This window comes from Gobio gobio (genome assembly GCF_949357685.1).
Source record: "Gobio gobio genome assembly, chromosome: 4".
NCBI classification, from domain to species: Eukaryota; Metazoa; Chordata; class Actinopteri; order Cypriniformes; family Gobionidae; genus Gobio; species Gobio gobio.
Window position 1 is genome coordinate 31,032,439 of NC_137100.1, and position 51,088 is coordinate 31,083,526.

Consider the following 51,088-nt stretch of genomic DNA (forward strand, 5'->3'; position numbering starts at 1 on the left):
GAATTGTCTTTACAGGGACTTATGTCTGGAATGTCGAATCTAATCTTATGTTATAATGTTACTCCATCTGTGTTTTGATCCCATTCGGACGTAGTCTTTAACAAAAATGCAAATTTTTGTTTAAGATGTTGCTTTTTTATGAGAAATGTAGTTGTCAAGTTGTCAAGTTTACATGTAAAGTTTACTAGGCCTACTGTTACACTTATAGTAGGCCTACACTTAAACGTATCAGGCCTACTTTTATATACTAAAAAGTGGGCCAATTTAGTCCCAAGCAGTATTGAAAAAATAGGTCTACACTTACAAGTTTACTACATTGATATTAGTATACATAAAGTATTCTTAAAAATATACTTGAACTTTATTTAAGTATAGAAGGCTGTCTGTGCCGCTACGCGTGGGTGGTGTCCCCCCCCCATGTCTTTTAAATTTTCTATAATGAAATAGCCAGTAAAATAAAGGCTAATCATTAAAAATTATTTTTAATAATTTGAAGAAGAGTGCCTTGGATTTTCCTTTTTTCCACATTTATTTAAGTATAGGCCTACTTCATAAAATGAAGTAGGTCCTGTGCTTTTTTTTCATAAGGGAGTCCCTTTAAGAAACAAAGAAAACTAAAGGAATTTAGATTTTCTGTTCACAACAAATTAACAAATTACTCCTACTTAAAAAAAAAAAGTTAATGAGGTTCAAAAAAATGTAAAGGCTACTGTGGAGAGTTTTGTTGACTGTACCTTCAGCTTGCTGACGGTAAGTATTGCATAATTTCTTTGACTGGAAACAGCATAATAAGCGTGTTGTAATGTCCTGAAGTATGATTGTCACCATGTTGTCAAAAGGAAAAAGGTGCACAGGCTAGCGAAATGCAAATAATCGTCAATTACGCACAATAAAATCAGCCAGTGAGAGCGCATTGGTCATGTGTGATGCCGTAGACGCAGTGATTGAGGAGAACCGTCGTCTGGTCTTTAGAGGGTTAAATTTCACTTTGAGGGGGAGTTACTGAATCTGCAGTAACATCAGAGCGCATTCCTCAGAGCTGCCAACATCCCGGGAATAAGACCTTCACCGTCAACATCTCAGAGCCACATCCCGGGAATATATACCGCAGTACCGGACACACGTCGAATGTGTTGTCAAGCCGCTTTTTTCTCTGCTGGTTCGGAGCATGCGAGCTCCAGGATCCGCTCAATGTCTTAATGTAGGTGAGTAACGTTGAGCTTAGATCAATTAGTAGCCTACTGTGTCAGAAAACCTGGCGATTTTTGCCAGCTTTCGAGATGGATCTGGCAAACGAGGAGAAAAAAAAATAAGTCGACGTTTTATTTAAATGTATTATTACTATTATTATATTGTTGTTTTGATAATAGGCTATGTTCTGTTTCTATTCAATGCAGCAGGAGCTCTGTTACTGTCTAAAGTCCTCATTGTCTTTCGCAATGCCGAGGATATATGTAGCCTAGCTTGTGATTTCCCACGTAAAACACTGAAAACATTATCACAGTGACGCGTGCTAAGGCTTTTTGCACAGACCAGACAAATGTGACATTCTAACGTGTGTAAATAAGGTTAGGCTACATGTTGATTTTACCGTTGAGTCATCGATACATTCATGAATAATCAAACGTTTACAGGTCTTACAAAAATGAGAAACATATCTCAATCTATCCCAGATCTTTTTCTGTTTGCCATTAGAACCTGTTGATTTTAAATGATTCCCTTTAACATTTTGTTGAAAATAGGATGATATGACACTGATGTTGGCTGGTGGTCTGACCTAAATTCACACGTTTGCATTCACCAGCAGTGACCACATCCGTTATAAACGGCTTCATACTGACACTGCACTCAAAGGCGTTTATCAGGTGTAGCTTACCTAGATGTAATATAGCATAAAGTGATGCAGGCGACAGCATAATCAGTAGTGTTGTTGAAGCATTTAATATAAGATTGAAGATACCCATGAGTCAGGACTACTCAGAGCACCTCTTCATGTCTGATGTTCATTCTAAGACTGTACAAAGTATTTGATCATTCAAGGTGCATCATTTCTGAAACTTCATATTTCACACTTCCCAGCAAAATCACAGGAGGCTGGAGTTCGATAAGGGCCTCATGAATAATAGTGCTTATTATTTGCTACAAACGAGATGTTGGGTTGCTGTGCTGTTTTAAGCGGCACATGAGCTTTGGTGACTCAGTTTACTTTTGGTTGCAGCTATGATCTCAGTTAAAGGGAATGTGTGTCATTAAGTCCTGGTTGATCTTAATGGCAGGGACTTGGAAAAGCTAAGCCTCGAAGCGTGAGTGGCATTAGAGTAAGAGTGATGAGAGGACAGGAGAAAGTTCAGTATAACTTTAACTGTAAGGCCTACAGTTACTGTCGGTCACCGTGATTTTGCCAAGTAAGACATGTTCCTGGATCAACGTATTTTGTTGGTCCTAGAACAGCATTCTTGTCCGAAAATCTAGTCCTAACCCTATCCCTACCCCTAAACCTATGCATAACTTATCCCTAAAATAAGAGGGAAATAATATGTGAATAACGCTGATGTAGATGCACTGTAAACTCAAATCTGATTGGAATGTTGTTCCAGGATCAACAAAGATCCCGTTCACCAGTTACTTTCTATTCCTAGTATGCCATTTTCATCCCCTTTTGATTCCCCATCCCCCATAGTACTGTTGGAGGAGGAAATACCACAGTAAATATGTCCCTCTTCCTCTTACAAAGCTGGAAATGTCGAGGGAACATGTAACCCTTTTTTATTGAGCTCACATTGACGTAGTAAAAAATAAAAACCTATTTGAAACATTGAAGGAAAATGTCTTTGTTCCTTACATTGGACGTGGACAGATGCTTTCAATCTTATTGAAAACAGCAAATGTGCTTTTACTTAAGTATGTGTAAATGACTTTACCAAGGACAAGGAGCCAACACTGTTTAACTGTTTTAAAATGTGAATTACCATTTAAAAATGATGCCGGGTATGACTCACGTCAAGACATTCTTCTTTCTCCTGTTGGTACAATGTGTGCTGCTTTATTGGAACCAGATGTTGGCACTCAACGTTGTTTCTCTTCTGTCTCTCATTCTGAACTCTTCAAATGCTGTCCAGCACCTTTCACCCTCCCTCTCTCTTCATAAAAAGGCCAACATATTTCAGTGGAGAATGTGGTCCAAAAAAGAGAGAAACAAAGGCAACTCTCCATCACTTTGGACCGTATTAAGACTCTTCTCCACTAACTCTGCTGTCTTTTTTTGCCTCTGTGACTTTTTATTAGACAAAAGGGACTGCTATTGTATTTCATTGTAGACATATATAGGTCAGTAGAGAAGTCATGGCTGCTCTTTTATGTGTAGAATGGTATTTCACTGTGGTGGCCACATGCTGAGGTAAGTGACCTATGCCCCAAGTGTTTGTTTGTACTGCACTTTCCCCCTCCTAAAGAAGGAATGACATTGGGATTTTTCCTTTCTACCAGTAAAGAAAGAAAAAGGGTTTTAGGGCCACATGTGGAAGCCTTTGCTTATCAACACGATCTGCTAGGATAACACTTGACCTCCGCACACTTAAAGGGATAGTTCTCCTGAAATCGGAAATTCTGTTATTATTTACTTACCCTGATGTTGTTCCAAACCAGCATGACTTCCTTCTATGGAACCATTAAGACCTTTAGCTTTGACTGAAGCTCTCCATTTTGGCTTTTCTAGAAATCACTATTTACAGAATAGGTTCACAAATGACATCACTGAATCCTCTTTAAGGATACCACGTCCAAGGTTTGTGTGTAGAACACAGGTAGTCTGTTGTTTTATTTAATAGGTCTTGAGCAATCCTGTGGCTTACTGCACTGTTTGTCCTCATTTCATTCCATTAAACATCATTTCAGCAAAGAATCGAACAGTTTACAGTACATACTGGCCTCCTACCTTGAATAAAAGACAATTACCGTGTGAAAACTGGATTTACATTTGCTTAGCGTTCCATAAAGAGTTTGTTGTGTCACTAGATGAGCCCAGTCATGGTGTTATGGGTTAGGCAGTGTTTGTACACTAGACATTTTAATGCCTCTTTTGCAGCAGGTCTGGAACACCTGAACGACCACACAAGCTGAGAGCTAAAATTATGGTTTACTGTGCTTCTGAAATGCTTTCACTTATATAAAAAAACTCTATTTATCATGGGGCCGCAGAGACAATTAATTATATAATAGTTTCCTGTGAGGTAAAATTGCGTTACCTGTCTATCATTGGATAACACTTTAACAGTGGGTTTGGTCTCCTTTTGTGCTAGGCCTATTTTAAGCAGAAGTTAGAGTACATTGACATTGCACTATTCTAGTACTCAATGGGAATTTGGTATGGTAGCACTAATTGTATTGTTTTCATGTTTGGATTAATCATGGCTTCTGTATTCTGATTTATGAGCATAAATTAATAGATGTAAATGTAGCTAAACTTGTCTGCAGTACTTTGTTTATTGTTAGTTTTATATATTATTTACACTGTCTATGAAATATTGTTTAATTAGCTTTTGTACAAAATTAGAATGTAATGTATATTATACATTACTGTTCAAAAGATAGATCAGTACGATTTTTGTAATGGTTTTGGGATGCTCACCAATACTGCATCTATTTGATCAAAAATATAGTAATATGGTGAAATATTATTACATTTAAAATAACTGTTTTCTATTTTAATATATTACAAAATGTAATTTATTCCTGTTATGCAAAGCTGAATCTTCAGCATCATTACTCCAGTCGTTAGTGTCACATGATCCTTCAGAAATCATTCTAATATCCTGATTACCAAATCAAAAGCATGTCTCATCATTATCAATGTTGGAAACATTTTTGCATCTTAGTATCTTTGTTAAAGTGATCAATAATTTTTTTCAAGATTCTTTGATAAATAGAAAGTTCAAAAGAACACCATTTTAATAAATGTCTTTTGGTCAGTTTAATGCGCTTGTTGAATAAAAGTATTCATTTCTTTAAAAGCATAAAAGGATTATTTTATCCAGTATTAACTCGATTGATTTTGCTTCTAATTCTTGATGTAATCGTTTCTTCTTTTTGAAAAGGGAGTTGTAATTGTTTAACATTTCTTCTTCTGTGGCTTTGTGTGTAGTGTGTGCTTTACCCTCATTTTGTTTGATTATGTGTCTTGGATGATGGATTGTGTGTTTGCTGTGCAAAGCCAGCCTGCGAGTGCAGCACTATGAAAAGAGATGCCCATACCTGTCATCGGTTGCCATAGCAACCATCACAATCCAAAGCCATGAGGGTCATACAATAATTGGCTAGCCACATGTTACATTTAAATTGCAAAATGCTACAAGAATCAATATCATTATCACCTTAGCCTCCTTTTCTGTGGCCAGCTTCTGCTCTGATCCCCGTCCTCAGGCAGTTCATTATCCTCAGAAAGAGTCTTAAACGCAGAGGTGTTCTGAGGACATTAAATGCATCGATTGGTCCTGCATGTGGCACGAGTACAATCAGGTCTTTGTTCCTGGTACCCTGTGTGTTCCTTCTAGTTATCCAGTGTCCTGTTGACATCTGACAACACACCCCTGGAGATTTTGTCTGTCCAGTGTGTTTACCTCAGATTCTTGGCATTGAGCTGGGGAGGATGTGTCTTCTTGGCTTTCTTTTTTTTCTCCCATGTGGATATTTACACATACTCCATAGCTTATGTTAAGTGACAGGATTGGGGCCAGGAATAGGGAAGAGGAAAGATGGTGTTTATATACCCGTTCTTAGTCCTCTCTGGCTGCCGGACCAAGTACCGAAGACCCACTGAGATGCCAGGCAGGAGAAAATGGAGACTAAGAGGGCTTCTCAGGCCAGCAAGAAAGTGCAAATATTGATGCTTGCTTTGTGCTTTGACCGGGAAGCACTTAAGTCATGTGAGAAAGAGTGTGAAAAATATTTTAAAGGTACAAAACCCCATATATATGCACAAATATGGGCAACATGCCTCATATGGTGACCATATGGTTGGCCAAAATATAAAGTTCACTGAGTTGTATTGGCCAACAGAAGAGTTTGAATTGTCTGTTTAGATGAAGCTGACTAGTTCAATAGGCCTACTTGATGCCATGTAGTCTTAGTAAAAAAAAAAAAATTTTTGAGGAAGAAGAACACCACAGTTTATGGAGTGATTATGGATAATGTGTTTTTGTGATTGAATTTATCACATTTGTTTTTCAGATGTGTCACATTAGGAGGTTTAGCTTATGCAGACATGCCTCTTTCTAACATTAGCAAAACACTAGTGTGAGGTCTGTGTAGAGGGATGTTATTTTGAACCACTAACTCCTGCAATTGTTTAGATTTTTCACTCATGCTTCCTGTATACTGTATTTTCGTACCTTGGACGAGCTCCAAAAATGGGCTGCAACTTTGACTTTTTAAAGCTTTTCACATTGTGTGGTTTATTAAAGAAATACGACATAGTGCGTTCCAATGATTTTGATTTCTATTTTAAATAAATAAACAAAAAAGTATAAAAAAAATTTTTGCAGCACAACTGTTTTCAACATTGATTACAATAATAAATCATAATAAATCAGTGCGTTCACCCCCGACAAAACGTTGCAAAACGTTTTTTGCACGGAAACGGTGCTTCGTTGAACACCCTGTTCTGATGACGCAAGAGTTGCAACTATGGCAGCTGAGAAGGCCATTCTTTGTGTTCTTTTTGAAGAATTTTCGGAGCCTGATGAAATCGATATAAATACATGTTTAATACTGCAAAATATATGCAATCACTCACTGCCCTTGCCGTCCAGAATAAAAGAGAACATCCCCATCCCATTTAATTTTCTTTTTTATCTCCTGGTAATCAATTCTAATTTAAATCATTTTATTTCTAGTTCTTACTTTAATACCTTGTATTTTCTTTCTCATTTTTATGTAAAGCACTTAATTACCATTGTGTATGAAATTTGGTATATAAAAAACTTGCCTTGCAATGAAGCTAAAAAATATAAACAACTACATCATCATGTTGATATGCTATATTTTTACTATAAAATACCGAGCTGCAGCGGACACATTTTTAAACAACTTTACTTGGACCCATTGTGTTAGTTGTCTCTTTAATACCGCGTTGCGTGGTTTATATACATGTTGCTGCTGATTGGGGTGACATATTTGACACCCCCACCAAACGAGAGAAAACGCATCTCAAACCAGTTGGACACCGTTTCCAGGAAACATGACGTAGCAAAACGTTGCGCACCGGTTTGAGCTTTGAACGTGCCCCAGCATATTAGAATGATTTCTGAAGGTTCGTGTGACACTGAAGACTCGAGTAATGATGCTGAAAATTCAGCTTTGTCATCAGAGGAATAAAATATAGAAATGGGAAAGAATCCTTTTAAATAGGAAAGTCTTTTTTCCACAATATTACTGTTTTTACTCTATTTTTTGACATTCTAAATGCAGCCTTGGTGACTTCTTTCAAAAACATGTTTGCTGTTACCGCAATGAAGCAACTTCATATTAATATAGAATCTGTGGTGTGCATTTATAGTCATTAGAGTCATTGTTTACTTCAGTGAACCCTCACTTGTCATTGCATACACATAGTATTTACATATCAGAATCTCAAAAGTGTCCATTTCTGTAACTGTTTACCTTTTAACACCTAAATGAATTCACTAATGGTTTAGAAAACCTTCCTGGAATATGGAACATAGTGCTTGTAAAATGATAATGCTTAGACAATGACATTTTAAAGATATCTTTGTCCATCCATCCAAAAGTGTCAGTTTCTGTAACTGTTCACCTTTTAACACCTAAATGAATTCACTAATGGTTTAGTGAACCTTCCTGGAATATGGAACATAGTGCTTGTAAAATAATAATGCTAAGACCATGGCATTTTGAAGAAATCTTCGTCCGTCCGTCTGTCCATCCATCCATCCGTCTGTCCGTCCATCCACCCATCCATCCATCCAATCATCCATCCATCCATCCATCCATCCATCCATCCATCCATCCATCCATCCATCCATCCATCCATCCATCCATCCATCCATCCATCCATCCATCCATCCATCCATCCATCCATCCATCCATCCATCCATCCATCCATCCATCCATCCATCCATCCATCCATCCATCCATCCATCCATCCATCCATCCATCCATCCATCCATCCATCCATCCATCCATCCATCCATCCATCCATCCATCCATCCATCCATCCATCCATCCATCCATCCATCCATCCATCCATCCATCCATCCATCCATCCATCCATCCATCCATCCATCCATCCATCCATCCATCCATCCAAAGTGTCCGTTTCTGTAACTGTTCACCTTTGAACACCTAAATTAATTCACTATTTAATGATTTAGAAAAGCTTCCTGGAATATAGTGCTTTTAAAATGATAATGCTAAGACAATGGCATTTTGAAGATATCTTTGTCCGTCTGTCCATCCATCCATCCATCCATCCATCCTCTAGTCCGTCTGTCTGTCTTTAAATGTGGTTGCAAATGTCTATGGGAGCTACTGTAGCTGTGCATATATTCACACACTCTGGTATCTAAATTATTATTTAGATGTGTTTGCTGACAGTGTAGTAGATGTAAACATAATATGTTTTCTTTCGTCTGTTGTTGTAGACTTAATAGGATCAGAATGTCAGCTAGATAGAATACAAGACTTTATTCCTGTCTATAACATCTTAATACCTCACCAGCATGACACATTCTTCCTCTTGTTCCATCCTTCCTTTTTTGCCAGGATTGGAAGTCACACGTCTATAAAGGACACTGCATTTATGGATATTTTGTGCCAAGGTTGCTCTGTTTAACGTGAATTGCCAACAGCTGTCGTTCAGGGAAGGGCAGCTGGTACTCTTCGCTCTTATAATAGAATCTGCTCACTAGTTATAGATGACCAGCAGAAGTCTGGGGTCACATGTGGGTCGCCAGTGTGAGTGGTGAAGCTGATTATGGGTTCAGAACTATTTATGTCTGGTGAGACACAAAAGCATACCATTTTGAATTGGACTAGATAACAACTTTGACAACAGGAAAAAGAATGTAGCCTAGTTTAAAACGGGGATTTACTTAGGTCTTTAATTCATGAACGACTGCTTCTAAAAAGGTTGTATTTTATTATTATTTATATTCTAGTCTTTGTTAATATTTTGACTTTTCATTTTGGTTTTTGTAATGTTGCATGTGCTTTTGTCATTTTTCTTTGTTTATATTTTTCAAATATTATTTAGGTTTATTTTTTTTTTTAATTTTTTTTCAGTTTTAGTTTTACTTCAGTTCTAGTTTTAATTAATTCCCGTTAGTAATTCTGGTGCTTCAACTTCATCTCATTTCAGTTATTTACCAAAGCAACTTTTCAAAATTGTATTTTGTTTGTTTTCAATTTAATATGTATTTTATTTCAACTTTTTTTTTAAATTAACGAACATGTTTTACTTTTTTTTTTTTTTTTTACTTTTGTTTTAGTTTATGATAATAACCTTCTAAGTTGTTTTGCAATTATGTAACATTATTGCAACATTGTACTGAATGTTCTACAGGAAGGATATTTCATGGGAAAACATTTTTGGAATGTATGTATTTATAGGCAGTTCGAGTAAGTGAACGGAATAGGGTAAAAACATCCCAAATATTTTCATGTAAGAGTGACTTTGTTTTTTTTTATTTATTTTTTTATTGAAAACAAATGTGCAAAAATAGCCAGTCTGTGGTATGAAGAAGGTGGAGAATGAATAGATCCCAGATGGAAGGGAAGCTCTGACTTCCTGTCTTTGGGTGCAGGGCGGGATAATTGCCATGCAGAGACAGCGGGAGATAGAGGCTAAGGGTACTGTGGTCCTGTAATAGATATGCCAAGAAAAGACAGGTTAGAGAAAGCAAAAATGTCTCAGTGACCTATCACTTCAGATAAGTCTGAGCCGGTTATCTGTATTAACTCAAAACATGAATGTCACGTGGGTTGTTAAGGGCAGCGAGTGGAGTATTTATGGCTGAACAATGCAGTCACCACAGCAAAATGCTGCAGAGTTCAGGATGTTTATTCAGCTTCAGTTTAAGCACAGCCACATTGATTTATAGTATTGCATGTTGATTTTATTCCAATGGGATGAAACTGGTTAGCACGTTATTGTAAAAGGTAACCAGTGTTAGAGAGCAAGCGATCACCTTGCGCTAAACAATGTTCACCAACATCCGACATGGAATCAGCTATTGTGTTGTGATAATGAGTGTCTCAGCACTCCAGACTGCGACTAATATGTGCGTCCATATACGGTTTCATCAGATATCATCTAGTTAGAGCATGTACCAGTGTTTTTTAGTAAGTCAGCCAAAAAGGTTCACGACTCAAACTCGCTAATGAATTAGAGGCTTGAATCAGACTCAGGCCATGAATCATTCAGAGCCGCTAATGAGTTCATAACTGACTTCTCTCACTGAAGGCATTTTTCGGTTATGTACAATTAGAAATTAACTGGGAATCTTTACTGTACTTTAGGTCCATGAGACTCACAATAGTTTATTATTGACTAATTGTTCATATGACAACATGGAAGTTAAGATACATGTTCACAAAAGAGTTTTGTTGAAATAAATTAATAATGTTTTTAAGAAGAAACTGCAATATTTTACAAAAAGAATAGATTTTTTTGATAATTAGTTAACATATATGGTCCAATTGTAAGCTTTTTTTTCTGCAAGCAAGCATAAATATTGTTACAAAACAGTGGTAATTATATATGACACAACTTTTATCAGGATCACTAGAATCATTGTAATGTAGTAACTAAAAAGTAGCTTCTAAATGCCTCACAGAGGTATATAGCAATATATACCATAGAGGCACATATTCAATTCATATTTATTTTTATAGCGCTTTTCACAATACATATAGTTTCAAAGCAGCTTCACAGAAAATGCATGCGTCAATTTAAAGTGATTTGTTATCAGAGGAGACTGTGTCCAAGTTATGTATTTCAGAAATGTACATATACAAAGCACACAGTTAGCTAACAATATATTAATCAATGTAAAAAACAAATTAAGGCACAGTCAATGGGCTAAGTGAAATAAGAATACATGTTTAGGGTATATAGAAACTTGAGCATGGGTGCGTGTTGATGCAGAGCTGCGTCATCTGAAGTCCTCGCAGGAGTTGGAGTCGTCTCTTCACAGGTGATAGTCATCTGAAGTCTTCATCAGAGGCTGGATCCAGACTGGAGCTGATACTCTAGTTACCTCGGGAAGGGCGTCCCGAGATAAATCAGAACAGGAAAATAATTAGCGTAGCTGCTGTTCAAAGCATTAAGCAAAGACAATCATGTGCACTGATGTAACTGGAGTACAAGGTAATGAGATGCATTAAATGAATGCTTGGCTAAAGTGATGCGTCTTTAATCTAGACTTAAACTGGGAGAGTGAGTTTAGGTGCCAAATATGAAAACCAGAATTTAGGTGCCACATATGAAAACGTTCTTCCTCCTTTAGTGGACGTAGATATCCTAGGTACTACCAGAAGCCCAGAGTTTTGTGATATTAAAGAGCGTGATGGATTGAAGGGTAATAGAATATCAGTTAAATACACAGGAGCTAAACCGTGTTATGTGATCATATTTTTTTGACATAGTAAGAACTCTAGCAGCTGCATTTTGGACTAATTGTAACTTGTTTATCGAGTAATACTCATTTTCCGCAGAACAGATACACTATACCAGCTGCGCTTTCTCGTTCTCTCATCTCTTCGACAGCGAGTTGACACACAAACCGCCTCCCCTCACTCACTCATCTCATTTGCTCCGGATGAATATTGTTGATATTACAGGGCTTGAATTTAGGCATTGGATTGCGCATAATTTTACTCATTCTCGCAGATTTTGTGCTCACACCCAAAGTGCACGCATATAAAGCCGCCTCAGTACAAATTTTTTTTTTTGCTGCTGCTGCTGCTGCTGCTGCTGCTGCTTATTGCGCTAAGTCACAGACGCACAAAATGTCGGTCTTGTGAGTATTCATGTAAACACAGTCAGTTTTAAGTGAACATAAACAGTTAAACAAAAATTGTGGCCAGTCTTTGGAAAACTGCTCGGGTTATGTATATAATCCTTGTTCCCTGAGAAGGGGAACGAGCACTGCATCGGGACGACGCTTTGGGGATGCTCCCTTAGCATCAGCGAATCTGAAACCAGAATGCCAACTAGGCCAATCCGATTGGCGTGCGTGATGACGTCATCGTGACGGCATACCCGGAAGTATAAAAGGGTTGCTGGAGCGTAATGGCGGTAGTAATTGCTCTGAAGCATGCGCTCCAGGCGCGCCAAGGTGTGGCGTCGGGATGCAGTGCTCGTTCCCCTTCTCAGGGAACAAGGGTTATATACATAACCCGAGCAGTTCCCTTTCGAGGGAACTCGCACTGCATCGGGACGACGCTTTGGGGAACGAGTACCCACTAGGCCACACCGAAGGGTAGCGCCTGCCCTAGTGTGAAGCCGGAAACCGGGCACAGCTAGGACTGGAGCACCCTCGCACCAGGCGTCGTAGGGAGATCCAGGCTATAAAACCTGATAAAAGTGTGTGGGGTAGCCCACCCGGCCGCCTCGCAGATATCCTGCAAGGGGACCCCAGAAAGAAGGGCCACCGAAGAGGCCATGCCTCTGGTGGAATGAGCCCTCACAGCCACAGGTGAAGGCAAACTGCGCACCTGATAGGCCATGGTAATCGCCTGGACAATCCAATTACTGATTGTCTGAGTAGACGCAGGCAATCCCTTCTTAGGTGAGCCAAAACACACCAACAGTTGTTGTGATCTCCTCCACTGTGCAGACTTCGCCAGATAAACTCTTAGAGCCCTAACCGGGCAGAGTAGGTGAAGCCTCCCTTCTTCCGCCGTCACATGAGGCGGAGGATGAAATGCCTGCAGGACCAATGACCTGACCACCCTTGATGGCACCTTAGGCACGTAGCCCGGCCTAGGGTGTAAGATGGCCTTTACTCCTCCCGGGGCAAACTCCAGGCAGGTTGGCGTTACCGCCAAGGCCTGGAGATCTCCCACTCTCCTGAGAGAGGTAATGGCAAGGAGAAAAGCCACCTTAAGGGTCAGATCCTTCGGTCCAGCCGACTCCAATGGTTCGAAGGGGGCCTCAGCCAATCCTTCGAGAACCACTGCCAGGTCCCAGGTTGGAACTCTGGACCGAGCCGCAGGCCTCATCCTCCGAGCCCCACGGAGGAATTGTACAACCAGCTGGTGCCTACCCAGAGGCCCATCACCCAAAGGAGTGTGGAAAGCCGCAATGGCAGCCACGTACACCTTGAGTGTGGACGGGGTAAGCCCTGCAGAGAAACGATCTTGGAGGAACTCCAGCACTGAAGCCACTGGGCAGTTAACTGGGTCCACCTCACGTTCTCTGCACCAAGTGGAAAATACATTCCACTTGAGGCTGTACAGTCTCCTCGTAGACGGAGCCCTGGAGCTGAGTAAGGTCTCTATCACGTCTGCCGATAGGCCAGCCTCTATGAACCTGGTCCCCTCAGGGGCCAGACCCACAGGTTCCAAATCTCCGGGCGGGGGTAAAATATCGTACCCGCCGCCTGAGATAGGAGATCCCTCCTCAGAGGAATCTCCCACGGCTGACCTGCTAGCAGAGCTATGATATCCGAGAACCAAACTCGAGTCGGCCAACGGTTCTCAGCGAAGTGAAATACAGGTGCGGGAGAAAGCTCCTGAGAGCTTTGTATACCGCCATCATCTCCAGGCAATTTATATGCCAGGAGGAATGACGGCTCTCCCATGGGCCCCTCGCAAAGCGGCCGTCCATGACCGCGCCCCAGCCAGTGAGGGAGGCGTCTGTTGAAACGGATTCCCGGCAACAAGACGCTCCCAACACTGGCCCTTGGGACAGAAACCAAGGTTTCTTCCATATGGCTAGGGAACGAGAGCATTTGCGCGTTACCCTGATCATACGGAAAGGATTCCCTCTGGGGGAAAACCCCTTGGTTTTCAACCACCACTGGATGGGTCTCATGTATAGCAGGCCAAAAGGTATTATGTTGGACGCTGCTGCCATGTGACCCAGCACTCTCTGAAAGTGCTTCACAGTGATGTTGTGGCCTAGCCTTATTCCTGAGACCATCGCCTGTATGGTCTCGACTCGCGCGGGAGACAATCGTGCCCGCATCGTTGTCGAGTCCCACACGACCCCGAGGAACGTAGTCCTCTGGGACGGCGTCAACACGCTCTTTTTCGTGTTGAGTCTCAGCCCCAAGCATTTCATGTGGTTCAGAACGACATCTCGATGCCGAACCGCCACCTCGTACGACTGGGCCAGTATGAGCCAGTCGTCGATATAATTCAGCACACGGATGCCCTGAAGTCTCATTGGAGCCAGAGCTGCATCCATGCACTTCGTGAACGTGCGTGGGGAGAGGGCTAGGCCAAAGGGAAGCACTCGATACTGGTACGCTTCGCCCCCGAAAGCGAACCTCAGGTACTTCCTGTGACATGGAAGGATGGAGATATGGAAATATGCGTCCTTTAGATCTATCGTGACGAACCAGTCCTCGGACTGGATCTGACTCACGATCATGGGAATAGTGAGCATTTTGAACCTGAAGCTCCTCAGAGACAGATTCAAAACCCTCAGATCTATAATCGGACGCAACCCTCCATCCTTTTTGGGAACTATAAAGTACCGGCTGTAGAACCCGGACTCTCTTTCCAGCGGAGAAACACGCTCTATGGCTTCCTTCGCTAGAAGAGTTTTTACTTCTAGTTCCATTACCCGAACCTGCTCGGGTATCACTGCTGTCCAGTATAACCCCCTGAATTGTGGAGGAGGAAAACCGAACTGCAGTTTGTACCCCTTTTCTACAGTACGCAGGACCCATGTAGAAATATTCGGAAGGCATTTCCATGCGCCGAAATAATCTACTAAGGGAACCAGCCTCTCGAGGCTGGCGTCGGGTGTTACACGGTTCCCGTTCCCAACCTCCTGAAGCGGCTGACCGGCAGGAAGTAGTTGGGAACGGTTCTCCGTGTGCGGACGCGCGAGCTGACCAGCCGCAGGTCTTTCCAGAGGCGGCTGGTGCAGCATGCGTTCGCGGGAAATCGATGTGGCCCGAAGCGTCATAGACGGCGGGATTACCACATCGATTTTCCCAGAGCGCCGCGGAGGAAACAACCTCGGTTGTTTCTCCGCGGGGGGGACCGCTCTTAGAAGCCCAGCCGTGGCTAGGACTTCTTCCCAGCAGCCTTCCGCGCCTGAAGGACGTTCCGAAGATCGCCTTTAGGGGCTGAAGGTTGCTGCTGAGAGCGCCGCCTCTGTTGCCAGGCTCCCGGGGGAGGGGCTCTAGAAGCGACGCTCTCCTTTTGCACCTTCCGGTGCGAGGAGCTGGATGACGGCTGAGGCTGCCCGCTAGGGCCAGCCTTCCCAGGTTTAGAGCGGCGAGGGAGATACTGGTGGAAGGCTGCTGACTGTTTCTTCGCCTCCTGGTGTCTGGAAACGACGGTGTTAACCGCGTCTCCAAACAACCCAGAAGGCGAGATCGGGGAGTCCAGGAGAAAAGCTCTATCCTTCTCCTTTATCCCCGACAGATTCAGCCAGAGATGTCTCTCCACTGTCACCATGGAAGCCATGGAGCGGCCGATAGCGCGGGCCGTCTCCTTGGTGACTCGGAGAGACAAATCTGCAGCCTTCCTCAGTTCCAGAATGTCCTCCGGAGAGGGACCATCTCCCTCGTCCAACTCTTTAAGGAGGTCGGCCTGGTAGGCCTGCAGAATTGATAATGTGTGCAGGGAACCACCAGCCCGACCAGCCGCCATATATGCTTTGCCCACCAAAGATGAGGTGTCCCGACAGGGTTTGGTGGGCAAAACCGGAGCCTTAAGGGACGATGCAGAGTCGGGTGAAAGATAGCTCGCGAGAGCTTCCTCCACCCGAGGCATCGCCCCATAGCCCGCCTCGCGTGCCCCCAGAACATTGGAATAGTCCAATACTGGGGGATTGCAAACACGCGAAGAATAGGGCCGTTTCCATGATCTACACACCTCGGTGTGTAGATCCGGGAAAAAAGGCAGGCCCCGGCGAGGTGTTTGAACCCGGTGTGAGAGGAACCGGTCATCCAGCCTGCTGGGTAGCTGGATTTCCGGAGCCTCTTGTGGCCAACTTATATTTAATTTGACCACTGCCCGGGCCAACACCTCGACCAGCTCCTCTTGGGCGGGTGGATGAAGCGATGAAACAATTCCTGCTTCATCCCCCGCCTCGGTGCCTATTTCCTCCGGCTCCTCGGAACCGGAGAGAACAAGCATCGGACCTCCCACCCCGGGGGAAGAAGCCGCAGCGCGGGCTTCCACACGGGGAGGAAGATCCTCGGAACTGTCAGAGGAGGATCGGGAAAGTGCCGCAGCAGTCCCGAAACCCTCTGACAAATCCCGCTGTGAGCCCCATGATCTGCGACGCCGAGCCGCCTCAGCGACTGCGGGTCCAGAACCACGAGGCTCACGAGGCTGGCCGGCCTCATCAAACGCAGCCAGCCGAGAGCGAAGCACCCTGAGCGTCAGTTTTTCGCAGTGCTCACAAGCGGCTCCCTCGAGAGCCGCTTGGGCATGCTGGACGCCCAGGCAGTGCACACAAAGCAGGTGTGTATCCGAGCCCGACATGAACCTGGGACACGGATGCACACACTGTTTGAATTCATTCACTCTCACACTTTCCATTTTACTTTCTCACACACTTTCACTGACAAACAACAGTAAATAGACAGACAGTAACAGATAGCGCTATGCTGAAGAGCAATAACTACCGCCATTACGCTCCAGCAACCCTTTTATACTTCCGGGTATGCCGTCACGATGACGTCATCACGCACGCCAATCGGATTGGCCTAGTTGGCATTCTGGTTTCAGATTCGCTGATGCTAAGGGAGCATCCCCAAAGCGTCGTCCCGATGCAGTGCGAGTTCCCTCGAAAGGGAACCGCTAGCCAAAAAAGTGAGCAAAAATATATTATTGTCTGGAGCCCTGTTGCCTTCACAAAAATAAGCTAACTAAGGCTACAATGACTGCATTTTTCTTTGATTTGTAAATTTGTAAACCTCTACTAAATCTGTTTCCTGTTTTGCTTTCTCTGTCTCCTTCCTATCCAGTGTGGGCACTGTTGATCATGGTCCACTGCTGAGCCACACTGCAGAGAGGAGAGCAAGAGGGCTTCAACTGATCCTGTCTTCACATTTGTTTTGCACAAGGCTGGCCTTCAAACATGTCTGCAGAAGTGGAAACCAGCACGGCCCCGGTCGAGCAGGCACCTTTTAAGACCCCTTCCAAAAAAGAAAAGAAGAAGGGTATGTGACAGTGACACGCTGCACTATCTAACATTATCTTGCTTTGTTAGTATACAGGGCAAACCTTGAGTGATTCGAATTTTTTAAATACTTTTAGATCCCTTTTTTCAAGCACAGCTTTGCCAATTATTGTTTGAAAGGCTGCAATTGTTTTTTTTCTCTCTCAGTAAAACGTCTCTATTAAGAGAGAACATGCTATGGATTGTTATAAGAAAGTACAAAAACTGAGTAGACGTCTTTGCTGACCTACTTGTGTCTACTGGCACATCATTAGTGGTATAGTGAGTATCCCACTGAGATTTACTCTGAGTCTTTAGCTGTGTGTAATGTGAGTGTGAGTTGCTCCCAGCGTCCACATCTCCAGAGCACCTACAAAAAGCAAGCTTGATCCACAACAAACATGTAATGAACTTATTCTGAGGTAAAACTAAGCCCTCATAAGAGTTTTGAAACTTGAAAATACATCTATTGTACTTGCCACCTCCCCAGATGAAAAGGCAGTTTGTTTAGAGATTTGATCTCAGAATTTACATGAAGTTATGCGCTGGTTAAGAAAACCATTTTGAGATTCCATCCATGATTTATGGTTCAGTCTGGAATCCAAAGGGTTTCCATATTATTCTCAGACTGTACAGTTGGAATCAGACAAAAAATTATTTAATAGTTATGTCTTAACTTAAATTCATCAGTTTATCAGTAAATGTGTGCTTTCTTTGGAAGGTTTCAGTCATTAATCTTTCTTGTGGAATTTATTAGCATGGGTGGGCTTCTATTAGTTTCATAGGATATTGCTTTAAGCCTTCTGGCTTTTTAATATTTTAATATGTTTTAATTTTTTGACTTCATCTAGGGTCAACTTATTTATTTATTGTCTTATTTGTTTGAATAGCCTATATTACCTTTTCCTTTTCTCCTCAACTTTTCTTAAAGATACATTGTGTAAAAGTTGCAAAAGCTGGTAATATATATATATATATATATATATATATATATATATATATATATATATATATATATATATATATATAAATAAAACAAGCAACCTGTTTTCTGTATTTCTCATACCATTAGCACAGTTAAATGCAAAGCTGACCCAGTAGTAGCATTGTGATTGTGCTATTATGTATGTGACCCAGTGATTACAGCTGACAAATGGAGTTCTTTCTGGTAAAATAACGCACTGTTTTCTCTCAAGAGGACAGTTTGAGTTCATCAAGTTCCTTGACATGTCGTGTAGCGCAGCGCAGAGTTGGCGAACAGCCACCTGCAGAAACCTAAAATCCTCCGTCCAGAGCTCCAGGGGCCTCTTTGACCCAATATTTCTCTGGATTTATTTTTCTAAGCTGGAACCTGGTGCACAGTGGTATTGTTTGTCTTGCCTAGCTCATTCATACCAACAGAGCGCACTAGTGATGGATTCCATTACAGTCCTGTTGCTGTTTCCACAATACCTTCCAGCTGCGACGGCAAGACACTCTCCAACATGTCTATTTATGAGCCTTTTCCACAGGCATGAAAACAAGCAAAATGATTCCCACAGTCTCACGCGGCGGAGCCAGCAGTGATTTGGGCGATGAGGTGCATCTGGGGTTGAAGGAGGTCTTTCATAGTCATGTGTTGGACATTTGATCTTTGAGCCACATCGTTATTACAGTTCATGTATAGACCACTTTTTCTTTCATATCTTATTTTATAGATGGATGTGTTTTTGGCTTTTAAGTGATTTGGTTTACCTTCATAATTAGACTCATTCGTGAGCATGTGGCTTTTTTTTTCTTCTAATTGTTCTGTACGTATTTACTCCCAGACAGACAAAAATCACTTGTCATATTGATTAAGATCTTAATATTTATAGGTAAGCTTACAAATGACTTACAGTTAAACTTATAGTTATCAATGCACCGGTATTAAAATTATGTTTGGTAGTGGAAGCTGATAATTCATTTTATGTCATGGCCAATTTTAAAATTTTATCTTGTCTAAATAAATAAAAAATAAAGCAAACTACACGCTACAAGTGAGTTTAGGCATCACAACATTATAATGTACAGTATGAAAAATATATATATTTTTTTTTATTTGATAAAGATTACATACACAGTCAGCATAAAAAGCATAAAGCTCACCCTGTTTTATATCTCATTTTAAACGATTAATCTGTGCATGTTTAATTTTTTACTTTTTTTAACCTCATAATGTTTAATCAAAATGCCATTACTTACTCCAGTGAAATGACAGACTTCTGTCTGGTGATGTATGCAGGACTCCAATCATTTATCCCACTTAAATCCCACATCTGCATGCTTGCATTAACCTCCGTGCAACGCCTACATCTCAAAATTCAGTTAACAACCAATGCATAGAAGCAAGTCTCCACCCTAGAATTCTTTTTTGATAATCTGTTATACTCGGATGTGTCACAGTACAGAAGAAAATATCTAATGCTTCTTGTTTCATTGCAACTTTAACAGTGTTATTAAATCATTAGTGTGTTTGAAAAATAACTTTGTGTGAGAGTCAGATAATATGCAAAGGTAATCTAAATGTTAGATTAATAATTAAAAATTTGCATGCACAATTAAATGGTACACTTTTAAAATAATCTCAAATATCAGCCAGACCTGTAGATTTTGCTGTGAAATTAGGCTAACTCAATCTATGAATATTCTGTTTATTATATCCAATTTAAAACATAGACATAACAAAAAGGTCTACACAAGAAATTTTATGAAAACAGTAACTAAACCAAGAACTCATATTTATGGGAATATTATATATTATGTTCACTTTGGGAGGGGGTTGTAGAACAGAAACCTCAAGCCTGTAGAGTCCCTGCATGGGATGAATGTCAATGTTGTCCCTCAGCTTGGCCACAGAAGGCATGAGGTCTGGGCCTCCGCCAGACTGTTCTCTCTCAGTCTCTTTTTGTTTCTCTGCGTCTGGTTCACTCCCTCTTTCTCCGCCTATGACATCTCAGCAGCGCCACTGGCCAAAAGGGGACACTGCCACATAGTCAGCTGAGCTCTGGTTTTGAAGTGAGACACACGGCAGGCAGACTACATAAATGGCAAAAAGTCCAGATAATGAAAAGTCAAGAAGAATGAAAAATGATAGTGAGATACCACAGAAGACCCAATGAAGAGTTCACAGAGAAGAGATTAGTTGCTTTCAAGGGAAAATAAGGACTGACATTAACTCTCAAACTAGCAAATAATGTGGTACATAACCAAAACAACACAATTTCAAGGCTACAAAATGGGCAGACAGGTGTATTAAAACATGCATTGGGAGGAACCGATAAAACACCATAATCAGCATATTGTCACAGATATGTTTAGTTTCATTTTTCATTTTCGGTTTGGTTCTGTTCTGTTTCTGTTTGCCTGTGTTCCAGATCCTTGTTTGTTTCTATGGTTTCTGATTATGTTACACACCTGTCTATAGTTCTGTTGATTTAGCCTGTATATTAATATATTAATAAAATACATTAGTTTCCTCAGTGCCATTCTCCTTGGTTTCTGTTTATTTAAAGTTTGTTCATTCATTTGTTCTCTTTCTCTCTCTGGTGGATTATCTACTCATGCAAACTTTGCAGAATACAAGACCTAAAATAGTTTTTTTCTCAGCCAAATACAACTATGGACATAATTGCTGTTGCTGGAGCATGGAGATCGCTCACTTGAGGACCACACAAGGGACTTTTTAGATCTGGTGCGCCTCACCCACAATCCAGACCGCTTGCTCTCCGTATTTTTCCACAACAGCCTCAGCAAGTGGCCCAAGGCACGTAAAAGTGTCTGTGAAATGTCCTAGGGGTGATTTTGCAGCATTTGTGGAGTGGGTGCTGGTGAACAACGGATCGGCGTTCACCGTTTGCCCCACTGAGAACGACATGACAAACCCTAGTCTGGACCCAGAGCACAGCCAGCCTCCTCTCACACCCTGCATGGAGCATAAGCCAGGATCCACCACAGACACAGGGCCCGAGCCTGCCGCGATGCCAGCATGCCAATCATTGCCCCAGAGCCTGAGCCCAATGGAAAGTCTGACCAGGTGCGTGAGCCGGCAACATCACCCCTTCCCAGTAGGTATGCTTGTGGCGTACGAGGGGATGGATTGGAGCCCTGGCCATACTCCTGCTGCTGAGAGTGAACTTTTGCTCCCCCATGGCTCCTTGCCCCCTCTGCTCCACCTGAGACCATGCTCCTTACGGCTTCACCAGGCTCCCTCATCCCTCCGGCTTCACCTTGTTCAGTCGTCACTCTGCCTGAGCCATAGACTTCTGGGCCTTCAGCTACACCTTGTCCCTCTACCCCTTTGTCTCCATCAGCCTCCGCCTTCCCTCTGGCTTCACCTTGGTCCTCAGTCTCACTGGCTCCATCCTCCAGAACCCCGGCTTCACCTCGGCCACTCGTCACCACGGCTCCACCTTGGCCTCCAGGCCCTATGGCTTCGCCCAGTTTCTGTGTCTCCTCGGCTCCGCCTGGATCTCCAATTCTCCTGGCTCCGCTACTGGTGGTTGGATCTCTGACTTCACCCTGGCTCCTCCCATCTCCCATCGGTTGCATCATGGGTAGTGCTGGGCGGTATACCGGTTCATACCGAATACCAGTATTTATTTTTGTTATGATATGAATTTTGATGATACCGCAATACCGGTATATGTCGCTTAAACAACGTTCGGAATGCGGCACAGCGCGTCATTGATTGAGAGGGGACCCATTTAACTGTTGCACTGTACTAGTGAGAGCAGTCAGAGAGCACAGCTGAGATGGCATTACAGCCTATGGCTGAATCCGAAATCGCCCCCTATACCCTCATTCACTATTCCCTAAGTTATCACTTTATTTGAAGGAGTGAATGAAAACGAGTGAGTGAAGTCGGACAACCGTTGTGTGTACATCGGCTGTACACTTTGTTGTGAACTTCAGTTGTTTCTTGAAGTATGGAGACCAGGAGACGTCGGATCAAACAGAAGTTATTCTTTTAATGAGAACTCTCTGTGCTGCAGGTCATCCGAAAACAGTCTGATTTTAACAGTACAAAATAAGGCAATTTATCTATATGTTAGGGGGAGTGGTTATACAGCATAGGAGGAGACATTCAAACAAAAGGAATGCATATGTTGTGTAGGTAAAGGACACACCCTACATAACTGTGTCCCTCGTCCAGATTCAATCAGCATAACAGTGCCATTCAACTGCATAGATGGTAATCCAATCACTCAGGCAGTATTGCTCTAAACTTGTCATGCTAAATAGTCAGGAAATTGTATAGAGACAAAATACTTAATGTCTCAACCACTTACACAGCCTGAAATAATCTCCTTAGAATTTCCTCAAGTTTACTTCAAAATGTAAAACCCAAATATAGATAATGTTTTCAGTATTCTATTACATTTGAACCTAGTAGATATAACAATGTATAAATTTGTAATTCAACAACTTTTTATCGCGGTGAGATGTGGGATAGAATGAGTGCACTCAATAACGTCCACTATGGTTTTGGACACCACTAAAAAGTGCTGTCCCCTCCAAATAATGCCCTATTTGAGGTTATAGGGGGCAATTTCGGATTCAGCCCTTGATTACCGTGCAGAATTCAAACTAAACACGGTGAACAAGTACCAGAAGCGTGTATGTGCACATATTTCATCACGTCTTCTTCAAATTAAATGTGCACTGATTAGGCTACACTGATACAACCATACATCTGATCACGACCGTGATGACACGATGGATTATTCTGCTATACAAAAGACAATGAATGATGTAAATTAATAAATAAACTGACAATTCAAAGAAGAATGGGCAAAAAAGTAACTGCTTTATTCTTTCTGTGGGTTAAACTGATGTGTGTCATTTGTTCAGAGAGTGCTCTTAAATGTAGTGCAAATATCCGCGTAATCCCTCGTTTTGGCAGTTTGTTGTTATATTGGGTTAGATTTTTAAAATGCTTAAGGTGCCCTCAACTCTGTTTTTTTTCTCTCTCCGTGGTCATATTTTAATATTCATGTGCCTGTAATGAGTGTGTTGCAGGTCTGTGTTTTATCGGTTGTCTCTCCATAGCATCATTTTGTGGGGCTTTGCAAACCTGTATTAGTGTGGGATTTTTCTACAATATTCACTCATCAGTAAACACAGGGTAAAACAGGGTATTCTAGTCAATCTACTGCCGTATTTCCTCTCTCAATCAGTAGAAAATGTGGTTAACACCCAGTCATGCATAAGGGAAAAAAAATACTGTCATATACCGTGAAACCGATATAATTTAGAAAATTACTGTGATATACATTTTTGGTCATACCGCCCAGCACTAATCATGGGCCTTCGTCCTGACTGTATTCTGGATCAGCTATCTCTTCCATCCAGCACCTCTTCCCTGGCTTCTCCCTCCATCTTCTCTGCCGTGATGTTGCCATCTGCTATCTTCAACTCCTAGTCCTCCTCTAGAACCACCCTCCCTTCTCTGCTCAACTTTAGGGCGCGAGGACGTGCCTTCTAGGAGGTGTGGGGTGGGGGTGTTATGACACAGATATGTTTAGTTTAATATTGTTTTGGTTCCATTCTTTTTTGTTCCTGATCCTTGTTTGTTTCCATGGTTTCTGATTATGTTACGCACCTTTCTATAGTTAAATACATAGCCTCCTTTTGTGTTTAAGCACCTAGTTCTCTTCAATGCTTTGCTCTTGCATTAATGTAGTATTCCTATGTGTAGTGTTATATGATTCCTGTCTCTCTCTCTCTCTGGTGGATTATCTACATACGCAAACGTTACATGTATCAGTGGCTCTCTGACGCACATTGTGTTCATTTTTTAATCAGCCCCCTTCAGATCTCCTTGTGCCATTGAGTAATCGCCCATATTTTGATGAGCGCCTGGGTAACTTACTGATATTTCCAGTGATTGAGTAGCATTCAGATTGAGATTCAGAGCTGAAATGCTGCTAGAGATAACTCTGTATCTCAGACAGCTGGTACCATCAGTTCCTTCCAAATGGCATCAATCCCAGTGACACCCGTAATTATGTCTCTGAATCGTTTCTCATTCCTCTAAGAATAAAGGATTTCGTAAATTATTCTGCACTGCACTATTCATTCCCATTTTAGAATGCTTTTGTTTTGAATGACAGCTGCATTTGTGATGAGCTGCATTTGCCTGCTGTAAACTGTAATCAGTTAATTATATGGAGCAGTATTTTAAAAAGGTTAAATGACAGGGGCTCGTCCTGCACTACAGAAAGGACACTTAATTAGTGGTTGCATGTATGAGTGAAGAACCTGCTTTTTCAGCTCTTTTCAAAAGGATAAACCTAGCCAAGAAATCTATGGTATTTTTTTCAAGATTCATGGTCAAAACATTTTTGTAACATTATAAATGTCTTTACTGTCACTTTTGATCAATTGAATTCATCTTTTCAGAATAAAAGTATTACTTTATTCAACCGAGCCCAAAGTCTATATTTGTACATATATTTAAATATATGCACATATATTTTTCTTTTCCTAAAACAAAATTATGATTATTTACTTTATTACTTTACAGCCCTAATATTTTTATATCAAATCTGGTTGGTAATTACAGGCCTATAGCCATAAAAAGCATAACTATATAAGTCTTTATGTTTATATATTGTCTCCTCATAAACGTTTGAGGTAATTCCAGTGTAAATGTTAATGGGAATCTGTGTCACAGCAGTTAATCTATTTTACAAATCTGTTTAATTATAAAGCATTAAATAATTTCTCTTTTGAAATCTTTTAATTCTCACAATATTTCGTTCTGTGTTTTAGATTAAAATCTCTCTTTTTATCTGCTTTTTTTCAGCTGCAGCGAGCCCAGAGAAAACAGACGAGTTCCTCCTAGCCAGGTTCAAAGGTAATGGAGTTCGCTACAAAGCCAAATTGATTGGTGTAGATGATGTCCCTGAAGCAAGAGGAGATAAAATGAGCCAAGACTCCATGATGAAACTGAAGGTCAGTGAAAGGTCAAGCATGTTTGCTTTTTAGTACAGTATATCTTTAGTGACTTCTAGTAGTATAAACGAATGGCAGGACAAGATGGATTTATTTGTATAGACTTTTCACAATGCATCTAACAGGGAACATTCTCACAACGTTCTGGCAATGTCATCTCAAAGATATGAACAAACATTATTCGAGTAAAGTTAACAGAACGTTCGTTCAGTTATCTGGTCTTTAAAATGTTCTCAATTTTAGCACAAAATATATTTATTTTTTTCAAAAAAATTCTATTTTGATGTTTGTCTAACATTTTTTTAACTGTTAAACTGCAAATTGTTTCAGAATGATTTGTGAACATTCAAAAGTAACATCCCCATAATTTTAACATTTTAAAAGTTTTTAAATGTTCAGAGAACATTCAGAGATAATGTTTTTGTAACTTAAAGGGTACCTTAGCAAAACATTTTAGGACATATTTTTGTTAGCTGGGTTTATAGAAAATAGTGCCTTAATATCTCCAGAGAGCAAACTGTATCAAGGAAACATACCCTTAAATTGTTAGACATCTCTGCAAGAAAGAGAATAATTGAGTCAACACAATGTTTTCTAGTATTTTTGACATGAATATTACTGACGTAAAGTCATTCTTTTGGCAGTTTGTTTTGCTTCAATATTTATGATATTTTCCTTCTCAATTTATTTAGTCCAAATGGTTTGATATAGACATTTATTTAGCAGGACACTGACTACGTAAGAAGTCAAAATGTAAACATTTATTTGTCTTTTCTCTCTGCGATCACAGGGCAAGGCAGTGGCAGCTCGCTCTCAGGGCAAACACAAGCAGAGAGTCTGGGTGAACATCTCTCTTGCAGGAATCACTGTTACTGATGAGAAAACAGGGGTTTGTCTCTCTCACTCGCTCTTTTATTTATTCTGACTAGAATAAATTCTTCAACAGATATATAATTTGATACCCAATATACTGTCTTCATTGTTTCTTTGTTTTGATTTCTCCAGGCAACAATACTGGAGCATGCAGTAAATAAGATCTCCTTCATCGCACGGGATGTCACTGACAGCAGAGCGTTTGGCTACGTGTGCGGTGCGGAGGGCCAGCACCAGTTCTTTGCCATTAAAACTGCACAGCAGGTCCAGAGAGATTTTATGGAGCAAAGCTCTTTCCTTCTTCACACACTCATGCCTTAGGCACACACAGACAAACTCGTTCTCTCTTTCTCTGTTACTCATTTCCCAGTAGTGCGTTTTTCTACAGGCATACCCACAAAAACACATTCCTCCCTGCTCACAAACATTCACTCATAAACCTGCAGGAAAAATGCCTTTTAACACATGGCTTGTGTTTCCACTCAGGCAGAGCCTCTTGTCATTGACCTGAAGGATCTTTTCCAGTTAATCTTCAATATGAGGAAAAAAGAAGTTGAGGGTTCAAAGAAGGTGCGAGATCTCTCAAAAATATTTTTAGATGAATCTAGACTGTGTATGAGGCAGTGAGAAACTTTCAAATGTAACTCTTTACAAATTCAAGAAATTACTGTACCATTCGAAGTTTGGGTTGGGTTTTAAGTAAAAAAAATGTATTCAACAATGATGCAGTAAATTTATCACCAGTGACAGTAAAACATTTATAACGTTACAGAACATTACTAATTCAAATAAATGCTGTTCTTTTGAACTGTCTATTCATCAAAGAATCCTGAAAAACAAATATATCAGTTTTCACCAAAATATTAAACAGCAACAGTTTTCAACATTGATAATAATAATAAATCTTTTTGAGCAGCAAATCAGCATATTAGAATAATTTCTGAGGGATCATGTGACATTGAAGACTGGAGTAATGATGCAGATAATTCAGTTTTGGCATCACTGGAATAAATGGCATTTTAAAAAATCGTACCAACCCCAAACTTTTGAAAGGCAGTCAAACACATATTGTTTTTTTTGTCACATTTTGTCTATTTTTATTTCTAATCATATCTTGTTTTCTTTTCAGGATGAAAATAATAAAGTGGTGGAGGTACGTAATGAGACATTAAATTAAACATCTGTTAAATGTTCATATCATACAATATATATTTTACCGGTGGAACTTGTATCGCAATTTCTGTCAATCTTACCTCCACAGAATGGCAGTGAAGGCTCACACAATGACAGAAAAGTGAGTATGATTTACATTCACCAAATGGTCCTGATATTGTTTCACACCAGTGAAAGACTTTTGTTAGTGGCCTCCAACCTGAAGGCTCCCAGATGCCAGTTGAGTTGTGTCTCTCTGGCCCAGTTCCTAAAGCCCCCTGCTGGGTTGTCTTCATGTTGTTGTTCACCATTTGCACACTGCACCTAAACTAGTCTCCTCAGGGGGTGAAAGCTAATGAAGTTAGCAGACAGGAAATAACTGAGATGCATCACATAGCAGCTCTGGACATTCTCCCACCAATCCTTTCACTCACAGTCTTTTGGAAGAAAAAACACAATTCTCCTCATTCTCTTCACTGCTCATTTCCTCCCATTCATCTGCCCTCAGTATGAATGGCTCTTCTCTTAGGTGTTTTGGTTACTCTGACTCTGTTTGGTGTCCATAATCTGGTCTGAATCTTGTTTTTCTTTTTCAACTCTGTTGTAGGGCGTTGAACAGCTGGACTTGTTTGGAGACATGTCGACCCCACCTGACTTAAACTCTCCCTCGGTAAGACTGTTGGGCAAGAATGAGTCACACATATTGATGTATAAATATACACATTCAGACTGAATGTGAGACTTTTTCACTCCAATTTTCCTTATTAATGGTTTGTATCAACTGTGACACTACATTATTAACACAAGAAAGCTAGACTTACATTATTAATGTTATTTAAATGGAATTCTATTATACACCGCTCATTTAACCAGACCAAAGCAACATTATACAAATGAGACATTACGCCGTTTGAAAGAAACCAGTGGCATTTAGACAAGTCTCATATCCTGCTATAGTCCTTGTTTAGTTTCTGGTGCTTGATTGACCTCAAATGAAGAAAATGCCGTCATGGGGAGTAGAAGGCCTGGGCTCTGGCCAACAAAAATAACAAGCACTAAAAACTCAACAAGGCTCAGTTGTTTGAAGATACTGCCCTGTAGAGGAGCTTCACAGCCATATGAGGCAGCCTTTTCTCAGTATTATGAATTCTAAGGCCTTTGAAAGTGTTAAATAGGTTACATGTAAAATAGATGAGTTTCAACAAAAATAATTAATCTTCCATTACCCGGTCATCTTCTGCTTTGCTGTTGACTTTTTATAAGTGGTATTGATGCACAGTTTGTTCTGTTCTTCTAATTAAACATTGCAATGACTGTGAGAGAACAAGTTCAGGTAATGTGTGCATATACCGTGAAGTTTATCCATTCATTTTAGCCATCCATTTTTCAGCCAGTGTTTTGTTGTCGAAAGCATGGTATATTGGAGGAAAACACTTAAGTAGGGTTGCCAACTTTAGTAGAGTATAAGGGACACCAATGCACCGATGAAATGCACAAGAAACCAGGGGCGTTTCTTCCAAGGAGGCAAGGGAGGTAGTGCCTCCTCAAAAAATCTGGATGAGAAAGTAATCGATATTACAAAAATAAAACGATGCAAATATAGCAAAGTTATTAAACGTAATTTCGGGAGGAGTACGCCCATCTAATCTTCCAATTAATACCAAGGTATAAAACCAGCAGCTTACCTCTTCCCGTTGCTAGTTCTTGCAGCGTCCCTCCTCCTCCCCTGCTCATCCTTTTTGTACAATTTTGCCTGTTATAGGGGGGCAATCGGAGCTCGGCGATGTGTCTCTTGTACCTCCTCTGTCCCCATTGACCCGCTAAAGCTTGCGTGAGTTTAGTGGGGGTAATAGAGAATGAATGGGGGAAAGTCATGTGAGAGGAGGCAATGTCTCCATTGCGCAATGATTGGATATGATTGGTTTGTGCGATAAATCCCGCCTCTTGTTTTCGTGCGCGTTCACGGATCGACCTTGAATGAAGATAATGATGGTGTTAATAGGAATGCTAATGAAAAAGTAAACAACTTACTCAGCTACTTAGATATCACAGTTTTCTCACTTCAAAATCAAACTTGAAAGGGCCTGAAAACATGATGACTGTGAGGGGTTTTAGTGTGGAATCAGCTTGGGGAAATTAAAGCTACATTTTCGTGTCTGTGAACAGTGTGTAGGCTACAAGATTGATCACTGCTAAATAAGTTGACTATTAAAAAGAAATACTATATATTGTTTAAATTGTTACTGGAATATATGTAAAAATGCGTAAAATTACTAACTTGATGAAATGTATAGGCTACTTGATTTGGTCTCTCTTTTTTATGTAATGATTATTTAACCAGGAAAAATAAGTATAATAGGGACATAAACTTACATTTGAGATATATAAAAAATGTGAGGACTTTGCCTCCTCATTGTACAACACCACCGCACACCACTGCAAAAATCTGACAGAAATTGATTGATTATTTAGCTGCCCTCCCTTCTTCCTTGATTCTTCACCCACTGTCAAATGTAGTGTCTGTGTAGCCAATATCAATATCAGGGCTCTCAATTCACAACTCTCTATGTTTCACATTTGTCTTTTGCTATTTGTTTTCTATTATACTCTGTATACTCTGTTTCTATTATATTTTTTGCAGACATATAAAATGTATTACAACAGTTACAAAACAGACAAAGAGAAGAAGAAGCAACATGTCAGCTAATCGAGGGAGACACACACACACACTCGACGCACAGACAGACTCGTGTCAGTTCTCTTTTGCTCTTGAACAAACAATAACAACAACACAGAGAATTTTGAGTATTCTCATATTAGGAGTCTTAAATTAGTTAAATAACGTCTTAAATTAACTTAAAGAGTTGTGAGGAAATGAGATGCGCGGGACAGCGCATGAGATCCGCGGCTGTTCTTAAAGTGACAGGAGCACTGATGATGCCTGTCATTAATGCTCATCAAAGAACAACGGGAACAGAGAAAATTGTCGCTTTAATGATGATTAATCTATATTTCATTTATTATTTATGCAGTTAAGAAAGGTGTTTGATAACTATTACATATCTGTATATGTCTAACAGGGAAAAATAACATTTATTATAATGGGGTTATGTAAAGATTCTTTATATTAAAGTTTTCTCAGCTGTTTATTCAAGTGCATTTTTTGTTAACAGACTGAGAGTCCATTGCTTCTTTTTTTGTTGTTGTTGTTTTACATTTACGTTTTGTTCATTTATTGTGGATATTTCAAATGCTTTCCGTTTTCAGTGTTAAATAGTCTTTAGAAATAAAAGTTTATTGATCTTTGAAAAGGTGTACCTGCATTATTATGCCACTATCATTATTTTAGATGAAAATGGTCTCAGAACAACAATATTATCGTTTATCGCAATAATTTCTTGGCCAATTTATCGTCCAGCAAAATTTGTTATCGTGACAGGACTAATAATAATCAGAAATGTTTATTGAGCATCTAATCAGCATATTAGAAAGATTTCTGAAGGATCTGGAGTAATGGCTGCTGAAAATCAGTTCTTTTTCATTTTATGTAATAATATTTACTGTTTTACGGTATTTTGATTAAATAAATGCAGCCTTGTTGAGACATTTTTCCTCCTCAAATCTTTTGAACGATTGTGTAATATTGATTAAAATACAAAAAAATATTGTTCTGAAAGGAAATCTGTATATGTCTAACAGGGAAAAATAACATTTATTATAATGGGGTTATGTAAAGATTCTTTATATTAAAGTTTTCTCAGCTGTTTATTCAAGTGCATTTTTTGTTAACAGACTGAGAGTCCATTGCTTCTTTTTTTGTTGTTGTTGTTTTACATTTACGTTTTGTTCATTTATTGTGGATATTTCAAATGCTTTCCGTTTTCAGTGTTAAATAGTCTTTAGAAATAAAAGTTTATTGATCTTTGAAAAGGTGTACCTGCATTATTATGCCACTATCATTATTTTAGATGAAAATGGTCTCAGAACAACAATATTATCGTTTATCGCAATAATTTCTTGGCCAATTTATCGTCCAGCAAAATGTGTTATCGTGACAGGACTAATAATAATCAGAAATGTTTATTGAGCATCTAATCAGCATATTAGAAAGATTTCTGAAGGATCTGGAGTAATGGCTGCTGAAAATCAGTTCTTTTTCATTTTATGTAATAATATTTACTGTTTTACGGTATTTTGATTAAATAAATGCAGCCTTGTTGAGACATTTTTCCTCCTCAAATCTTTTGAACGATTGTGTAATATTGATTAAAATACAAAAAAATATTGTTCTGAAAGAACACTAAGGACAGAAAAAACAGACACTTCCCTTACAGACAGAACAATCGTGAATTATATGAGACGGTTGGCAACCCTACACTTATGTCATGAATGCCCATGTTTGCTTTTCTGATTGATTAAACTTCACAGCATCTATCTATGGAACAAGTTTATTGTTCTTCATGCATGACTTCATCTATACTCCCCTCAAAAATGCATTAATGTATTTTTGACATCAGCTTATCATTTATTCTTCTCTTTCTGTTTCTCTCCCAATCCTCTAAATCTTCCTTTAGGAGAGTGAGGACATCCTGTTGATGGATCTGTCCACTGAGATAGACAGCAATCAGAACTGCGTTAAAGGAAATCCCTTCACCTCGTCTTCTGTCCCCAGAGCCCCGTCCAGCCTCTCGCCTGAGAACCCCTTCTCTTCTCAGCTCAACTTCTTCCCCACCCCTATCCATGACCCGTTCAGTGATGACCCATTTTCAAAAAGCGACGACCAATCAATCAGGGACGACCCTGCCACAGAAAACCACAGCCCTAATAACTTGTTCAATGGTGGCCCTAAGAATGGTGACTCTGACTACTTGGGCCAGCAGTTCGACCAACTCTCCAACAGGACAGTCATCCAGGCTCTCAGTAATGGCCACTGGCCTTTAGATGGCAGAGCTGCAGAAGCCACTAGCTGGACTCAGAATACTGTCCCAGTTCAAGAGCAGAACGGACATGGGAAAGTGACTCCTAATCCGTTTGTGGGAGATTCGGAGAAGATGCAGCCGGTGCAGAATGGAGTGAAGCATGAGAATGGAGGCATTGGTGAGCCACCTGTCAATCAAACCAAGGATTCGGTTATTATAAGCCCCCCACCACTCAATATGAAAGCCGGGAGGGGCAGGAGGAGTGTAAAGGTGAGGTTACAATAATAACTGTATTCTTTTAATGCTTTTTAAATTGATAATTAAATGGCCACTTTCACATTCTTCTTTTCTTCGTACTGCCTTCTTATTTATATATAATACCACTTCATGATCTAGTAATGTTGTTTACCTCAATTTTTAATGCTTCAGTTGTACTTGTAAGGTAAGGATTTATTTGCTAACGTCTTTCCCATCACATTAGGCATGTGTGTGTGTGTGTGTGTGTGTGTGTGTGTGTGTGTGTGTGTGTGTGTGTGTGTGTGTGTGTGTGTGTGTGTGTGTGTGTGTGTGTGTGTGTGTGTGTGTGTGTGTGTGTGTGTGTGTGTGTGTGTGTGTGTGTGTGTGTGTGTGTGTGTGTGTGTGTATACTTTTTTTAAAAAGTCTCTTATGTTCATCAAGGCTGCATATATTTGATCAAAAAAACAGTAATATTGTGAAATATTATTACAAATTAAAATAACTGTTTCTATTTTCATATATTATTTTAAAATGTAATGTATTCCTGTGATGGCAAGATTTTAAGCATCATTACTCCAGATCCTTCAAAAAAATCCTTATAATATGATGATTTGCTGCTCAAGAAACATTTCTTATTAAGCAGCAACTTTTTTCAACATTGATGATAAAACTTTTTTTGTGGAAACCATGATACTTTTCCCTGATTCTTTGATGAATAGAAAGTTCAAAAGAACAGCATTTATAAAAAATAAAATAAAAATCTTTGGTAACATTACAAATGTCTTTATTGTCACTTTTGATCAATTTAATGTTTCCTTCTTGAATAAAAGTATTATTTTATTTTTTTTAAAAACATAAAAATAAAAAATCTTACTGACCCCAAACTCAAACACTAGTGTGTGTATATACTGTATACGTTTTCTAAGGTTCATTTTTTAGTGGTATAAATAATATTTCTTTACATTGCAATTTATTATGCTTGTTTAATCCCTTTTTTAACCAGGTTGGAATCTGTTTTATGATTTTTTTTTTAAATCTCTTTTATAGTCCCCTTCAAATGAAAAACTTGGGATGGATTTATTTGTTTCACCAAACCAATCAGAATCACCACCTCCTCAACCTGAGAACTGTCCTGTCAACTCAGTCAGTCTGTTCAGCAGGAGCCCTTCCTCCACTGACACACTCACAGTTCTTGGTAAGACACTCAAGACAATAAATAATAAATAACTTGACATTTGTGAGTTTGCAATAAAATGCTTTTTCAAAATGTCAGTGATTCTTATTCAAATGAAAGTTTGAGTGTTCTTCTGTTTATATATTCCTGTAGCTCAAACTTTAGAGCACGGTGCTAGCAATGCCGAAGGTCATGGGTTTGATTCCCAGGGAATGCATGAACTGATAAAATGTGCATCATGAATGCAGTGCAGGTCCCTTCGGATGAAAGTTGACGTCTCTGTCCAAAATGAGCTATTGGCTAGTGCAAAATGCACAGAAAATGTAAGGTTAATCAGTGTCAAGCAAACAATGGAACGGTGTCCTGGGGGTAGTGCAGTTCCAATCTCAAAACTTTTATGTGATGTTACCTTTTATACAGTATATTATTGAATTATGTTTCATTTACACTACCATTGAAAAGTTTCGGGTTGTAAGAATGTTTTTGATGTTTTGAAGTTTCTTATGCTCACCAAGGTTGAATTTATTTGATCAAAAATACCATAAAATAATATTTTATAAAATATTATTACAATTTAAAAGCACTGTTTTCCTTTGGAGTAAATTTTAGTGTAATGTATTCCTGTGATGACAAAGCTGAATTTTTAGCAGCCATTATTCCAGTCTTCAGTATCACATGATCCTTTCTTATTATTATCAATGTTGAAAACAGCTATTATGCTAAATATTTTTTTGTGGAAACCGTAATGCATTTTTTCTGGATTCTTTTATTCTTTTGAAGTTTAAAAGAACAGCATTTATTTGAAATAAAATCTTTTGTAACATTACAAATGTATTAACTGTCACGTCATCAATTTAATGCATCCTTAAAAGTATTAATGTCTTTCAAACATTTGAAGGATAATGTACAGTAGAATAATATTCACAAAAGGGTCAGCTGATAAGAATACTATTCTGTTTACCATAGTAATTACAAATTTAAATTTAAAAATGTCTCTTTGTGTCCAAAGGATTGCATTTAAATTTTGGCTTAAGAAGAACATTGAATAAGTGCAGCTTTTTAATATTTAACCTTCTTTTTATCAACTCTATATCTTCTATAAAGAAGGGTTGTCTCTACAAGCTCCACCTGCAGTTTCCACTCCTGGAGCGGCTCCGTGGAATCAGCCCCTCTCTTCCATCTTCCCCAGCACCAACAGTGCCTCTCAGCCCTTCACTCAAGCACCTATCTTCTCCACTCCTCCTGGGCCTGCCTGGGGAACTACCGCTGGAAGTTTTGGAACCTCGACCGCAACCCAACAGCTTCCATCATGGACCACCACCCCAGTCTCCAATGGATCCTGGACCCCTCATACACCCCTGGGGAACCCCTTTCAGACCAGCATATTTCCACCCAGTCTTGTGCCCGATGGACAGCCGAGCTCCAGTCCCCCTCCACTGGTTCCACCCCGGGCAGTAGCCACCAAAGAAGCTCCAAAGGTGGACAGTAATGCTTTTGTTGACCTGGATCCTCTAGGAGAAAAGGAGAAGAGAGATATCAAGGACATGTTTAAGGATTTCCAGATAGCTAAGCCACCAAACGTGCCAGCAAGGAAAGGTGAGCAGATATTGCTGTATTTGTGTTTAAAATCTCACCCGTTTTAACAATTATATCAGAATTTCATTAACACCCTCTCTGCAACTGCTGTGAGTTTGAGTTGCTTAATTTTTGGAACGCTACGGATGCCAGGATCACTTTATTACACATCATTTTCAACATTTTTGTGGATATACATTTTTAGCATTTCTCCAGATCTGTAATAGGAGCGTCAAACACAGAGGTCTTCATGCAGTTTTCCAACAAAATACAAGTTTGAGGATTTAATGTTTGAAAATGAAAGATTAAGCACATAAATATTAGTATTGTAACTTGTAGCATAAATGTTTTTTTAATTCTATTTATCAAATACTTTATTTTTCAGTGCAATTTAATTATTAAAACAGTAATATATTTCTGACTTTATTTTTTATAATTCCAGTCAAAATTAATATGAAACCAATAATTGTATTATTATTATCATCATTATATTATATATTAATTATATTATATTATATTATATTGTATTATATTATATTATATTATATTATATTATATTATATTATATTATATTATATTATATTATATTATATTATATTATATTATATTATTATTATATTATTATTATATTATATTATATTATATTATATTATATTATATTATATTAATTATATTATATTCAAATTGATTGAGTTTGTAAAAAGCAGTGTGAACATGATGTGGACTGTGACTCTATTACAACTAAAAAGATGCAAATAGAGATATACTGTAAATAATGAATTAATTTATTATTTGTCATGTGACCATTAGCCAACATCAGAGAACCACAAACATGCAAATGTGTTATTGAAATATTAAAATCTTACATCAAGTAAATATTTTATGTCAAATAGGTTCGCTGAAAAAAGTTTGTGAATCCCTGGATTATTTTATTGAAACATCTTGACATGACAAATCTTTTTTTTTTTTTTTTCATGCAGAGCCATTGAAGATTGGAGGTCAGAACCCATTTGACAACTCCTTTGGAAAAGATCCGTTTGGCACGTCTGTACCTGCACCTGTACCTGTACGTATATGTGCATCCTTATGAAAAATGGTATCATACTACAAATTATGTGTTTTATTCCTGATAATCTCAAGAATATTTACATTTCTTTTCTATTTTTTATTTTTACAGAGTGCTCCTCCTATAAAGGCAGTGGGCTTAGATCCTTTTAGAGACCCATTTGGAAACCCGTTTGCATGATAGTCGGCCAACTTGATGACTCCATATGGATCAAAGAAAAATCATTGAACAAGAAATTATGCAAAAAACAATTCCATCCCAGTTGCTTCTTACAGCTTTATAATGTTTTAGTTGAGCTCATGACCACAACTGTTTGTTTTTACAGAGCACCATTTTATGTAGCTTTCCCCACTAAAGTGCATCCTGTTCAAGAGCTGGTCTCTTAGCTCTGATGTCACAGCCAATGTATGACAGCCAAATGAAGTGTGTGCAAGCCTCCTCTTTTCATAAACCAGAATTGGATCTGCATGGTGGTCGTGGGCAGGCTGAAAATAAACCGGCATGCTGGTATCCTGTTAAAACATGAATTTCAGTGCAGTTTGTCTCTAAACAACATGGTGAGAGTGGTTTTGTTTTGTGTACTAAAAGCACTCAAAAGCAATTTTGTCATTTTTGCACCAGTAGACAAGGCATTGATGTCTTGTTTGATCACACTGCAGTATTATTTTGACGTTATATGTTTACTCTTACACAAACGCTTTATAGGGCATGATTGGTCACTCATTTTGACAGATGTTTTTATGAACTGGCATATAAACTGAATAAGATTCCAGATTTTTTTTTTTTTTTATCCAATCCTGGATAATATATCACGTCCAAACACAAACCAACGTGATGGACAGCAGAGAGACGATGTATATAATATCTGTAGGGATGCTTTGATATGATAACTGCAATCAACATCTGATGATCTGCTCTGTACTAATCACATGATACTGTACTGACCTGTTCATTATATATGACTCTAATCAACCTGTATTTGAACTGAATCCCTTGCGAGACGTTATTTTTTTTCTATGATCTGTATCCAGTGCTGTTATTTGTAAGGTTGTGAGCTTGCTGCATTCACTAATATATACAGTATATACTGTTATCAGGTTAAAAGTTCTCTGATTTTGCTTTGATTTGACATTGCATTGAATGAGTAATCTTTAATTGTGACCACTGGCATGTTGTCAATGGTACTGCAACTATAAACACCTTCATAAATAATATCTATCCATAGTGTTGGAGGATGTTGCCTGTATGAATTTTAGGCGATACTTATTAAGCACATTGTTTTGCGTGAAACATGATCATCCAGAATGTTTCAGGTAATACTTGATATAAGTATATTGATGTGTCTGTCTGATCGATGACATTTTACTACACTGCTTTTTATTTTTAATGTTTTCCTTTTTGATAGATGAGGATATAATCGTTTTCCGCCAGACAAATTAAGTGGGCAAAAATTGCGAGGCTTAACAGTGTAACGGATGTGCATTCATCTCAGTGGATTAATGATTTTAAAGAAAAAAAGGAATGCGTGTACTATACTGGATGTTGAAGCCTTGTCAGAATGAACTATGTGAATTGTATCTGTGTGTGTACATATATAAATATCTGCTCTGTTATGCACTATGCCATTTCTACCTTGGATGTTATAGTACTAAGGTGTTTAAAAAATGTAGTCTCGCTGCAATAAACTGGAATTTTAGTTAGTGGGAATAGATTCAGAATTGTCCTATTTATCTTTTGCAAAGTTTGTATTCAAGTCTGGAAGACCAGTTAGGTCTACTTCACATTAAAGTGATGATTGACTGATTTGAGTCTCACGTGTCTCATACATTTCATATATTAAAAATTGGGGAATCTAATGGTTTATAAATTCTCTGAATGGGATCAGCAGACAGTTTTATAAATGTAAACAGGAAGTATGTCCATTAAGGTCAGGAAACACTTAAGAAACTCAGGCAGTAATTAACATTCAATAGTATATACCAGCACTACCATGAATAACAAGCACAATATATGTAAATACACTACAGGTCAAAAGTTTGGAAACTTTAATGATTTTAAAAAGTAGTCTCTTAACTCACCAACACTGCATTTAATTGATTAAAAATTGTAAAAACAGCAATACTGTGAAATATTATTACAATTTATCACAGGAAAAAAATACATTTTAAAATGGCAACAGAAACTATATATTTTTTAATAAAATAAATGCAGCCTAGAGATAAGACTACTTTCAAAAACATTTAAAAAGCTTAATATGCTTGCAAACCTTTGACCGGTATGTAGTAGCTCATTTGGATTTCATTAGTTTTCATAATGTGCACATAATATCAACTGAGGTAGTAAGTGTGCTATTCCAAACAGCCATTTAAGACGATGCTGATATGATTATCTCTTGAAAAAATAAGGTTAAGTAGCCTACATCATAACAGTAAGGAAGAAACGCTGTAACATGCTTTAGATGTAACGGGTTTTTTTTTCATAGCATTGCATATGCTCACTGACGTGCCTACAGTCGAGTGTTGCTCCATGTGTGGTACTATCAGTCACAGCGGACTTTCTGAAGCTGCTGGGTTGTGTAGTTTTTAGCGAGAGAAACGAGGCGAAGAGCGTTACGGTAAAACTACAAAGACCCACAATGCCTTTCGCCGAATGAGTAGATGGCTCGAGCGGCGTGGTGGTCAGACCGGCCGGTGCGCAAGGAAAGTTACTGCAGGGGGAACCATGCGACCGGCAGAAACGGCATTTTACTACTTTAACCGCGGCAATCACATTGACAGGGTTACACTGTGATTTGAACTGAAGTAAGGCGTGTTGCTTTTCTGTTGTCATTACACATTTACCGTTTTATCGCTAGTAATTCAGCTTTTAAATGTCTGTCAGCAGGCAATGGGAAATGAGTGTGGACACCACACTGAGGCATGCGGGAATCTGAGGCGTGTACAATCTAAGATTTAAATTTATAACAATTCAGAGATGCCCCTTTTATATTTTTAATCTCACAATTCACTCTGTGAGCAAAATGCATAAGACCACGGGTTAGAAATACACGAATTAGGCAGTACTGTTCATTAAATAATTCACAATTTAGCAGTCACGCGAGAGATGGCCAACATCATATTATAGGATCAGTCAGTCTTGACACAATGATACAGTTTTGATCTATAATATCATGTCCTGCTGCGACTGAGTGCAACTTTAACTCAGTCACGTGACACCTCAGCATTATATGGACGTGTATGTATGACATAATGCAACCGTATACATGACTTGATCTTACCACAGTTACCTGACGAGGATGCGAAGAGCAAGAATTAGTATTAAGCCTAATGTCAGGCCAGGGGGTCGAAGTGCAGCAGAGGACAAGAGCTCCCAGAAGTCCACAGCTGCTGACGACACCCAACCAACCCCGTCACCCCCACAGTCTCAGCTGGACGTGAGAGAGTCTGCTGTGGCGACAGGAGATGGAAATGTTCCCGGCTCTCCCTCAGAGAAAGCATCACTTAACACGTAAGCACACCCCTGACAGCATCCCCAGAATTAAAAAAAAAAAAAAAAAACAATGTTTCTCCCTCTAACTATTTTTAGGAAGCCATTTCTTATATAAAATATAAGTATATTTTGGGGTGAATTTGAATGTTCTACCTGCAAACGGTGTAAACATCAAATTGAGCATTTATGATTATACATTACCATTCAAAAGTAACAATGTTGTTACTTGAGAGTATTTTTGCCTGCTTAAACTCCAGCAGTGCTGCTACTGTTATGTGTAGTGATTAAAACTACTGTTATGTGTAGTGAATATTATTTAATTTCTTTAAACAAGTGTTGCAATTTTGTTACAGTCGGGGTTTTGCGGGTTATGCTGCTCTTCAGACATTTTAGCTCAATAATACCTGTAAAGAAGCATGGATATTGTGCTGTCTGTCAGTGTTGTTATTGTTGACTCAGTCCATTCAAAATTGTTTCTGTTGATATGATTTGAAATAAAAATATTAAATGAACATTAACATTTTTTGTTTTGGCTACTAAATAAAGGAAGTTTAAGTTGAATTAAAATTACTAAAACTGAAATAAAATAAATTAAAGCAAATAAAAAAACATGAATAAATACCATAAGAATATATAAAGTAGTGAAATAACACAGAAGTTTGCCTTATTCTGTTAATACTGATTCTGTTAATTCTGTTTATCTTTGTTCTGGTTCTTTCTTCTTGGTTTCATCATAGTCCTTGACTCATCAATCTAATTTTCTTATCATAATCTATATTCTTTTTGCTGTGGTTTTCAACTATTGCATTGGTGCTGCATATGACTTTGAACTTGTAGATTTCAGATCATTTTGTGAAATGGAAGAGGTATTTTTTTGCCTCTTCTGTACTGTCTTATTTATGACTTGATTGCCGAAAGTACAATAATAGATTGTTAAATTGCAGCTATTCAAAGAGATAGAGATTCAAAACTCAAATACTTGTTTTGTTGTTCATTGACAGTAATGATGGAGCGCCATCTAGCGCCAGCCAACCTGCAACTACAGCATTTCAGAGGAGGAGCAGATTCTCTGCCACACCAAACCTAACCAGACCCAAAGTCTGTTCTGCTCCTCCTTCATCTACTGGAAAGACTTCTTCCCTTCTATCAGGGCCATCCAAGACATCATCCCCTGTCCAGCCAGCCAAGTCCTTTCCTCAGTCCCCCGTCCCAGTTGCTATCTGCAGAGATGATTCTCAAAACTCTACATTCTCCAATGCCACTAAAGAAGCCAAATGCCCTCCATCCTCACCATGTCTTCCTTTCACCACTGGCTGCCCAGAATCTCCATCATCTCCCCAAACTCCCAAAAAAATCCCAAATGAAGATTTTGGGCCCCAGGAAGGAGCCACTCCAGCCTCATGCACACTTTCACCTTATGTGAAGCTGTCACGTGTTGATGGACCAGACTCTCCCCTCAGGAACAAAATGTCCTCAGACCAGCAGCGGGTCTTGAGAGCCCTCAAACTGAAAGAACTGATCAAGCTGGAGAGGAGAAAAGAAAGAATGGTAAAGTCAATATTAAATCAAGGAAACACATTTGGACCAGCAAAATGCCACATTTAAGCTTTTCACAACAGTTAGAAAATAGAAATCCATCCAAATCTTTAAAAAAAAACTCAACAAATTTCCATGATGCAAGTACAAATCAAAATATTAAATTCTTATATGCAAACTTTTGTTTTTGACAACTCAAAGGGGAAGAAGAGTAGACGGCAAAAGGAAGAGCATTGTATTGAGCTGGATCGTGACAAAATGTGCTTAGCTGACTTCATTTATTACCTGCCAGAGTCAAATCCTATGACGTAAGTTTACCCTAAGATAATGCATCATTTTGCTTTCTTTCTGCTTGTATGCTATATATGATCAGGATAACTACGATATTACAATGCTGAAAGGTGTGTGTGTGTATGATGGAAATTTATATTATTGTATGTTTACATCTCAAATACCTTGTATGTCATTGGTTGTCTCTTCATTACATGGACAGCTCCTCCCTTTCCACAGAGGAGACTCAAGTACAGACCACAGTTCCGTCTCCCGTGTAAGTGAAATGAAACCTGTATTCTGTTTTTTTTAACAGCAATATTTACTAAATATTGTTTTAATTTGCATGTTGTCTTGATTAATGTCTTTTAAAGATAATCTCATTGTTTTATGTCTCAGTGTGCTGAAAAATATAGCAGAAGCAGATGAGGACAATGATGATGCTGATGACGAAATGTTGGTTCCCAAAGTCAGGGTAGCAGAGGATGGCTCACTGATTTTAGATGAAGAAAGGTATGGTGGTCTGAAAGAATTATGGCAAAAACATGGCCAGTGACACATGAAGACCCTCATATATTTCATCATGTACAGTATAATGCATAATTGTCAGTAATTACTGATTGATTGTGTTCAGTTTGACAGTGCGTGTTCAGAGGACGTCTGATACAGTTGTTGAGAATGCAAATCCGCTGTTTGAGCGAGGCTCTTCTACAACATATGCAAGTTTCAGGAAAAACAGATATGTGAAGAGCTGGTCTGTCAGAGGTATGAACACTAAATGTTACGTTTGTTGGTGTAGGAACATGAGATTTGATGTTTGCTCATATTAGGGTGACCGAACGTCCTGTTTTCCCTGGACATGTCCTGTTTTCAAGTCCTGTCCTGTCCCTAATATAACAATTTTCTATCCATACAGAGGGGGCATACTTTAAATGTATTGAAATTTAATAAGGAATCTTTGAGTAAACTTCGAGTATCATTTGCCGGGCAGAGTGTCCTGGTTTTCGGTAATCAAAATATGGTCACCCTAGCTCATATCAAGCATGAAATTAGGTTGAATGTTAAATGATCAATACTTCATTGGTGCATTCTCTTATGTGAAGAACCCTGTTTAGAGCATCTTAAAATGTGTGTGTGTGTGTGTGTGTGTGTGTGTGTGTGTGTGTGTGTGTGTGTATCAGAGACAGATATGTTCTATTTGGCCATTAGTATGGTGGGAACGGACTTCTCCATGATTGCTCAGTTGTTGACTCACCGTAGCAGAGCAGAAATTAAGGTATCAGCCTTAATTGTAACAAACATCCTCATCTCACAGACATAACCCTGAGTTTAAATGTAATGCCTTAGGTAAATTGGGTCTTAGAGAATTTATCTGTTTGTGTTTTTTTGTCTTTCTGTTTTTGATAGAATAAGTTTAGGAAGGAGGAGAGAGCGAATGCATGGCGAGTGGATAAAGCATTCAGTGAGTCTTTTGTACTTTTTACTCAAATGTATCTAGAAATCAGTCTGTCTATCTGTCTAATTATGTTGTTAAAAATCTACTGTGCAATCTTTCGTCTGACATTTTAATTTATTTAGCAAACAAGCGGCCATTTGATAGGGAGTTTTTCAGTTTCCTGCTGAAGAGGATCTTGGACAAAGACAAACAAAAAGGCAAATCCATAAAACTGGTTGTGAAATCCAGTAAAGAAAAGAAAGGCAAAGGTAATGTGCTCAGGAGTGGTGGCCTCAGATCTTTGGATCCCACTGTACCACGCTGTATTTGTGTGTGTGTGTCACACTGTTTATTATTTATTTGTTTGTTTTTATATACCCCTTCTCTTCACCCAGGTGGTAAAAAAGCCAAACAGCTTGAGGTTGAAGACTCCATTAATGATGATGATGATGATGATGAATTGTGCAGTGTGGACAGTGTCTGTTTTGATTTAGAAAAGGAGAATGAGGACAGCTGTAATGTGAATGAAGCTGATGTGCCGTCAAGCACAAGCAAGAAGCGTAAACGCACCAAAGATACTAAGCCAAAAGTTTTGTCATGTGAGAAAACATTCAAGCCAAGGAAGAAAAACAAGACACCGAAAAAAGGTTTCACTCCGTTTATTACAAAACGTTATATGGGATTGCACATAATTGCAATTCAGATTTGTCCATGCTGTCTGTCATTTGTAGTGCAGTATGGTCCAAATCCCAAACAGTGTCTGAACAATTCTCTGTATAAATGTGCAACTGAATGACAGTTCAATCTGTTTATCATTTCAGGCAAATGCTCTGTTGAAGTGGAAGGAAGCTCTGTGAACGCAGACAATGAAGATCAGTCACAGATGCCTGTATCAAAAAAGAAACGCAAACAATCAAAAAAGGCTGACCAGAAGGAGCAGAAAGAAAAAACCGATGCCAAAGAAAAACGCCAGAAAAAGAACAAAAAGAAACTTAAAGGTTTTTGTTTGATAGTTTTACTTTACTCAGCTCAAGTTAAAGACACGCTGAAAGTTTTGTGGCTTTTAGTCAGTTTGTGTTAACTGTGTCATTTATATACTTGTGCAAAAATATACTAAAAATATTCCAGTCTTCAGTCACATGATCCCTCAGAAATCCTTCTAACTTGCTAAGAAACATTTTCAGTATTATCAAAGTATAAATACAGTTGTGCTGCTTCATATTTTTGTGGAAACCATGATACTATGATTATGATTTTGATATGATTTTTTATTTCTTTCAGAATAACAGCATTTATTCTAAATGGAAATTTTGTACCTTTTATAAATGTCTTTAATGTATTGTACATAATTAAAATATTCTTTGTAAACTTGACAGTACGGAATGAAGAACCTACTGATGGAGAAAGTTATGCAGTGAATGAGGAGCACGATGAGGTGTCTCCCGTCCCAACTAAAAAACGCAAACGCTCCAAAGAGTGTTCGAAGGAAGAAGAGAAAGCCACAAAAAGAAAACCGAAGACTAAAAAGAGCAAAACGTCAAAAGAAGGTTAAGGATTTTTTTCTCTCCTTGTTAAAGTATACTCTAAAAATGGACATTTGCTTTGTAAAATTCATCTGATTTATTTGTGCTACACAGAGTGTATGGGATCTGAGCTGGGAGCTGATGGTAGTGAAGTCTCGACAGCAGCCCCCGATGCTAAAGAGGATGAAGGGTATGCAAAATTATCTTCCTAAGATCAGAGCATGGGATTTTCTTTCAACAGTCCTCTAATTACAAATCTTCATCAATTGCCTCATAATGTGTCAGGGAGAAGCTCAATCTAGAGAGCACAGCTCAGGAGGAGATTTCACAAAGCTCTTCCAAACGTTTGAAGAGGCCTGTGCCCAATTTGGCAAAAAGAAAAGCCAAAAAATGTTCTGAGCCAAAAGCAACAGTAGAGACTGAAGACATGGTAGAAGAACCTCAAGAGGAAAGCTGCAAAGAAGCTGAGAATGAGGTATGTTTTCACATGTTCAAGTTTGTTTGCTAGTCTCTTTTCACAAAAGGTACATATTGGTTTGTTTACCACTGTATATACACATTATTTTTTACGTAAGGCAGGGCTTGACATTAAGCCTGTTCAAACACTTGTCCTTCGGACAAGTAAATCTGCCATTCACTTGTCCAAGTTTTTTCAGCTTTTCCTGATTTTTTTCGTAAATATAATCTATTCTGAAGCAATATTCTCACCAGTGTTCAATCAGCTTTGACATATTTAAATATGCATATTTGTGATATTTTTACCTTTTTATAAAGGGCATTTTTCCATAATCTTATTAAATATAGGACATGCTTCAGCTTTCCTTTTATATTCTTAAATTTGAACTATAAATTAAATTAGGATAAGACCCTTATAGGTCTCCTGCACCGCATACGCACCACAACACGCACCGCATACGCACTGCAGACGGAGTATGTGTGAAACGGGCGTTACGGTTCTGCTGCGATATGTGTTTGGAACTATTTTCGCTGCTGAAATAGAACAAAAACAGTCCATATTGCATCTAAAATGTAAGTGACTTAATGTTAATTAATTGTTTATGGAACTGGCGTATGAAATCAGTGTCATTTTCAGTCGTGATGGTATTCAGGAAAACAACACTCTTGTTAGTGTAATGTTGCTTAACTGTATCATATGTTATAAATATAAAAACTACACAATTTTTAACCGTGTATGTTAACTGAGTTTCTTTGTATGAGCGGCGCTCATTTGTTTTCGATTTTCTCCTCGAGAGGCTGCGCGAGCCTCAACAGGACAACCTTGTCAGTTCGTTTTATATTATTATCCACTATCGATCTCCACTTACATTAACTGAATGCAGAATCATTATTGCACTTTGGTGATTTCCTAGTTATTTTTTGTTTTGACATTTTACTCAGGATACTTGTCCGTCGGGCAAGTAAAAAAAAAAAAATCCACTTGCCTCTTCAAAAAATCCACTTGTCCCGGAGCCCTGCGTAAGGGATGCGCCCATTTGTAAGTGTAATATGTCTGGCTTCCGGTGTAATCTGCTTCTAGTTATTTTTAGCTGTACAAAACGGCTTATGCTGCTTGATATTGGAAAGTGGTATTTCTTACCATATTATTTTAATGTATTGTCTAAATGAATATGCTAGTATGTAGCGCAAACTGTTTTTACGTTTATTGCACTGTTATTCTTCTCGTTATTTACCTAGAGCAACTAATCAATCAGAAGTCTTGGACATTCACAGAAAATAGCTTACTTCATAGTTGAAAAATAAGGTGGATATGACCGCCTAGGATAAAACAATGTTTTAAAACGATTCACATTAAATTATGTCGCTCCAAACCTGACATTCATTCTTCTGTAAAACCCAAAAGATATTTTGAAGAATATTGGTAACGAAATGGTTTCTTTTTGTTCATACAATTGAAGTCAATGGTCACCAAAACGGAGATGTTTCTCAAAATAGCTTCTTATATCCTTTTTTTTTTATTTTATTTTTTTTATTACTGTTTTTTTTTTTTGTGGGTTGCATGAGTTGGTGCACTCTCAGTGCTGAGTTGTGTCAAAAGTGGTATCTGGCATAAAACCTGTGCCAAATTCAATGTGCGGATAATTCTGCTGTAGCGACCCTTAACAGGAGCATCCCAAAGGAGAACTTTCTATATTAAACAAACTCTACTCTGCCAAAAGAGAACTAATGTAAAAGCAAGCACCAGTAAATGTTAGTAAACACAAGGGCACAAGTTCTTTTCTAAAGTCATCACTGGAATTGATCATTAATGGGGTTAATCCTGAAACATTATTTATTATTTGATTTTTATAGTTCAACATCATCCATCTTGCTGAGGAACAGCTCCAGAAACAGCCAGTAGTTGTCCTGGAGAGAACTCCTCCAAGGTAAATGGTTCATTATTTCAGCACATTACTTGCGTTACACAATGATCTCAATGAGTTACTGCTTATTCAAAAAAATGTTTATAACATCACAGGCTTAAAGATTCACACAGCTCATCTGAAAGCCAAGAACAGCCACAGTCCTCTCAGAGCCCACTACGTTCTCCTGGACGGCAGGCGAGAGCAGAAAAGGTCAAGCGCAATCTGACTGCTTCAGATGATGGTAGTGGAGTCTCGACAGCAGGCCTCTGTGCTGAAGGGAATCAAGGGTATGCAAAGTTATTTCCCCAAGATTAGAGTATAGGATTTTCTTTTAGCAGTTCTCTAATTACAACGCTTCGTCATTTACCTCATAATTTGTCAGGGAGAAGCTCGGTCTAGAGAGCACCACTCAGGGGGAGATTTCACAAAGCTCTTCCAAATGTTCTCCTGGACGGCAGACGAGAACAAAAAAGGCAAATCTTACTGCTTCAGAAGGGGAAAGGATGGACCAGTGTCAGACTGGGTCAGATACATCACCAGAGGACATGAGTAGCACTGCCATGCCTTATCAAGTGGTCATCCAAGACTCTAAAGAGATAGAGGCTGATCAACGCATGGAGGAGGTAAAACAAATAGCCCTTATTGTGTTTCCTCTAATTGCATCGATTACCAGTAATGCGTTCATACAGTAATTAACAGAAAAATGAGTATGTACATTAGTTAAGTGCCAATAATCACATGTTGACGTTTTGGTGCTCTGTAATGCTTTGAAACCCTTAGAGCAGTGCTTTCCACACTGTGGGCCGTAGCGGTATTGCAGGGGGGCCATGGCTAGGTTAAATTGAAATATTGAAATAATGCAAATATTCTAATTGTTCTAAAATGTGACCCCCCCCCCCCCCCTCCTTATTACAAAAATATAAAACGTCCATTAAGCCGAGCTAACACCTGTTAGGTCGATTATGAATGGACTTTGGTTGTTACGACTGATCATGCTCAAACGCACCGAATCAGGGACAGTTGCGTTCAGTCTGTGTTTACAGACATTTAAGACCAAGCTGTTGCTAGTCATCCTCACAAAGATTTTATTAAACATGTTTAATATTTGCGACTGGCGCGATTACGCTGAGGAGACGTGTTCCCTGTAAAACATCATTCTTATTTTATCAAACACAATCTTTTTTATGTTTTTTTTTGTAGTAATTCACAAGTTAACTATTTTAGGCTATTCATTTTGTGCTGCAGACGGAAAAAGGTGAAACTGCATTTTGTAGAAATTCAGAATAAGCAGTGATTTCTCTCATTTTAAAAGGTTTGCGTGAACATTGTGAGAAACACGGACTCAGCTGTTGCTAGGACGACTAGCAACAGCTTGGTCTTAAATTCTAAGACTAGAATCTTTAGATACAGTGCATGATTTTTCACACCGACTGTAAACACAGACTGAACGCAACTGTCCCTGATTCGGCGCGTTTGAGCATGATCAGTCGTAACAACCAAAGTCCATTCATAATCGACCTAATAGTCGTTAGGTGTGTCCCCGGCTTTAGGTAGCCTACTGTCTGGAAGACTGCTGATCAGACTGTGGGACTGTTAAAACTGCTGATTTGCTAAAACTGACAAAGGTTGCATCGTTCCTCAATTTAAATGTAGATGTTTTTAGGTTTTATTTTTTAAACATTGTACTGCATTTCATTGCAATAGATTTGTGAACTATGTAGCTTCTGTTACATACTTTGATGCAATATAATTGTAAATAGCATGCAGAAAGTATGTAGTGTTATAGATTTAAATATATTTGAAAAGAATGTTCACATCATCTTACTTTCACATTAAAATGTATGTTAGTTCTCATAATTCACATGAAATTCTAACAAACAGGTAAATCAATGTTGATAATTTTGTGCAAAGAAACAATCTGCTTTATTAAATATAATTATCTATATACTACTAATAATCTATGTATATTTTTTACGTTGGGTTGGGTATGGGGGGCCGTGGAGCTCTTGCTATGTTTTTGGGTTTTCTTACCACTCTGAAGTTTGGGAAGCTCTGCGGCTTAGAGCATAATGTTTATAGTTGTGATCTTTATATATATGGATCTTTGATTATATGTTGCATTGTACTTTGATAAAAATCAAAGATGTTCTTGTTAATCAGTATTTTGATGTGGAATATTCTACTTAAACTCAATGTTCAGGGTTTAAACATAACATGACCAATAGAAAGACTGAACTGTTTGTTTGTTTGTTTTAGGGTCGTAATTTGCATAATTTAGAGGTTTTGACTTCATCTGAAGTAAATGGTAAGTTTACTTTCATATTGATGTTTTTGTAATAAGACCAATTAAAGAAATTGAGAACTTTTTAGTGTATCTCTAGTGTATTTGTACTCATTTGTCATGCTTAATCCAATTTAACATGACTCTTTTCTATTTTCATATATTTTAAAATGTAATTTATTCCTGTGACATTAAAGCTGAATTTTCAGCATCATTACTCCAGTCTTCAGTGTCACATGAACGTTCAGAAATCTTTCTGATATGCTGATTATTATCAATATTAAAAAACATTTGTTCTGTTTGTGGAAACCGTGATACTTTGTGGATTCTTTGATGAATAGAAAGCTCAAAGGAACAGCATTTATTTAAAATAGAAGTCTTTGTTACATTATAATTCCTGCTAAATTTTCCTGCCAAACTTTTGAACTGTAGTGTATTTGAATGCAAATTACCAAGAGTCTGTTTCTGAGCTCTTTATCTAATACCAAACATGACATCTTTTGTTGGGGTGCAACACATAACAGTTGAAATGGGTGCAATGCTTCTTTTAATGTTGTCTCAAGGTCAGACATTACTGAAAAGACCAGCTGTGTTGGTGTCTCATGAAGAAGTGAAACGATACCTAAAGATCCAAGCACACACTGCTGCCGAGGAATCAACAGCCTCCAGAGGCGATCATGTCAATACTAGAGGAGTTTGTTCTGTGAGTGATCTGTTATTGTTTGTGGAGTAAACAAGTAGTAATCAACAAAGAGTAACTGTTGATGTGATTTGCAGGTGGGAGAGCATACGGATGGTCTAGAGGAACAGGACACGTCTAGTGTTACTCTAGAAGAGAGCATCTCTCAAGATCCAGAAGTGAAAGAAATCAACACTACCTCCATTTCTACCCAACAAAACACATTCGAAAAAAGGAGAAGGTGTATTAAGCCCACACCCAGTCTAAGCCGGGCAGCACAGACTTTCCACAGACCTCTCAATGTACAAACAACAGAGTTTAGAGAAAGTGAGCTACATACTCAGATGTATATAAACCATGAGCGAAGAAAACCGTCCAGTTGTCTGTCCCAGCAACACTGTATTTGATTTTCTGTACTGAATGTGTGTATTGTGTTCTTTCAAATCCAGATACACCATCTTTAAAACATGACTCCACACAGCTGCAGTGTAGCAGTCCTGCGGAAGTCCAGGTGAAGATCGCCCTGAATGAGTGCCTTTCTGAGGAAGAGGGCACATGTAGCGTTACTCCAGAAGAAAATAGCCATTGGGATGTTAAAGTGAGTGAGTGACACACGTATGTCTCAGGAGTGAGTGACTTCAGTGTGTGATCTGATGATGTGATATAGAAGCCGAACACACACAATATCTGACTTGCAGTGAATTTTCTGTTCTTTAATGTCTGTTTTGTAGGTTCAGGATGATGACAGGACTACAGTAGATGATCTTCCTTCCTTAGCATCAGTTGGTAAGATCCATTTAAAAAATTAGGTATTAAGTATTTAATTTGGTCTTCTGCAACAACAAAAAAGTACAAATGAATGACCTTTACAGATGTGGCTGAAAGAAGAACAAAGCTTGAAAAGTCTCAAACTCAGATTTCTGAAAATGAAGATCAAATAACTGATCAAAAGGAGCATGATTCAGAGCCTAGTGATACCGATATCACAGATACCATGATTGAGGAACCTCAGACAGAGGTGAAGAGGATTGTTCCAGTCAGGTGTGCACTGGCAATTAAATAAATAGATGATTCCAATTGACAGATGGTTTGTCTAGAATGTCTTTAAATACATATTTGCTTTGTGGTGTCATCTGTGCAGCTGTTCCTCTGAGGGTTCCTCGGTTTGTACTCA

General features: G+C 38.9%; 1 protein-coding gene across 4 annotated transcripts; it reads left to right on the forward strand.

Annotated features, from left to right (window-relative positions):
- Positions 1-804: 804 nt before the first annotated feature.
- Positions 805-38,141, forward strand: LOC307125302 (disabled homolog 2). 4 transcript variants are annotated; one of them, XM_079815080.1, is made up of 14 exons: positions 805-1,205; positions 17,172-17,366; positions 25,194-25,342; positions 26,133-26,231; positions 26,348-26,479; positions 26,702-26,785; positions 27,345-27,368; positions 27,477-27,509; positions 27,975-28,037; positions 31,942-32,556; positions 33,571-33,718; positions 34,802-35,293; positions 36,253-36,338; positions 36,450-38,141. In XM_079815080.1, exons 2-14 carry the CDS (start codon positions 17,285-17,287, stop codon positions 36,516-36,518), a joined length of 2,076 nt encoding a protein of 691 aa, XP_079671206.1. In that variant the 5' UTR covers positions 805-1,205; positions 17,172-17,284; the 3' UTR covers positions 36,519-38,141. The 4 variants fall into 4 exon arrangements, with proteins under 4 accessions (XP_079671206.1, XP_079671208.1, XP_079671207.1 ...); XM_079815082.1 differs by having other exon boundaries at positions 857-1,205; positions 34,805-35,293; positions 36,450-38,135; XM_079815081.1 differs by having other exon boundaries at positions 996-1,201.
- Positions 38,142-51,088: the final 12,947 nt, after the last annotated feature.

Coding starts and splice junctions, on each gene's coding strand:
- LOC307125302 (XM_079815080.1), top strand. CDS start 17,285: ATGTCTGCAGAAGTGGAAACCAGCACGGCCCCGGTCGAGCAGGCACCT. Junction 26,786..27,344: donor AAGTTGAGGGTTCAAAGAAG/GTGCGAGATCTC, acceptor TTTTCTTTTCAG/GATGAAAATAATAAAGTGGT. Junction 27,369..27,476: donor AAAATAATAAAGTGGTGGAG/GTACGTAATGAG, acceptor TTACCTCCACAG/AATGGCAGTGAAGGCTCACA.